At 52.8% G+C, this 71208-nt stretch overlaps 1 protein-coding gene across 1 annotated transcript; it reads left to right on the forward strand.

Annotated features, from left to right (window-relative positions):
- The first annotated feature begins 3756 nt into the window (after positions 1-3756).
- slc43a2b (solute carrier family 43 member 2b) lies at positions 3757-40919 on the forward strand. Its single transcript, XM_059655338.1, has 12 exons — positions 3757-3998; positions 5841-5896; positions 5984-6060; positions 13000-13092; positions 16465-16598; positions 18628-18827; positions 20131-20277; positions 28124-28271; positions 29993-30119; positions 32400-32473; positions 33284-33407; positions 38256-40919. The coding sequence occupies exons 1-12, from the start codon at positions 3757-3759 to the stop codon at positions 38415-38417; spliced, it is 1584 nt and encodes a 527-aa protein (XP_059511321.1). The 3' UTR covers positions 38418-40919.
- Positions 40920-71208: the final 30289 nt, after the last annotated feature.

Below are 71208 nucleotides of genomic sequence, written 5' to 3' on the forward strand. Positions count from 1 at the left end.
ACACACACACACCCACACACACACACACACACACTCTCTATCACTCTCACACACACACACACACACACACACACCTCTCTCTCTCTCACACACACACACACACACACCCACACACACACCCTGGAGTCCCGGCCCAGCGTGATGATCTGATCGCAGCTCAATCACTTCCCAACAAACACGGGGGATGCTGAGGGCCTCACTACTCACTAGGCTCAGTCTGAAAGGAGCAACATGATCCACTCAGAATGCTGCTGTTTGCTGAGCATGAATGCCCAGCACTGAGATACCCCCACCCTGCGATACCGCCGCCTCCCCCCACCCCCAGCACATGCCATTGTGTTGTGGGAGCTGTATCTGCTTCCAGCCCACTCTGGACATGGCTCAGACAGGAAGCATGGAACTGCTCACGGAGGAAAGATGTGCATTTTGATGGTGCCGATACCTTTCCTAATAACATCCGGGAACATTTTATAGCCGTAGGTGTTTATGAAGTCTGAGAGTTGTCATTAATGTAACACAGCAGCCCACTGGAGAACAGAAAATGCAAATACGCAGCAAAGACAGAATGACAAGTCAGAATAAATATTGGCCACAGGGCAGGGGGACAATTCTCATCAACTCAGCCTCAAAACAGTGAGCAAGCAACTTTCTCACTCTTCTGTCATAGCATCAGTTTTGCATCTCATCGATCAGACAGCACCTCCCACAGTGCCCACTCCCTCAGCACTGACCCTCCGACAGTGCCCCCTCCCTCAGCACTGACCCTCCGACAGTGCCCACTCCCTCAGCATTGACCCTCCGACAGTGCCCACTCCCTCAGCACTGACCCTCCCACAGTGCCCACTCCCTCAGCACTGACCCTCCGACAGTGCCCACTCCCTCAGCACTGACCCTCCGACAGTGCCCACTCCCTCAGCACTGACCCTCCGACAGTGCCCACTCCCTCAGCACTGACCCTCCGACAGTGCCCACTCCCTCAGCATTGACACTCCCACAGTGCCCACTCCCTCAGCACTGACCATCCGACAGTGTGGCACTCCCTCAGCACTGACCCTCCCACAGTGCCCACTCCCTCAGCACTGACCCTCCGACAGTGCCCACTCCCTCAGCACTGACCCTCCGACAGTGCCCACTCCCTCAGCACTGACCCTCCGACAGTGCCCACTCCCTCAGCACTGACCCTCTGACAGTGCCCACTCCCTCAGCACTGACCCTCCGACAGTGCCCACTCCCTCAGCACTGACCCTCCGACAGTGCCCACTCCCCTCAGCACTGACCCTCCGACAGTGCCCACTCCCTCAGCACTGACCCTCCGACAGAGCCCACTCCCTCAGCACTGACCCTCCGACAGTGCCCACTCCCTCAGCACTGACCCTCCGACAGTGCCCACTCCTCAGCACTGACCCTCCGACAGTGCCCACTCCCTCAGCACTGACCCTCCGACAGTGCATACTCCCTCAGCACTGACCCTCCGACAGTGCCCACTCCCTCAGCACTGACCCTCCGACAGTGCCCACTCCCTCAGCACTGACCCTCCAACAGTGCCCACTCCCTCAGCACTGACCCTCCAACAGTGCCCACTCCCTCAGCACTGACCCTCCAACAGTGCCCACTCCCTCAGCACTGACCTTCCAACAGTGCCCACTCCCTCAGCACTGACCCTCCAACAGTGCCCACTCCCTCAGCACTGACCTTCCGACAGTGCCCACTCCCTCAGCACTGACCTTCCAACAGTGCCCACTCCCTCAGCACTGACCCTGCGACAGTGCCCACTCCCACAGCACTGACCCTCCGACAGTGCCCACTCCCTCAGCACTGACCTTCCGACAGTGCCCACTCCCTCAGCACTGACCCTCCGACAGTGCCCACTCCCTCAGCACTGACCCTCCGATAGCGCCCGCTCCCTCAGCGCTGACCCTCCGACAGTGCCCACACCCTCAGCACTGACCCTCCGACAGTGCCCACTCCCTCAGCACTGACCCTCCGACAGTGCCCACTCCTCAACACTGACCGTCCGACAGTGCGGCGCTCCCTCAGCACAGACCCTCCGACAGTGCCCACTCCCTCAGCACTGACCCTCCAACAGTGCCCGCTCCCTCAGCACTGACCCTCCGACAGTGCGGCGCTTCCTCAGCACTGACCCTCCGACAGTGCCCACTCCCTCAGCGCTGACCCTCCGACAGTGGTCACTCCCTCAGCGCTGACCCTCCGACAGTGCCCACTCCCTCAGCGCTGACCCTCCGACAGTGCATACTCCCTCAGCACTGACCCTCCGACAGTGCCCATTCCCTCAACACTGACCCTCCGACAGTGCGGCGCTCCCCCAGCGCTGACCCTCCGACAGTGCCCACTCCCTCAGCGCTGACCCTCCGACAGTGCCCACTCCCTCAGCGCTGACGCTCCGACAGTGCCCACTCCCTCAGCGCTGACCCTCCGACAGTGCCCACTCCCTCAGCACTGACCCTCTGACAGTGCGGTGCTCCCTCAGCACTGACCCTCCGACAGTGCCCACTCCCTCAGCGCTGACCCTCCGACAGTGCCCACTCCCTCAGCGCTGATCCTCCGACAGTGCAGCACTCCCTCAGCGCTGATCCTCCGACAGTGCCCACTCCCTCAGCACTGACCCTCTGACAGTGCCCACTCCCTCAGCACTGACCCTCCGACAGTGCAGTGCTCCCTCAGCACTGACCCTCCGACAGTGCCGACTCCCTCAGCATTGACCCTCCGACAGTGCCCACTCCCTCAGCACTGACCCTCCGACAGTGCCCATTCCCTCAGCGCTGACCCTCCGACAGTGCCCACTCCCTCAGCGCTGACGCTCCGACAGTGCCCACTCCCTCAGCGCTGACCCTCCGACAGTGCCCACTCCCTCAGCACTGACCCTCTGACAGTGCGGTGCTCCCTCAGCGCTGACCCTCCGACAGTGCCCACTCCCTCAGCGCTGACCCTCCGACAGTGCCCACTCCCTCAGCGCTGATCCTCCGACAGTGCAGCACTCCCTCAGCGCTGATCCTCCGACAGTGCCCACTCCCTCAGCGCTGACCCTCCGACAGTGCCCACTCCCTCAGCACTGATCCTCTGACAGTGCCCACTCCCTCAGCACTGACCCTCCGACAGTGCAGTGCTCCCTCAGCACTGACCCTCCGACAGTGCCGACTCCCTCAGCATTGACCCTCCGACAGTGCCCACTCCCTCAGCACTGACCCTCCGACAGTGCCCATTCCCTCAGCATTGACCCTCCGACAGTGCGGCACTCCCTCAGCACTGACCCTCCGACAGTGCCCGCTCCCTCAGCACTGACCCTCCGACAGTGCGGCACTCCCTCAGCACTGACCCTCCGACAGTGCCGACTCCCTCAGCACTGACCCTCCAACAATGCGGTGCTCCCTCAGCACTGACCCTCCGACAGTGCCCGCTCCCTCAGCACTGACCCTCCGACAGTGTGTCACTCCCTCAGCACTGACCCTCTGACAGTGTGTCACTCCCTCAGCACTGACCCTCCGACAGTGCCCACTCCCTCAGCGCTGACCCTCCGACAGTGCGGCGCTCCCTCAGCACTGACCCTCCGACAGTGCCCACTCCCTCAGCACTGACCCTCCGACAGTGCGGCGCTCCCTCAGCACTAACCCTCCGACAGTGCGGCTCTCCCTCAGAGTTGAATGTTGTAACTGCGTCTCTCTACATGAGGGGAGGGTGTCTCTGAGTGAGCGTCAGAGTGGACCCTGATAATGAATGGATTAGAATCTGCAGCTTGTCATGAGATTCTCATTTTTGTGTTCCCCTCTTTCAGCAAATGTCACCAACAGCAGCTCGGGAGAACACAACGCAACTGACCCAGAACTTGTGCTGAGGATGAACGGCTGGCTCATCTGTAAGGACCAGGATGAGATGTTGAACTTGGCGTTCACTGTTGGGTCCTTCCTGCTCAGTGCCATCTCACTGCCCCTTGGCATCGCCATGGACAAGTATGGCCCAAGAAAACTGCGTCTGATTGGCAGGTCAGTGCCTCCCAGTGTTGCCAGCAACCCTCTGAAATCTGGAGCTATGCTGAGAAGATCCATGCAGCAGCTGCTCAAGGGCGATATACAAATTTAGAGCAGATTCCATCCAGGCTCTTGCTGTGCAATGGTTGCGTCTGTACCTCTGAGCCAGGAGAACCTGTTTCAAACCCCACCTCCTCCAGGGTTCTTTCATGACCTCTCTGAACGGGTCAGTCAGACAATATTTTGACTCCCCGTCCACGTCACTTTAAACCACTGCCCAGGGCCATAGTATAAACCCTTGGGGGTGTTTCACATACCTCGGAGAACAATCCAGAGAAGGTCAGCTCAGAGATAACAAAGTGTGAAGCTGGATGAACACAGCAGGCCAAGCAGCATCTCAGGAGCACAAAAGCTGACGTTTCGGGCCTAGACCCTTCATCAAAGAGGGGGATGGGGTGAGGGTTCTGGAATAAATAAGGAGAGAGGGGGAGGCGGACCGAAGATGGAGAGAAAAGAAGATAGGTGGAGAGGAGAGTATAGGTGGGGAGGTAGAGACGGGATAGGTCAGTCCAGGGAAGATGGACAGGTCAAGGAGGTCAGCTCAGATCCTGCTGGATTTAGAATTCTATCAGGCCACAAAAACTGTGCATCCCTTCTGGGAGGGAAATCTGCCGGACTGGCCTACCTGTGACCCCAGGCCCACAGCAACGTCGGTGACTCTTAAATACCCTCTGAAATAGCACCAGAGAGCCAAGTGGGAAGCCCTGCACCAGCTCAGCACTTCTTGGGATGAGCAGCAGATCCCAAGACTGAGTTCCCATTGCTGTACCCTGGCGGTAATTCTGTCAGGACCATGACTGTGCGTAGAAATCACTGCTGTACAAGGATGACGTGGGGAGCATCATGGACTCCCAAGACTTCAGTGAGGATGCCTCTCCCAACCCCTACCCCCCATACCACCCCACCTGGTCTCTGATCCAGGTCTTTCTGCGGGGTGTTAACGCAGTAAATATATATCTGCCCTTCAACTGTGGAAGGTCTCAGCTCCTTCCTGTGGGCATTTGGTTAGACTGCACCAGGAAAGCTGGGCTACGTGGGTTTCCTTACCTCAGGAATGACTGCTATAGCGAGAGTGCAGAAATGTTTCCAGACTCATTCCCGGGATGGAGGGGCTGTCCTACAGAGAGAGACTGGGCCTGTATTCTCTGGGGTTTTGAGGAATGAGAGGTGATCTGACTGAAACTTGCAGGATGGTTGAAAGGGAGGGACAGGATAGATGCAGGTAGGAAGTTATCCCCTGGGGGTGGGGAGTCTAAAGCCAGCTGACACCGTATTTAATAGAAAGGAGTATAGCACTAATGTCTGAGCTGGGGAGAAGTGTGTTCCCTCAGAAGGTGGTGAACTTTTTGGAATGGTCTACCTCAGAGAGCTGCGGAAGCTCAGTCTGTGAGTCTGCCTAAGGTCAAGATTGACAGGTTTCTGATTCCCAGAGGGGTACGGGGTCATGGTGGGGTGGGTACAGAACAGGGAAGTGTCCAGTCAGCCACGATTGTATTGAATGACAGCGCAGGCTCGAAGGGGTGAATAGCCAGTTTCTGTGACGCGGGCTCAGTGCTGACACCAGTAGTGAATGCCCATTCAGAGCCAGACGCACTTACACAGCACCGAACAAAGAGAGCGCGAATTGGAGGGAATAACGCAGGGAGGGAGGGCTCGGGAAAGAGGTGGAGTGAGGGCAAGGGTTTGGGGGATGGGAGGGGGAGCAGGGCTGGGGGTAATAATGATGACGGTGGGCAGATTGGCAGGGGTTGATTGGCTGGGTTGCCGGCTGACCATGCTGTTTATTCTGTGTTCCAGCACCTGCTTTGCTCTGTCCTGTCTGCTGATCGCCTATGGGGCCAGTAACCCTGATGGTGAGTACACAGTGAATGTTCCAGCTCACAACCACCCAGCCAGCGCCAGGATCCACTCTAAATCCATTCTCCCTCCTCTCTTTCCAGATCTGTCCGTTCTGATTTTCATTGCGCTGGCCCTGAACGGATTTGGAGGGATGTGTATGACCTTCACCTCTCTCACGGTAAGACTGTACTCACACTCAATTGGTCGGCCACTTCAAACCCGGGGTCCGCTCCCCGAAACAACATTGTATATTAGTGCAGCGGTTGTCGAGTTCAGTCCTTCACTCAGTATCAGCTTCCCGAAGGGGCTGACCCTTATTGGGATACAGTTCCCGAAGGTGCTGACCCTTATTGGGATACAGTTCCCGAAGGTGCTGACCCTCACTGGGATACAGATCCTGAAGGAGCTGACTCTCACAGGGATATAGTTCCTGAAGGGGCTGACTCTCACTGGGATACAGATCCTGAAGGAGCTGACTCTCACTGGGATACAGTTCCTGAAGGGGCTGACCCTCACTGGGATACAGTTCCTGAAGGTGCTGACTCTCACTGGGATACAGTTCCTGAAGGGGCTGACCCTCACTGGGATACAGATCCTGAAGGAGCTGACTCTCACAGGGATATAGTTCCTGAAGGGGCTGACTCTCACTGGGATACAGATCCTGAAGGAGCTGACTCTCACTGGGATACAGTTCCTGAAGGGGCTGACCCTCACTGGGATACAGTTCCTGAAGGTGCTGACTCTCACTGGGATACAGTTCCTGAAGGGGCTGACCCTCACTGGGATACAGATCCTGAAGGTCCTGACTCTCACTGGGATACAGTTCCTGAAGGTGCTGACTCTGCCTGGGACACAGATGCTGAAGGTGCTGACTTTCAATGGGATACAGTTCCTGAAGGTGCTGACCCTCACTGGGACACAGATCCTGAAGGGGCTGACTCTCACTGGGATACAGTTCCTGAAGGTGCCGACTCTCACTGGGATACAGTTCCTGAAGGGGCTGACTCTCACTGGGATACAGATCCTGAAGGGGCTGACTCACACTGGGATACAGTTCCTGAAGGTGCTGACCCTCACTGGGACACAGATCCTGAAGGTGCTGACTCTCAATGGGATACAGTTCCTGAAGGGGGTGACCCTCACTGGGATACAATTCCTGAAGGAGCAGACTCTCACTGGGATACAGTTCCTGAAGGTGCTGACTCTCACTGTGATACAGTTCCTGAACGGGGGGAGCCTCACTGGGACACAGATCCTGAAGGGGCTGACCCTCACTGGGATACAGTTCCTGAAGGGGCTGACTCTCACTGGGATCCAGATCCTGAAGGGGCTGACTCTCACTGGGATACAGTTCCCGAAGGTGCTGACTCTCATTGGGACACAGTTCCTGAAGGGGCTGACCCTCACTGGGACACAGTTCCTGAAGGGGCTGACTCTCACTGGGATACAGATCCTGAAGGGGCTGACTCTCACTGGGATACAGTTCCTGAAGGCGCTGACCCTCACTGGGATACAGATCCTGAAGGCGCTGACACTCACTGGGATACAGTTCCTGAAGGGGCTGACCCTCACTGGGATACAGATCCTGAAGGGGCTGACTCTCACTGGGATACAGATCCTGAAGGGGCTGACTCTCACTGGGACACAGATCCTGAAGGTGCTGACTCTCAATGGGATACAGTTCCTGAAGGGGGTGACCCTCACTGGGATACAATTCCTGAAGGAGCAGACTCTCACTGGGATACAGTTCCTGAAGGTGCTGACTCTCACTGGGATACAGTTCCTGAAGGGGGTGACCCTCACTGGGACACAGATCCTGAAGGGGGTGACCCTCACAGGGATCCAGTTCCTGAAGGGGCTGACTCTCACTGGGATCCAGATCCTGAAGGGGCCGACTCTCACTGGGATATAGTTCCCGAAGGTGCTGATTCTCATTGGGATACAGTTCCTGAAGGGGGTGACCCTCACTGGGATACAAATCCTGAAGGAGCAGACTCTCACTGGGATACAGTTCCTGAAGGTGCTGACTCTCACTGTGATACAGTTCCTGAAGGGGCTGACCCTCACTGGGACACAAATCCTGAAGGGGCTGACCCTCACTGGGATCCAGTTCTTGAAGGGGCTGACTCTCACTGGGATCCAGATCCTGAAGGGGCTGACTCTCACTGGGATACAGTTCCCGAAGGTGCTGATTCTCATTGGGACACAGTTCCTGAAGGGGCTGACCCTCACTGGGACACAGATCCTGAAGGGGCTGACCCTCACTGGGATCCAGTTCCTGAAGGGGCTGACTCTCACTGGGATCCAGATCCTGAAGGGGCTGACTCTCACTGGGATACAGTTCCCGAAGGTGCTGATTCTCATTGGGACACAGTTCCTGAAGGGGCTGACCCTCACTGGGACACAGATCCTGAAGGGGCTGACCCTCACTGGGATACAGATCCTGAAGGGGCTGACTCTCACTGGGATACAGATCCTGAAGGGGCTGACTCTCACTGGGATACAGTTCCTGAAGGCGCTGACACTCACTGGGATACAGTTCCTGAAGGGGCTGACCCTCACTGGGATACAGATCCTGAAGGGGCTGACTCTCACTGGGATACAGATCCTGAAGGGGCTGACTCTCACTGGGATACAGTTCCTGAAGGTGCTGACTGTCACTGGGATACAGATCCTGAAGGGGCTGACCCTCATTGGGATACAGTTCCTGAAGGGGCTGACTCTCACTGGGATACAGATCCTGAAGGGGCTGACTCTCACTGGGATGCAGTTCCTGATGGTGCTGACCCTCACTGGGATACAGATCCTGAAGGGGCTGACCCTCACTGGGATACAGATCCTGAAGGGGCTGACCCTCACTGGGATACAGTTCCTGAAGGGGCTGACCCTCACTGGGATACAGTTCCTGAAGGGGCTGACCCTCACTGGGATACAGATCCTGAAGGTGCTGACCCTCACTGGGATACAGATCCTGAAGGGGCTGACCCTCACTGGGATACAGATCCTGAAGGGGCTGACCCTCACTGGGATACAGTTCCTGAAGGGGCTGACTCTCACTGGGATACAGATCCTGAAGGTGCTGACTCTCACTGGGATACAGTTCCTGAAGGGGCTGACCCTCACTGGGATACAGATCCTGAAGGTGCTGACCCTCACTGGGATACAGATCCTGAAGGTGCTGACTCTCACTGGGAAACAGTTCCTGAAGGTGCTGACCCTCACTGGGATACAGTTCCCTATCCTTACCATTACTTTCTGTCTCTCTCTCTCTCTCTGTCTCTCTCTCTCTCTCTGTGTCTCTCTCTCTCTGTGTCTCTCTCTCTCTCTGTGTCTCTCTCTGTGTGTCTCTCTCTGTCTCTCTCTCCCTCACTCTCACCCTCTCCCCCTCTCCCTTTCCCCCTCTCCCCCTCTTCCTCCCTCCCTATCTCTCTCTCTTCCTCCCTCTCTCTCTTTCCCTCCTCCTCCCTCTCCCTCTCTCTCTCTCGCTCCACCTTTCTCTCTTCCTCCCTCTCTCTCTCTCTTTCTGTCCCCCCCCTTCCTCCCTCACTCTCTCTATCTCTTCCTCTCTCTCTCTCTCTCTCTCTCTCTCTCTTCCTCCCTCTCTCCCCTCTCTTCCTCCCTCTCTCTCTCTCTTCCTCTCTCTCTCTCTCCCTCTTCCTCCCTCTCTCTCTATCTCTTCCTCCCTCTCTCTCTCCCTCTTCCACCCTCTCTCTCTCCCCCTCTCTCCCTCTCTCTCTCTCTCCCTCTCTCTCTCTCCTCCTCCCTCTCTCTCTCTCTCTTCCTCCCTCTCTCTCTCTCTCTCTCTCTTCCCTCCCTCTCTCTCTCTGTCCCTAGCTGACAGTGGACTTTCCCCTCGCCTGGTTCCATGTTGGGTTGAGTGGACAGATGCTGGGCTGTTGACACAGTGACTATTGCTGATAGCTGTGTTGTGTACAGATGCTCCTTCCCCGCCCTGCGCTGTCAACAAGCTCAACACCGTACTTTTCCATCTCATCAAACCCTCCTGTGGAAAATTCTGTGCTTCACCCTCCCAGGAACTGACTCTCGCAAGGCTGGTGCCCACTGGGAATGCCGCCCGGCGCAGCTGGGTGGAGACCGCAACACGATCCCAGAGACCCTGCACATTGGGCAATGGGGAGGGGGTGGGGGCTGTTAATGTTGGTAACAGGGCAATCAAACTGCCCTGCGGAGGGGTGAATGAGAGACCCGCACTTCCATCCAGTCACACCAAACATTCAAAAGCAGAGCACCACAACTGGAGTTTGTCAGCATGCCCCCCCCCCCCACCGTTGTAATGTAGGAGTCACACCACCCACTTTGAGTATAGCAAGATCCCACAAGCAGCAGTGTGATGGTGAGCAATGTAGCTATCAGATTGCAGCCCAGGTCCAAACCAATTTCCTCAATGTTTTAGGATTCTTTAAGCTGACCCTCCGACAGTGCCCACTCCCTCAGCACTGACCCTCCGACAGTGCGGCGCTCCCTCAGCACTGACCCTCCGACAGTGCCCACGCCCTCAGCACTGACCCTCTGACAGTGCCCACGCCCTCAGCACTGACCCTCTGACAGTGCCCACTCCCTCAGCACTGACCCTCCGACAGTGCCCACTCCCTCAGCACTGACCCTCCGACAGTGCGACGCTCCCTCAGCACTGACCCTCCAACAGTGCGGCACTCCCTCAGTACTGACCCTCTGACAGTGCCCACTCTCTCAGCACTAACCCTCCGACAGTGTGCTCCCTCAGCACTGACCCTCTGACAGTGCCCACTCTCTCAGCACTGACCCTCCGACAGTGCGACGCTCCCTCAGCACTGACCCTCCGACAGTGCCCACGCCCTCAGCACTGACCCTCCGACAGGGCCCACTCCCTCAGCACTGACCCTCCGACAGTGCAGTTTCCATATGGAGTTCTAATGGAAAGAAACCAAGTGAATGCTTAATATATTGATCTGGCTGTCATCCGTGTATCCTTTAAATAAATACAGGAATTCCATATAATTATTAACATTATCCTAATTTGTACACCTTTAATGATTTTTGTACACTGCCCCCCCCCCACCTGGCCACCCACATCTCTCCCTGTGTTCCTGCAGCTCCTACAGCATTGTATCCTCTGTGTTTCTAATCCTTGTATCCAATTTAATGTCTGTAAAATGTTTCGAGTCATTTGTCCAGTCCCTGCCCTGTTCCCTGGTCTCTCTGGGTGCTCTGGTAACTATCCAGCTCGATTGTCACTGTGTTTCCAGGCATTATGCTGTGATAGTGCACTCAGGAGAACTTGCTCACACTGACCAGAGAGGTCGAGGGGTGAGCATCACAGTATTCTCTCCCACTGCCAGGTTCACCTTCACTCTACAGTTCAGTAAGCGTCTGTCTCAGGAAGTGGTGATGGAGGGGGGGGGGTCACTGACTGAGACACCCGGGAGACGACACATTACCCCAGAGGGGACAGATTGTTATCAGTAGGCAACAAGGTGACCTCTCAGCTCTGGGGATTAGCAATAAGTGCTAGCACTGAGATAATGGGAACTGCAGATGCTGGAGAATCCGAGATAATAAAGTGTGGAGCTGGATGAACACAGCAGGACAAGCAGCATCTCAGGAGCACAAAAGCTGATGCTTCAGGCCTAGACCCTAGCACTGAGACTGTTTGCTGTGTTCCCAGTAGCACCGTGAGCTCAGTGGAGGTGAGATTGAACAAGGGCAGTGCTGAGTGGGACTGGGCTTGTGCTAAAGCAGTGTTTTCAGGAGATTGATTGACTGAGTGTGACAGTGAGTTCGGGTACCTTCACTCCCATAAATAGCAGCCTGCTCTCCAACACCTGACCCCACTCACCAACATTATACTCAGTACAGATCCATCTCCACTGTACCCCCCCACTGATCAACCAGTAACCAGGCACAACTCAGAAAGACCTACATTCATATAGCACCTTCTGTGACTTCACCCCATCTCCAAGTGCTTTGTGGCCAATGAGGACAGCTTTGAATTGCAGGTGCCATGGTATTGATGCAAAGTAGAGCAGCCGGCTTGCGCAGAGTATGATCCCGCAAGCAGCAATGTGACGATGATGCATGCGAGCAGTTTTGGGGGATGATGTTTCAGGGGAATGTAGCAGAGTCCCAGGGAGAAGGCCCTTCATTCTCTCCCTGATAGGGAGGGGGAGGAGACAGGGGCGTGTTGGCAGGGGAGGGGGAGTGGGAGGAGGAGGAGGAGCGGGTGTTGGCATGGAAAGGGGGAGGAGGGTGTTGGCATGGGGGAAAGGGGGTGTTGGTGTAGGGGAGAGGGGCGTGTTGGCAGAGGGAGGGGGGATGTTGCCAGAGGAGGGGGGTGTTGGCTGGGGGAGGGGGCAGTGTTGGAGGGGGAGGGGGCTGTTGGCAGGGTGTGCTGGCGTGGGGAGGGGAGGTGTTGGCGGGGTGTGTTGGAGGTGGATGGAGGGTGTTTTAGGGGGTTTTGCAAGGAGGTGGGGGTGTGGTGGGGGAGGGGTTTGTTGGTGGGAGGAAGGGTGTGTTGGAGGGGGGTGTTGAAAGGGGAAGGGGGTGACGTTGGGGGGGTGTTTGTGGTGTGGGGAGGGGGGATGTTGGCAGAGGGTGTTGGATGGGTAGTGGGATGTTGGCGGGGGAAGGTGTTGTTGGAGGGGGGAATGGGGATGTTGGCAGGGAGTGTTGGAGGGGTAGGGGGGTGTTGGCTGGCGGGGAAGGGGTTGTTGGACGGGGGAGGGGGGTGTTGGACGGGGGAAGGAGGTGTTGGCGGGGGAAGGAGGTGTTGGCAGGGGGCATTGGAGGGGGAGGGGATGTTGGAGGGGTAGGGGGTGTTGGCGGGGGGTGTTGGAGGGGTCAGGGGGTGTTGGAGGGGTGGGGGGTGTTGGCGGGGGGTGTTGGAGAGGGAGGGGGGTGTTGGCTGGCGGGGGAAGGCGTTGTTGGACGGGGGAGGGGGGTGTTGGAAGGGGGAAGAAGGTGTTGGCGGGGGGTGTTGGAGGGGTAGGGGGTGTTGGCAGGAGAAGGGGTTGTTGGATGGGGGAGGGGTCTCAGTGAGTCCACGGTGTTATGTGTTTTTATGGGGGGGGGATGTTTCGGGGGAGTATTGATGATCAATTTGGATCTGGTTGCTTTTCAGTTGCCGAACATGTTTGGGGATCTACGATCGACTTTCATCGCTCTCATGATTGGCTCGTACGCTTCATCAGCTGTAACATTCCCGGGTATCAAGGTGAGGATGGGAAGTGGGCATTCCGGAGGCTGAGGGAGACAGCAGGAATGGCCAGGATTGGGAATGTTTCATCACAACTATCCTCCCCCCCCTCACTGTCCCTCCCCCCCCGCCTCACTCTCCCTCCCCACCCCTCACTCTCCCTCCCCACCCCTCACTCTCTCCCTCCCCACCCCTCACTCTCTCCCTCCCCACCCCTCACTCTCTCCCTCCCCACCCTCACTCTCTCCCTCACCACCCCTCACTCACCCTTCCCCCCGCCTCACTCTCCTTCCCCTCCCTCACTGTCCCTCCCCCCATCACTCTCCCTGCCTGGGGGATTGTGTACTGTGTTGGGGGGTGGCTGTGTACGGCGTTGGGGGTGTTGTGTATGGTGTTGGGCGGTGTTGTATATGGTGTTGGAGGGGTGTATGGCATTGGGAGGGTACGGCGTTGTGGTGGGGGTGGTGTACGGTGTTGGGGGGGTGGTGTACGGCATTGGGGTGGGGGTTGTGTACGGCATTGGGGTGGGGGTTGTGTACGGCATTGGGGTGGGTGTTGTGTACGGCGTTGGGGGGTGTTGTGTACGGCATTGGGGGGTGTTGTGTACAGCTTTGGGGGGTTGTGTACGGCGTTGGGGTGGTATGTACGGCATTGAGGGGGGTTTTATTGGGTTTGGGGGCTTGTGTACAGCATTGGTGGGGTTTTATTGGGTTTGGGGGCTTGTGTATGGCGTTGGGGGTGTTGTGTACGGCATTGGGGGGGTGTTGTGTACGGTGTTGGGAGTGTTGTGTACAGTGTTGGGGGGGTGTTGTGTACAGTATGGGGGGTGTTGTGTACAGTGTTGGGGGTGGTGTTGTGTACAGCATGGGGGGGCGGGTTGTGTACAGCATTGGGGGGGATTGTGTACAGCGTTGGGGAGGGTTGTGTACGGCATTAGCGGGGCGGTTGTGTATGGCATTAGGCGGGGGTTGTGTATGGCATTAGAGGGGGGGTTGTGTACGGCGTTGGGGATAATTGTGTATGGCGTTAGGGGGAGTTGTGTATGGCCTTGGGGGGTTGTGTACCGCGTTGGGGGGGTTGTGTACGGCATTGGAGCGGGGGTGTGTATGGCATTAGAGGGGGGGTTGTGTGCGGCGTTAGAGGGGGAGTTGTGTATGGTGTTAGAGGGGGGGTTTGTGTACGGCGTTGGGGGGGTTGTGTAGGGCGCTAGAGGGGGAGTTGTGTACGGCGTTAGAGGGGGTTGTGTGCGGCGTTAGAGGGGGTTGTGTACGGCGTTGGGGGGGGTTGTGTGCGGCGTTAGAGGGGGGTTGTGTGCGGCGTTGGGGGGGTTATGTGCGGCATTGGGGGGGTTGTGTGCGGCGTTAGAGGGGGTTGTGTGCGGCGTTGGGGGGGTTGTGTGCGGCGTTAGAGGGGGGGTTGTGTGCGGCGTTAGAGGGGGTTGTGTGCGGCGTTAGAGGGGGATGTGTGCAGTGTTAGAGGGGGGGTTGTGTGCGGCGTTAGATGGGGAGTTGTGTACCGCGTTGGGGGGGTTGTGTACGGCATTGGAGGGGGGGGTGTGTATGGCATTAGAGGGGGGGTTGTGTGCAGCGTTAGAGGGGGAGTTGTGTATGGTGTTAGAGGGGGGTTGTGTACGGCGTTAGCGGTGGGTTTGTGTATGGCGTTGGGGGGGTTGTGTAGGGCGCTAGAGGGGGAGTTGTGTACGGCATTAGAGGGGGTTGTGTGCGGTGTTAGAGGGGGTTGTGTACGGCGTTGGGGGGGTTGTGTGCAGCGTTAGAGGGGGGTTGTGTGTGGCGTTGGGGGGGTTGTGTGCGGCATTGGGGGGGGTTGTGTGCGGCGTTAGAGGGGGTTGTGTGCGGCGTTGGGGGGGTTGTGTACGGCATTGGAGGGGGGGTGTGTATGGCATTAGAGGGGGGGTTGTGTGCGGCGTTAGAGGGGGAGTTGTGTATGGTGTTAGAGGGGGGTTGTGTACGGCATTAGCGGGGAGTTTGTGTATGGCGTTGGGGGGGTTGTGTAGGGCGCTAGAGGGGGAGTTGTGTACGGCGTTAGAGGGGGTTGTGTGCGGCGTTAGAGGGGGTTGTGTACGGCGTTGGGGGGGGTTGTGTGCGGCGTTAGAGGGGGTTGTGTGCGGCGTTAGAGGGGGGGTTGTGTGCGGCGTTAGAGGGGGATGTGTGCAGCGTTAGAGGGGGGGTTGTGTGCGGCGTTGGGGGGGTTGTGTGCGGCATCAGGGGAGGGTTGTGTGCGGCGTTAAGGGGGGGTTGTGTGCGGCGTTAGTGGGGGTTGTGTGCGGCGTCAGGGGGGGTTGTGTGCGGCGTCAGGGGGGGTTGTGTGCGGCGTTGGGGGGGTTGTGTACGGCGTTGGGGGGGTTGTGTACGGCGTTGGGGGGGTTGTGTGCGGCATTAGGGGGGGGTTGTGTGCGGCGTTAGAGGGGGCTGTGTGCGGCGTTTGGGGGGGTTGTGTGCGGCGTTAGTGGGGATTTGTGCGGCGTTAGGGGGGGTTGTGTGCGGTGTTGGGAGGGTTGTGTGCGGCGTTGGGGGGGGTTGTGTGCGGCGTTAGAGGGGGCTGTGTGCGGCGTTTGGGGGGTTGTGTGCGGCGTTAGAGGGGGCTGTGTGCGGCGTTTGGGGGGGTTGTGTGCGGCGTTAGAGGGGGCTGTGTGCGGCGTTTGGGGGGGTTGTGTGCGGCGTTAGAGGGGGCTGTGTGCGGCGTTTGGGGGGGTTGTGTGCAGCGTTTGGGGGGGTTGTGTGCGGCGTTAGTGGGGGTTGTGTGCGGCGTTAGGGGGAATGTGTGCGGTGTTAGGGGGGGTTGTGTGCGGTGTTGGGGGGATTGTGTGCGGCGTTGGGGGGGGTTGTGTGCGGCGTTTGGGGGGGTTGTGTGCGGCATTTGGGGGGGTTGTGTGCGGCGTTAGAGGGGGCTGTGTGCGGCGTTTGGGGGGGTTGTGTGCGGCGTTAGAGGGGGCTGTGTGCGGCGTTTGGGGGGGTTGTGTGCGGCGTTAGAGGGGGCTGTGTGTGGCATTAGGGGGGTTGTGTGCGGCGTTAGAGGGGGCTGTGTGCGGCGTTAGGGGGGTTGTGTGCGGCGTTAGAGGGGGTTGTGTGCGGCGTTAGGGGGGTTGTGTGCGGCGTTAGAGGGGGCTGTGTGCGGCGTTAGGGGGGCTGTGTGCGGCGTTAGAGGGGGCTGTGTGCGGCGTTAGGGGGGTTGTGTGCAGCGTTAGTGGGGGTTGTGTGCGGCGTTAGGGGGGGGTTGTGTGCGGCGTTAGGGGGGTTGTGTGCGGCGTTAGTGGGGGTTGTGTGCGGCGTTAGGGGGGGGTTGTGTGCGGCGTTTGGGGGGGTTGTGTGCGGCGTTGCGGTGCGGTGAGCTGAGATTGGATTGAATGGTGATGGGCCTTTCCCTCTGCAGGTGATCTATGACTTTGGGGCCCCATTTATTACCATCCTGTTGGCCTGGGCGTCCTGTGGGGGCCTTGTCTTCATGAACTGCTTCCTCAACTGGCCCCTGGAACCGTTCCCGGGCCCCGAGGACATGGACTACACGTGAGTTACTGCATTTGTCTTCCCCCCCCCCCACTGCCACCGATCCCCGGAGCAGGGGCAACACTACACATACCCCCCCCCACAACACAGAATGAGGTGAGACCCCATCCTGACCCACACAAACCAACCCCCATCCCCCTCGGGCGGCCCCTCCACCCAGTAACAGATCCATCAGCACGGAGAGGGGGCGCGCCTCAAGGGCAGGGGACTGGATCCTAGCTATACCGCGCCCCCCCCCCCCCCACCCCCACCCCCACCGCAGAAAGTTACACACAACCAGCATGGTGGGGTGGGGCAGTGAGGTAGGCCTGCGGGAGAGGGGGACGTGAGGGGGCTCAGGCCTGCGGGAGACGGGGATGTGAGGGGGCTCAGGCCTGCGGGAGAGGGGGACGTGAGCGGGGTCAGGCCTGCGGGAGAGGGGGACGTGAGCGGGGTCAGGCCTGCAGGAGAGGGGGACGGAGCGGGGTCAGGCCTGCGGGAGACGGGGATGTGAGGGGCGTCAGGCCTGCGGGAGAGGGGGACGTGAGCAGGGTCAGGCCTGCGGGAGAGGGGGACGTGAGCGGGGTCAGGCCTGCAGGAGAGGGGGACGTGAGCGGGGTCAGGCCTGCGGGAGAGGGGGATATGAGTGGGTGTCAGGCATGTTTGGGAGGGGGATGTGAGTGGGGGGTCAGGTCTGTGTGGGAGGGGGATGTGGAGGAGAGGTGGGGTCAGGCCTGTGTGGGAGGGGGATGTGAGGGGGGGTCAGGACTGTGGGGGTGGGGAAGATGTCAGGCCTGTGGGGGAGGGCTATTTGATGGGGGTCAGGCCTGTGGGGGTGGGGAATGTGAGGGGGATCAGACCTGTGGGAGAGGGGGATGTGAGGGGGTGGGGTCAGGCCTATGGGGGTTAGGGAGACGAAGGGGTCAGGCCTGTGGGGGTGGGGAAGTCGAGGAGGTCAGGCCTGTAGGGGTGGGGGCATTTGTACTGCCCCTGTCGTTGTGGAAAGGAGAGGAGGAGGAGATCAGGGTGAGGGTGTGGGATTAACATTTCAATATTTACCTTCCGCACCTCAGGCCTGGGGATCGGGTGGTTAACTCCCCCCTCGGGAGGCCAGGCTGTGGTGACGGTATTGTTGTGTGTCCCAGTTTGTGTGGGCTGTTTGTACCCTGGGCTCGGGGGGTGGGTGGGGGTGGGGTAGTCACCCTGTTCCAGGACACTTCATGTCTCACTTTACGGTATGGCTTGTGTGCTGACCACCGGCACACCCCCAGCAAATCTGCCCCCTCCCCTTCCAACTGCAAGCCCTGCCTCATGGTCTGAGCTCCTCCCAATCCTGTCCACACCTCCATCACCCCTTACCCCAGGTATCCCTCCAGCCCCATTCCCCCTCCAACACTTCCCAAACCAGCCATGTCCCCATCTTCGCTCCCTCCTGGGAATATTGTACCCCCTCATACTAGCCCTTCCCCCAGGGGAGAGGGCAATGTCTCAACATTAACATTCCCATTTCTCTCTACATTCACCCAACCCCCTTCCCCGTAATCTCGCCCTGAAACTGATCTAATCGCGCTCTCTCCTCCCCATTTCTCACTACTACTGTACCTTCTGACTGCCGCCCGTCCACCCACCCACCCGTTCTGAATTCATCCTCCTTTATTCTCTGCTGTTGTATCTCTTTGTGTATATCATAATCCTCCTTTCTGTTTCCCTCCCTCACCCCTTTCTTCCCGTTTTCCTATCTCTTCCTTTTTCTACGTATCCCTCCCTGACTTTGTGCTCATTCCCTAATGTTCTGCTTCTGTCTCTTGTTTTGTCTCTCTCTTTTTTCCTTCCTTCTCACCCCTCCGATTTTCTGTCTATCTCCCTCTTTGCATTCTCTCTCTCTCTCTCTCTCTCTGTTGCCCTGCCTCCTCTCTCCTCCGCTTGTCTCTCTGTCTCCCCCCTCTCTCTCTCTCCTGCCCTTCTTTCCCTCCATCTCTCTCTCTATGGCTCTCTCCCTCTCCCCGTCTCTCTCCTGTTGCCCCACCCGGCTTCTGTTGCCCCTCGGCAGGGTGAAGGTGAAATTCAGCTGGCTGGGCTTCGATCACAAGATCACGGGGAAGCAGTTCTACAAGCAGGTGACTACGGTGGGCCGGCGCCTCAGCGTCGGGAACTCGATGAAGCCTCAGGACAGACTGGCCACGCAGGATGGCAACAAGCTCTGTTTGTCCACAGTGGACCTGGAGGTCAAATGTCAGGCTCCCGATCAAGGTGGGTTGCTGCAATGCTGACTGCATTTAGGTAGCGCCTTGACAATGTCACCAAACATCTCCACAGGAATGAAGGTCTACACTGAGCCGAGTGAGGATAAGGCTCATTGCTGGGAGAGGGAGGGAGAGAGGGAGGGAGAGAGAGGGGGAGAGAGCAGGGGGCAGTGGTATGCGGAACAAGGGCTAACGGTAAGAGAGAGACAGTCGATTGCTGCCTGGCCATGTATTAGAGTCTGGGGCCTAGCCCTAGGCCTGTCCCGATTCTGCTGATCACGAAAGGCCCCTCATGGGGTTAGCGATCACCCCTCTCATTCTAAAGCCCACCAAACACAGGCGTAGACCACTGAATTGCTCCTGATTGGACAATCCCTGCACCCCCGGGGGCAGCCTGGTGCAGCCCCCTCCAGGGTGAGGTTAGAAGCAGCGAAAACAGGGGCTGGAGTAGGCCCTTCAACCCACATTGCCCAGGCAAGGAGCTGAGAGCACTGTGTACTCCAGGGCTGGGCTCACTGAGAGTCACTGAAGACTGTACATGTTACTGAGTGAACCTTCTCCTCAGTCATCACAAGGGTAGGAGAGGGGGCTGTCTCCCTCTGTGTCTGTGTGGGTGGGTGTGTGCATGTATGTGCTTGTGCACACGCGCGTGTGTGGGTCTGTTTGTGGGTGGGTAGAGCTGGAGGAGAGATCCTAGCTTAGCCTGTGATTTCAGCCCTTTCGCTGTAACGAGGATACCCTGGTCTGTACCGTGACTGACTGCAAACATTTAGTGTGGAGTATAAATATAAATAAAAATATTGTGCAGAGCAGTTTTTAAAAAGAAATCTGCAATCAGCACTGGAGGGTTTGAGCTTCAGGGACAGGCTGAATACTCTGGGGTGATTTTCCCTGGAGGCTGAGGGGTGACCTTAGAGAGGTTTATAAAATCCTGAGAGGTGGGGATTGAGTGAGTAGACAAGGTCTTTACCCCAGGGTGGGGGGAGTCCAAAACTAGCGGGGCATAGGTTTAAGGTGAGAGGGGAAAGGTTTAAATGGGACCTAAGGGGCAACATTTTCACGCAGAGGGTGGTGTGTGTATGGAACGAGCTGGCAGAGGAAGGGGTGGGGGCTGGTACAACTACAGCATTTGTACAGCACTGGATGGAGACATAGATAGGAAAGGTTTAGAGGGATATGGGCCAAACGCTGGCAAACGGGACTGGATTAATTTGGGATACCTGGTTGGCATGGACGGGATGGACTGGTGCTGTGTGACGCTAAAACTGACCTTCGCCCGGACTCTAACTGCTGCCCTCTGCTACCCACAGGCTCTGGGTCCTTCATGCAGAGTATCTTCAGCCCAGTCTACATCCTGAGCTTGGTCACTATGTGTGTCACACAGCTCCGCCTCATCTTCTACATGGGAGCCATGAACAACATCCTGGAGGATCTGGTCGAGGGAGATCTCGTCACAGGTAGGTTACCGTGGAGACCTCACGGACTCAATCCAGTTTGTGTATGCGCTGGGCTTTGGGAATGAAGGGGGTCGATGTGGGAGGGGTGGTCTTTGGGACCTGTGCAGAATGGTTTGAGAATCAGGTCAACGCGAGTGGGTCAGCCTGGGGGGTATGAAGCAGGAGGGGCTGGGGCCGGGCCCCTGTGACCTTTTGGATGCCAAAGGGCAGGGAATACAGATCTGATCCTGGAGAAGCCTGTGAACATAGAACGGTACAGGCCCTTCGGCCCACAATGTTGTATCAACCTATTATCCTACTCTTAAGATCAAACTACCCTGCACACCCTGCATGTTACTGTCATGGTGTGCGATCAGATATTTATAAGGAGCCCAGCAGATGAAGTAGCAGCCAAGGACAGGCTTAGGAACTAGGCCCGGGCCTGAGGTAATGAGATAAAGACCATCAGACCAAAAGCAACAGGTACGTTGGCAGACACACAGTTCCTTAAAACAGATCCACTATTCAATGGAACCGTGTTGCCTTGACATCTTCATGACTGTCAGGGGCCGAGAGAGGGGCCTGTAATGGCTAATGGGGAGAATTACAGTGAGTTGCTGTGACCCAGAAGGTCCTGCCTGGGAAGGTCACCCTTCCTCGGTCAGAGGCACTGCGTTGGCGTTCGCAAGGTACTGGTGCCCGGCCCCAGAGCTTGCGGACACTCTGCATTGACCAGGGGGCTGTGGTAGGCTGGGGGTGTTGGTGAGGGTAACCTACCTCTCCAAGGGGGAGTCTGGATGTCACAGGAGGGCGTCCATGTCTTGGGGACGGCCACAGGGAGGGGAACGCAATGGGGTGATTCTGGGGGAGGATTGACCAGAAGGAGGGCCAGAGGCAGGTGGGGAGATCCTGGGGCAGGGGGGTTGGGGGTTCGACAGGATTTAAGTTGGGGAGGGATTATTGGGGTCAAAGAGAGATCTTTTGGGGGAGATTCTGGAGGGAGTTACAGGAGATTCTGGGTAGTGGAGATTCAGTTTGGTGGGGAGTGGTTTTGGGAGCAGGTTTAGGGGAGGCACAGGTTCAGGGAGAGGGATTAAGGGAAGGGCCATGGGATGGGGGATGGGAGGAGATTCTCAAGGAGGGGCAAGATTAAAGGGGCTGGTTATCCTGGGGGCAGTGAGGTTACTCTGTGGGGAGGGGGCTTATGTTTTGGGGGGGCATTGGGGTTATCCTGGGGGCAGTGAGGTTACTCTGTGGGGAGGGGGGGGTTACGTTTTGTGGGGGCGATGGGGTTATCCTGGGGGCAGTGAGGTTACTCTGTGGGGAGTGGGGGTTACGTTTTGGGGGGGCGATGAGCTTGTCCTGGGGGCAGTGAGGTTACTGTGTAGGGCAGTGTTACGTTTTGGGGGGGGGGGCGATGAGGTTATCCTGGGGGCAGTGAGGTTACTCTGTGGGGGGGGGGCATTACGTTTTGGGGGGGCGATGAGCTTATCCTGGGGGCAGTGAGGTTACGGTGTGGGGAGGGGGGGGTTACGTTTCGGGAGGGGGTGGGCGATGAGCTTGTCCTGGGGACAGTGCATTTGATGTTGCTGGGGGCTCAGTACCTGACTACGCTGGAGCTGCTCCAGCCCAGACTCAGCAATTTATTTCCCATCATCATATTTTCCTGTTTTTCTTCCTCGTTTCTACACGAGATGTTACCGTGGAGATGTTTCCTCACTCCCTCACATTTGCTGACGCTGAGAAACTCTCGAATAAGCAAAGTCCATAAAATGACAGATCACATGCAACCTCGTACCTTAACCCTTTCCTTTCCGAATCTGGGATAATAGCACAAACCCAGCACTGTCTCCCATATCAGGCCCAACTGTATCATTCCCAATTCATCCAACCCCTTCCCAATTACCCCTAAAGAGCTCCATCCTAATGGACCCAGATCCTTTCCCCTTCACTTCCACCCTACACCATCCCAACTGACCCAGACCCCTTCCCGTTCACTCCCACTCCACACCATCCCAACTGACACAGATCCCTTCCCGTTCACTCCCACTCCACACCATCCCAATGACCCAGATCCCTTCCCGTTCACTCCCACTCCACACCATCCCAATGACCCAGATCCCTTCCCATTCACTCCCACTCCACACCATCCCAATGACCCAGATCCCTTCCCATTCACTCCCACTCCACACCATCCCAATGACCCAGATCCCTTCCCATTCACTCCCACTCCACACCATCCCAACTGACACAGATCCCTTCCCGTTCACTCCCACTCCACACCATCCCAATGACCCAGATCCCTTCCCGTTCACTCCCACTCCACACCATCCCAACTGACACAGATCCCTTCCCGTTCACTCCCACTCCACACCATCCCAACTGACACAGATCCCTTCCCGTTCTCTCCCACTCCACACCATCCCAACTGACACAGATCCCTTCCTGTTCACTCCCACTCCACACCATCCCAACTGACACAGATCCCTTCCCGTTCCCTGCCCTGTATCCCTGGAAGCAGAGAGATTCCCTTCAGATCAGATTTCTTAACCCATCAGGCGTGTGATGACTGAGGATAAAGCCTTACAGATCTGTGGGTCTTCCCGTACAATTGCAGCGATGAAATGGGGGTGAACTGCTGTGGGCCCAGACCTGATCAAACAGCTGAGGCAGGGAGAAACGCTAGCCCTGGGCCCTTCAATGAGAACAGGCTAGAGCCATGCCATCCAGTACCTCCTGCAAGGATCAAAAGCTCAGGAAATGAGGATTGTGGAAATGGAGAGCTTTGGGAGGGATTGAGGGGTTTGGAGGGATTGAGGGGGGGGGTGGAGGAGTTGAGGGGGGGGTGGATGAGTTGAGGGGGGGGTGGAGGAGTTGGCTAATTTGAAAGGAAAGCCTGTTGCATCATTTCTTGTTCCAGCAGCTTCTCGATTTCTACCTGAACTGTGAATGATTCTTGTCTCCTGATGTTCATACAGATTCCCAGCTCCTCTTCCTCTCTCCGGGACCTGTCCTGCTCTTGTCCAGATCCACTTTGCAGCTCTCCCTCCATCTTCTAACACATGTCTCTCTTTTCTCTCTCTCCTTCCTTCCCACTTTCCTTCCTTCCCACTTTCCCTTTCGCTCCTCAATGTGCCACTGTTCCCCTCCCCACCCTCGCTCTGCCCGCCCACTTTCTCCTCACTGTTCCCCTCCCCACCCTCGCTCTGCCCGCCCTCTCTCCCTCACTGTTCCCCTCCCCACCCTCGCTCTGCCCGCCCTCTCTCCCTCACTGTTCCCCTCCCCACCCTCGCTCTGCCCGACCTCTCTCCCTCACTGTACCCCTGCCCACCCTCGCTCTGCCCGCCCACTCTCCCTCACTGTTCCCCTCCCCACCCTCGCTCTGCCCGCCCTCTCTCCCTCACTGTACCCCTCCCCACCCTCGCTCTGCCCACCCACTCTCCCTCACTGTTCCCCTCCCCACCCTCGCTCTGCCCGACCTCTCTTCCTCACTGTTCCCCTCCCCACCCTCGCTCTGCCCGACCTCTCTCCCTCACTGTACCCCTCCCCACCCTCGCTCTGCCCGCCCACTCTCTCCCTCACTGTTTCCCTCCCCACCCTCGCTCTGCCCGCCCACTCTCTTCCTCACTGTTCCCCTCCCCACCCTCGCTCTGCCTGCCCTCTCTCCCTCACTGTTCCCCTCCCCACCCTCGCTCTGCCCGCCCACTCTCTTCCTCACTGTACCCCTCCCCACCCTCGCTCTGCCCACCCACTCTCCCTCACTGTACCCCTCCCCACCCTCGCTCTGCCCGACCACTCTCCCTCACTGTTCCCCTCCCCACCCTCGCTCTGCCCGACCTCTCTCCCTCACTGTTCCCCTCCCCACCCTCGCTCTGCCCGCCCACTCTCTTCCTCACTGTTCCCCTCCCCACCCTCGCTCTGCCCGCCCTCTCTTCCTCACTGTTCCCCTCCCCACCCTCGCTCTGCCCGCCCACTCTCTTCCTCACTGTTCCCCTCCCCACCCTCGCTCTGCCTGACCTCTCTCCCTCACTGTTCCCCTCCCCACCCTCGCTCTGCCCGCCCTCTCTTCCTCACTGTTCCCCTCCCCACCCTCGCTCTGCCCGCCCACTCTCTTCCTCACTGTTCCCCTCCCCACCCTCGCTCTGCCCGCCCTCTCTCCCTCACTGTACCCCTCCCCACCCTCGCTCTGCCCACCCACTCTCCCTCACTGTACACCTCCCCACCCTCGCTCTGCCTGACCTCTCTCCCTCACTGTTCCCCTCCCCACCCTCGCTCTGCCCGACCTCTCTCCTTCACTGTTCCCCTCCCCACCCTCGCTCTGCCCGCCCTCTCTCCCTCACTGTTCCCCTCCCCACCCTCGCTCTGCCCGCCCTCTCTCCCTCACTGTACCCCTCCCCACCCTCGCTCTGCCCGACCTCTCTCCCTCACTGTTCCCCTCCCCACCCTCGCTCTGCCCGCCCACTCTCCCTCACTGTGTCGCTGCTGTTTCTCTAATCAATGACCAAAACAGTTCTGGAGACAGGTAAGAATCAGGTGGAGGGGTGGGGGGGGGGCAGAGAGCGGGATGGTGAGGGGGGAAGGGGACGGCTCGGCGTTGGCATTTTGGGCATAATCAGCTCAGTCTGGATGCTGTTGGGGCAAACCCACCCAAATATTTCTCCCAGATTCTCACTCTGTTACAGTGCTCACCCGAGACCCCACATCCTATTCCGGAGCCTAGCTACGGTGCTCCCCCAGGACCCTACATCCTAGACCAGAGTATAGCTACGGAGGTCCCCCCACGATCCTACATCCTATACTGGAGCATAGCTACAGTGCTTCCCCCGAGACCCCACGTCCTATACCTGAGCATAGCTATGGTGCTCCCCCCGAGACCCTGCATCCTATACCGGAGCGTAGCTACGGTACTCCCCCGAGACCCTGCATCCTATACCGGAGCGTAGCTACGGTGCTCCCCCCGAGACCCTACATCCTATACCGGAGTGTAGCTACTGTGCTCCCCCGAGATCCCACATCCTATACTGAAGCGTAGCTACGGTGCTCACCCGAGACCCCACGTCCTAGACCAGAGCGTAGCTACGGTGCTCCCCCAGGACCCTACATCCTAGACCAGAATATAGCTACGGAGGTCCCCCCACGATCCCACATCCTATACTAGAGCGTAGCTACGGTGCTTCCCCCGAGACCCCACATCCTATACCGGAGCATAGCTACAGTGCTCCCCCGAGTTCCCACATCCTTTAGCGGAGCATAACTACGGTGCTCCCCCGAGACCCTACATTCCATACTGGAGCGTAGCTACGGTGCTCCCCCGAGATCCCACATCCTATACCGGAGCGTAGCTACGGTGCTCCCCCGAGATCCCACATCCAATACCGGAACGTAGCTACGGTGTTCCCCCCGCAATCCCACATCCTATACCGGAGCGTAGCTACGGTGCTCCCCCGAGACCCCACGTCCTATACCAGAGCGTAGCTTCGGTGCTTCCCCCGAGACCCCACATCCTATATCGAGACCCTACATCCTAGACCAGAGCGTAGCTACAGTGCTCCCCCAAGACCCCACGTCCTATACCAGAGCGTAGCTACGGTGCTCCCCCCGAGGCCCCACATCCTATATTGGAGCAGAGCTACGGTGCTCCCCCCCGAGACCCCATATCCTACACTGGAGCATAGCTACGGTGCTCCCCCCGAGATCCCACATCCAATACCGGAGCATAGCTACGGTGCTCTCCCGAGATCCCATATCCTATACCAGAGCGTAGCTACGGTGCTCCCCCCGAGATCCCACATCCTATACCAAAGCGTAGCTACGGTGCTCCCCCGAGACCCCATGTCCTATACCGGAGCGTAGCTACAGTGCTCCCCCGAGACCCCACGTCCTATACTGGAGCGTAGCTACGGTGCTCCCCCCGAGGCCCCACATCCTATACTGGAGCGAAGCTACGGTGCTCCCCCGAGACCTCACATCCTATACTGGAACGTAGCTACAGTGCTCCCCCCGCGATCCCACATCCTATATCGGAGCGTAGCTACGGTGCTCCCCGTGACCCCACGTCCTATGCCGGAGCGTAGCTACGGTGCTCCCTGGTTTTCCACACTACAAGGGGAGAGAAGCAATGCTCCACCCACCCAGCCTTATATAAACACTCCGGGAATGATTCCTCCCCTCTCATATCCAGACTGTAACAATAATATTCCCACACACTCCCTTTACCCGAGCAGCGATATTCCCCCTTCCTCCCAGTTTGTATTTAAGATGATCCGTACCCAGAGTGTGGCTAATATTCTCTCCTTTAAACTCCCCGGGTCCGGCTGCTCACGGAGCAGGGTCCCAACCAGCCATTCCCAAACTTTCCAGGATGGCAGTGTTGGCAAAGAGAGCAGTTTGAGCAGGAGACCAGGAGAAGGAAAGGGAGACCTGTTGCAGAATGTTTAGGGCAGGGGACATCCACCAGACGGTCAGTGCTGAGGGAGCGCCGCACTGTCGGAGGGTCAGTGCTGAGGGAGCGCCGCACTGTCGGAGGGTCAGTGCTGAGGGAGCGCCGCACTGTCGGAGGGTCAGTGCTGAGGGACAGCCGCACTATTAGAGGGTCAGTGCTGAGGGAGCGCCGCACTGTCGGAGGGTCAGTGCTGAGGGAGCGCCGCACTGTCGGAGGGTCAGTGCTGAGGGAGCGGGCACTGTCGGAGGGTCAGTGCTGAGGGAGCGCCGCACTGTCGGAGGGTCAGTGCTGAGGGAGCGGGTGCTGTCGGAGGGTCAGTGCTGAGGGAGTGGGCACTGTCGGAGGGTCAGCGCTGAGGGAGCGGGTGCTGTTGGAGGGTCAGTGCTGAGGGAGTGGGCACTGTCAGAGGGTCAGCGCTGAGGGAGCGGGTGCTGTTGGAGGGTCGGTGCTGAGGGAGTGGGCACTGTCGGAGGGTCGGTGCTGAGGGAGCGCCGCACTGTCGGAGGGTCGGCGCTGAGGTAGCGCCGCACTGTCGGAGGGTCAGCGCTGAGGGAGCGGGTGCTGTTGGAGGGTCGGTGCTGAGGGAGCGCCGCACTGTCGGAGGGTCAGCGCTGAGGGAGCGGGTGCTGTTGGAGGGTCAGTGCTGAGGGAGCGCCGCACTGTCGGAGGGTCGGCTCTGAGGTAGCGCCGCACTGTCGGAGGGTCAGTGCTGAGGGTGTGGGCACTGTTGGAGGGTCAGTGCTGAGGGAGCGGGTGCTGTTGGAGGGTCGGTGCTGAGGGAGTGGGCACTGTCGGAGGGTCAGTGCTGAGGGAGCGCCGCACTGTCGGAGGGTCGGCGCTGAGGTAGCGCCGCACTGTCGGAGGGTCAGCGCTGAGGGAGCGGGTGCTGTTGGAGGGTCGGTGCTGAGGGAGCGCCGCACTGTCGGAGGGTCGGCGCTGAGGTAGCGCCGCACTGTCGGAGGGTCAGCGCTGAGGGAGCGGGTGCTGTTGGAGGGTCGGTGCTGAGGGAGCGCCGCACTGTCGGAGGGTCGGCTCTGAGGTAGCGCCGCACTGTCGGAGGGTCAGTGCTGAGGGTGTGGGCACTGTTGGAGGGTCAGTGCTGAGGGAGTGCCACACTGTCGGAGGGTTAGTGCTGAGGGAGCGGGTGATATCAGAGGTGACGTTAAGGGAGTGAGAGATTGGACTGTTGATCTCTGTTGCACCCTGAGGTGGATGGTTTTGATAGTTGTGGGGAAGTTGTGCGGGTCTTCACATTATGTGGCCATCCTGACCTTGCCTACTTGTGGGATCTTGCTGTGTACCGGTTTGATGTCGTGTCTCTGTACTTAGAGCACAGTGTGCGTGTCAGTTTGGGTTTGTCTGTTGCCCGTGTGCGATGAGTGCGTTCTGGGCAGTATTTGATGTGTTCGCTGTGTTTCCCCTCAGTCAGCCTGTACTCCTCCATCTTCGGAGTTCTGCAACTGCTGTGCTTAATGACGGCCCCCGTGATTGGCTACATCATGGACTGGAAGCTGAAGGACTGTGATGATGGAGCGTTGGACACGGATGAGAAGGCGCTGGCAGCTGGGAGAAAGTAAGTGAGGGGGCAGGGAACGGGGCAATGACGTGAGATTGGTTATGGTGGTAAAGCCCAGTGCCTGGGGCAAGGCTGCCCAGAGGGTTTGGGTACATGGAGGGTATGAGGGAACATTGGGTAATGAGGCGGGGACGGGGCAAGTGGATCATTTTAAGGTCAACTGTTTATCGGGTGAGTGAATGGGAAGGTTTTCGGTTAGAGTTATAGAGTTGGCTTTACATTAGATGAGGGATCAGTTGGGTTACAGGCTGGGGATGGGGTAGGTTTAGGGGGGTAGAGTTGGGCTACAGGCTGGGGATGGGGTAGGTTTGGGGGGTAGAGAGTTGGGCTACAGGCTGGGGATGGGGTAGGTTTGGGAGGGTAGAGAGTTGGGCTACAGGCTGGGGATGGGGTAGGTTTGGGGGGTAGAGAGTTGGGCTACAGGCTGGGGATGGGGTAGGTTTGGGAGGGTAGAGAGTTGGGCTACAGGCTGGGGATGGGGTAGGTTTGGGGGGGTAGAGAGTTGGGCTACAGGCTGGGGATGGGGTAGGTTTGGCGGATAGAGAGTTGGGTTACGGGCTGGGGATGGGGTAGGTTTGGGGTGGTAGAGAGTTGGGCTACAGGCTGGGGATGGGGTACATTTGGGGGGGTAGAGAGTTGGGCTACAGGCTGGGGATGGGGTAGGTTTGGGAGGGTAGAGAGTTGGGCTACAGGCTGGGGATGGGGTAGGTTTGGGGGGTAGAGAGTTGGGCTACAGGCTGGGGATGGTGTAGGTTTGGGGGGGTAGAGAGTTGGGCTACAGGCTGGGGATGGGGTAGGTTTGGGGGGGTAGAGAGTTGGGCTACAGGCTGGGGATGGGGTAGGTTTGGGGGGTAGAGAGCCTGGTTACAGGCTGGGGGTGGGGCGGGTTTGGGATGGGGTGGGTTTGGGATGGGGTGGGTTTGGGATGCGGTGGGTTTGGGATGCGGTGGGTTTGGGGGGCGGTGGGTTTGGGATGCGGTGGGTTTGGGATGGGGTGGGTTTGGGATGCGGTGGGTTTGGGATGCGGTGGGTTTGGGATGGGGCGGGTTTGGGATGGGGCGGGTTTGGGATGCGGTGGGTTTGGGATGCGGTGGGTTTGGGATGGGGCGGGTTTGGGATGCGGTGGGTTTGGGATGCGGTGGGTTTGGGATGCGGTGGGTTTGGGATGCGGTGGGTTTGGGATGCGGTGGGTTCGGGATGCGGTGGGTTCGGGATGGGGCGGGTTCGGGATGGGGCGGGTTCGGGATGGGGCGGGTTCGGGATGGGGTGGGTTTGGGATGCGGCGGGTTTGGGGTGCGGCGGGTTTGGGGTGCGGCGGGTTTGGGGGAGGTGGGTTTGGGATGCGGTGGGTTTGGGATGGGGCGGGTTTGGGATTGGGCGGGTTTGGGATTGGGCGGGTTTGGGATTGGGCGGGTTTGGGATGGGGCGGGTTTGGGATGCGGCGGGTTTGGGATGCGGCGGGTTTGGGATGCGGCGGGTTTGGGATGCGGCGGGTTTGGGATGCGGCGGGTTTGGGATGCGGCGGGTTTGGGATGCGGCGGGTTTGGGGTGCGGCGGGTTTGGGGTGCGGTGGGTTTGGGGGAGGTGGGGAGGTGCGTTGCGGAGTGGAGTGAGGGTTGTGTGATGTTTCAGCTTGGAATGTGATCTTCTGTCCCTCTCACACGCCAACAGCTCTCCCTCAGCTGGAATTGATCTCCTTCTCCCTCATTTTATCCCAGGCCCAGCAGAAAGAAAAGGGACCGAAAGATTCAGAAAATCACCAATGCTACCCGAGCTTTCGTCTTCACGAACCTGCTCCTCGTTGGCTTCGGAATCACTTGCCTCATCCCAAACCTCCCACTGCAGGTACTCAACATCACTGAGCATCACTGGGCAGGCTGGGAGAGCGGGGTGGGGCGCATGGGGCATGGTTGTGTTTGATTAGGGCTGGGGCTGGGGCGGCTGAGGGAGAGGAGGAGTCGACATGAAACTCAAACTGAGTGAGCCCTCCACAAGTGAAGCTGCGGAGTCGGCCCACGCTCTGGGTTCGGCCAGAGACTGTGGACAGGTGCTCTCTCAGGGAGGGGTCCGATAGGACAGCAACCGAAACACTCCATTCCTGCAATTCCCCCACTCCCCACTCTTTTTCTCTCTCTTCTACACCCCCCTTCTACACCCCCCTTCTACACCCCCCTTCTACACCCCCCTTCTACACCCCCCTTCTACACCCCCCTTCTACACTCCCCTTCTACACTCCCCTTCTACGCCCCCCCTTCTACGCCCCCCCCTTCTACGCCCCCTTCTACGCCCCCCTTCTATGCCCCCCCTTCTATGCCCCCCCTTCTATGCCCCCCCTTCTATGCCCCCCCTTCTATGCCCCCCCTTCTACGCCCCCCTTCTACGCCCCCCCTTCTACGCCCCCCCTTCTACGCCCCCCCTTCTACGCCCCCCCTTCTACGCCCCCCTTCTACGCCCCCCTTCTACGCCCCCCCTTCTACGCCCCCCCTTCTACGCCCCCCCTTCTACGCCCCCCTTCTACGCCCCCCCTTCTACGCCCCCCCCTTCTACGCCCCCCCCTTCTACGCCCCCCCCCTTCTACGCCCCCCCCTTCTACGCCCCCCCCTTCTACGCCCCCCTTCTACACCCCCCTTCTACGCCCCCCTTCTACGCCCCCCCTTCTACGCCCCCCCTTCTACGCCCCCCCCTTCTATGCCCCCCTTCTATGCCCCCCTTCTACGCCCCCCTTCTACGCCCCCCCTTTCTACAGGCCCTTTCTACAGCCCCTTTCTACACACCCCCCCTCTACACCCCCCCCTCTACACCCCCCCCACACCCCCCCTGCACACCCCCCTTCTACACCCCCCCTTCTACACTCCCCTTCTCTCCCCACTCCTCTTTTTCCCCCCTCTCTTCTCCACCCCACCCTCTTCTCCCCATCTCCTCTTCTCCTCCCATCTATCTTCTCCCCCTCCTCCAACCCCCCTTCTCCACCCCCTCTCTCTCTCTCTCTCCCCCCCCCCACCACCCCACCCCACCCAGAGAAGTTGGTGTGGTCACTGAAGCTACAGACAGAAGGATATCTCACAGGATGCCGTTTTCTGGTTTTGACAGGGAGCCATTTTATCCCAGTGGCAGGAGTAGAACCTGACTGGAAGGAATTGACATGGATAGCTGGGAAAGATGGGAATGGGATGGGGACTGGTGACACCAAGGAGGTGAGAAATTGGATGGGATTAGCAACAGCAGACAGGGTGAGTGGTAACTAGACTTCCAAAGTATTGTCTCAGAGATAATGGAAACTGCAGATGCCAGAGAATCCGAGATAAAGTGTGGAGCTGGATGAACACAGCAGGCCAAGCAGCATCTCAGAAGACAAAAGCTGTGTTCATCCAGCTCCACACTTTGTTATTCCAAAGTATTGTCTTCTACTACACAACCCTCTCATCCCATGAACAAATTCAAAAATATTAAAAGAAAAGACTGGCTCTGAAATATCTTGGGGTGGCTTGAAAACGTGAAAGGTGCTATACAAATGCAGGTTGTATCTGGGTGGCTCTGACCCTGGGTTGGGAGTTTGGCGCATTTGTCCTGTGCTGCCACCTGGTGTCCAGTGTTCGCATTGCAGCAGCTGTTCAAGGAACTGTGAACAGCAACAGGGAATAAATAACACAGCAACATTCCCGATTCCCGCTCCCTGTGGTCCCAATCCCCCAAGGACAAGGCACTAGGAGACATTGCCATAGCAACAGGCAGCACCTGACGATGGAGGGCCCTCACCATCAGGAGGGGAACCTGAGAAAGCAGCAAACATGGGGCGTGGCGGGGGATGGACGATGTGGCCTGGACACACTGCATTTCAGTAGCACCTTCCACCACCTCAGATACTGCTTTCAAAGAGTGGTCATGGTTAGAATCCAGGAGCAGCAGCGAGATTCTGCACAGCAGGATCCCACAATCTGAAATGTTCACAACATTGATGGAGGCAAGAGAAACGGATTCAGTGTGAGACCACTCCCTACCACCTGATTGGCCAAAGAGTGGGCTGGGGGTGGTGTGGGGTGAAGTGAGTTAGGGGGGTGGGGTTCTGCAGGAGCAGGACTGCGCTCTTTACAAATCCTCATCATTGCTTGTTGTTGATGTTTGCAGATTCTCTCCTTCATCCTCCATACAATTGTTCGAGGATTTATTCACTCAGCCGTGGGTGGGCTTTATGCTGCTGTGTGAGTAACCGACCTCCCTTCATTTCATCCCGGCAAAACACACAGAGTCCAGACCAATCTGTCCCAATGTTTCTCAGCACCTTCCCAATCCCAATCCCAATCCTAGTCTGTCCCTGTACCCCTTAAATCCCAGTCCCATTCCCAACACCAATCCTAGTCTGTCCCTGTACCCCTTCAATCCCAGTCCCAATCCCAAACCCAATCCTAGTCTGTCCCTGTACCCCTTAAATCCCAGTCCCATTCCCAACACCAATCCTAGTCTGTCCCTGTACCCCTTCAATCCCAGTCCCAATCCCAAACCCAATCCTAGTCTGTCCCTGTACCCCTTAAATCCCAGTCCCATTCCCAACACCAATCCTAGTCTGTCCCTGTACCCCTTCAATCCCAGTCCCAATCCCAAACCCAATCCTAGTCTGTCCCTGTACCCCTTCATCCCAGTCCCATTCCCAACACCAATCCTAGTATGTCCCTGTACCCCTTCATCCCAGTCCCATTCCCAACACCAATCCTAGTGTGTCCCTGTACCCCTTCAATCCCAGCCCCAATCCTAATCCCAATTCTAGTGTGTCCCAGCCCCCATCACAATCCCAGTCCCAGTCCCAATCCCAATCCCAATCCCAGTGCCTGTGTGAAGAGTGGATTCTCTAGTGTTTTATTTGTGCAGTTATAAATGTGATGTTAATTGCTGGGATGTTGGGGGTCACTGAAGTGACTGAAACAAGTCACAAGGCCATACCTTTGTCACCTTCGCCGAGCTCCCTCGCAGTCACTAACGTTGTTTCTCTCTCTCCCCCCCCCTCCCCCCGACAGTTATCCTTCCACACAGTTTGGCAGTTTGACCGGAATGCAGTCACTTATCAGCGCTCTCTTTGCACTTCTCCAACAACCTCTCTTTCTGGCAATGATGGGACCACTTCAAGGCGATCCTCTCTGGGTAAGATCCAGTGTAAAGCTTCCTCTACTCTTTTAACCTGAAAGAAAATTGAAAGTAAATCTGCTCCCACGCTGTTCCCCCATCAAACACTTCCAGGACGGGGGACAGCAAGGGGTTAGATACAGAGTAAAGCTCCCTCTGCACTGTTCCAATCAAATACTCCCAGGGACAGGGACAGCACGGGGTTAGATACAGTGTAAAGCTTCCTCTACACTATCCCCCATCAAACACCCCCGGGGTAGGGACAGCACAGGGTTAGATACAGAGTAAAGCTCTCTCTACACTGTCCCTATCAAACACTCCCAGGGACAGGGACAGCACAGGGTTAGATACAGAGTAAAGCTTCCTGTACTCTTTTTAACTGAAAATGAAGTTCCCTCGATACCATTCCTATCAGGCACTCTAATTCTTCCCACCCAGTCCACCACCTTGTTCAGGCGATGTGTATGACAGCTATCACAGACTGTACACCAGTTTGTTTACAGCAGAGGGAACAGTTATATGAGCACAGCAAACACACTAGGTACAGTTACACATCTCCAAATGTCCCCTTTCAGACAGTCAGTCAACTCCAAACAGTTACATTTTCGCCGTTGTATACATAGTCTTTACATTGTGCAGATCTCCTTCAGGTATATATCTACATTGTTGTTGACTGTTCCTTTGAAATCTGCTTGATCCTAGGCTGATGTTCCTCCAACAGGGAGTATTGGGTCACCTTGTGCTAACTCTAATGCTGATCCACTTGTGTTGCTGGGGCTCTGGGGAGGATGTTTAGTTTGTACTCAGTGCGGTGAGGTCACTTCTTCTCGATCCCCTGCTTGCAATGTAGGAACAGCTTCCTCACTTCTACGTTGATATCTGCAGTTACAAAAATTTTGCTCGATCAAGTACACAAATTTTCAAGGAGATACTGCTCTACGCAGCTGCAAGTTGTCAACTGGATTGACACTATTGAGAGAGTTGAACGTTTGTACTCTGACCGGCTCTCCAGAGCTCTGTTCTAGTTTGATAGTTTCTCAAAGTGGTATTAGCTTCGTGTTATGATTTTGTCGCCCTCATCAGTTACTACTTCTGCCTTCTGTTGTTTATCCGCTATTGAAATGTGTAGTTTGCGTGCGACATGACATGAAGCTATGGGCTACACTACCCTCCGTGCCCTCAGCAGATGTGTTTCCCCACACAAGTATTGCCTAGTGTCTGTCCCTGTTGGATTTGCTGGGCTTCTTTGTGATTTTTTTCCCCATCGCCTCAGGCTTCTCACTCAGCAGGGGATAGCACAGAGATGGTGTGCGCTGTTGAATTTGCCAATCATTTGGGAAGGGGCTGATTCCTTCGCTGGTGATCTGAGGGATATTGTTACTCAGCAGTTCTGGAATTCAGTAATGACTAAGGTGTGCCCTCAGGGATTAGACAGTCGCAGTGGTTCATAGCTGAAGTCAGCTAGTCCACCTCCTCAAGGTCACGATATCAGACCACGGTGGCAAAAGTTTCAGCTCCTGTACGAAGTTAGGATGTCAGCTTCCAGCTCCACCTGGGAGTCCACATGGTGTACCCGGGATGTCAGATGTCATCAGCAGCTTGCTTAGCTTGGTATTCAGTACAAATACTGTGGTACTCTGTGTGGTTTATACACTAGCGGCATGCGGACATTGCTGCCTGGGCCAGGATCTATGACCGATTGCCAGTTGCCCCTGAACACAACTGAACGGGTCTCTAAGCCATTCTGAGGGCAGTTAAGAGTCAGCCACATTGCTGTGGGTCTGGAGTCACATGTGGGCCGGACCGGGTAAAGATGGCAGCATCCCTCCCTAAAGGACGTTTGTGAACCAGATTTTTCTGGTAATCAACAGTGGTTTTAATCCCAGTTTCTTTTTTAATTGAATTCAAATCCCAGCATGATCCAGGTCCCCGGAACATTACCTGGGTCTCTGGATTACTAGTCTAGTAACAGTATTGCTGGGCCACCGCCTCCCATGGTCTCTTTGCTCAGGTTTGGCCGATGACCTTGCTCAGACCAGACACAGTTCTGCGGTGGTTACATGGATATCCCTCAGCGTCATGTTTCTGATCCGAGGGATAATGACTCTGTTTTCTCAGCACAAGATCCCATCCCCATCTCTAGTGCCATTAAATGGCAGAGTGGACTGGATGGGCCGAATGGCCTTACTTCCACTCCTATGCCTTATGGTGTCTATGCCCAGTACTGTGCTATAACACCAGCATGTCTTTGATGCTTCAGGTCATCCTTTCATCATCACTTCCTGCAGCATTTAGAGAGTTGCCTCTTGTTCTGTACTTTTCTGGATTTGTATGAGATGTTTATCTTTTTAGACTCAGGGTCTCCGCAGGGTTGGTGACTTCCAGAGCAGCCAGGGTATTGCTTTTCATTGTATTTTGAAGTTTTCACAACCTTGAAGTGTTTGACAATGCTCGTAGGGAGTGCTGATGACAGCATGTCAGCCACATTTCTTTCGCTTATAGCCACATCCCAGGGATATCGCTGTCTTTGAAGAAACATACTTTGCAGATCATCCACAGGACCTTTTGGTGCTGGAAGATCACTGATGACCCCTTGCTATCTGATTTGATATTCTTCTGGGGCAGTGGAAATGCCAAACTGCATGTCCAGCCATCTCTGTATCATCTGAGCAGCGTCCAGAGTGTAGTTAGAAATTTGCTGCTTTCATCTAGCTTCACTTTCCAGTAACCATCCCTCACATTGAGGGTAGGAAAGACATCTGCCTTGGCCAGCCAAGGCAAAATTTCTCCATTGGTTGGCATGAGATAGTGCCATCTTTTAGACTTAATTGAGGTTCATTGGATTGATGTAAAAACTCAGTCTTTTCTGTTGCTGTTAACATAGAACAATACAGCGCAGAACAGGCCCTTCGGCCCTCGATGTTGCGCCGACCTGTGAACTAATCTAAGCCCCTCCCCCTACACTATCCTATCATTATCCATGTTGTGCAGCTAATCGAGCTGGGAGGATTTTGCTTAAGGTCTACTTTATGGAATTCCCCATATCTATTCTTCGCTTTGCATTACGCTCTCAGCTTAAATATTTGTCCCCATGCATGGTATAATTCTGTCATATATCTTCAGCCTTACTTTGGAAAGCTTCCTTTTTGGGTTACCATCTCGAATTTCTTCGTACTGCTCTGCAAAACTTAAGTGTTCTGTAACACACCAGTTTCTGCCTGACATTTCATGTTCATTTGCTGTTCTTTTTCTGCAAACATCATTTTAACAGTCTCAAAACACTCAACACCTTTAGATCTGATGATGCCATCCTGGTGTGTTGTATGAAGTGATTTTTTTACAGGATAATGGCCTGGTGTTTCCCCTTTAGCCATCATTAAAGGCTAGGTTTGCACATTTCTAACCAATCATCTTAATGCAAAGTGTTCCAGCCTTTTGCAGTCAGACCACAGCGTTTCAACACTGGAATTCTTCCCTTTCTTCTGTGATGCTCTGCTGTATTTACATTGCATCCACTAGGCTTGACCTTTGTAGCATTTTGGTAAACATTTCTTCCTTTCTCTCTGTTGTTCTCATTTAGCCTGGAATGCGTCTCTGCACAATGTAAAGTCTTCTCTGTTCCCCCATTAACACACTCTCACCAATGATTTACAACCTTGGAGATTCCTCATATGTAGGATGTCAGCTTCCAGCTCCACCTGGGAGTCCACATGGTGTACCCGGGATGTCAGATGTCATCAGCAGCTTGCTTAGCTTGGTATTCAGTACAAATACTCTCCCTCAACATCATTGGTTTTGCTGTACTCAGTATGAAACCTGGTCTGGGTCAGCGGGAGGCAGCTCTGAGACCAGAGGGAGGGGGCAGCAGGCGATTATCTCTCAGTTACCCTCAAACATGAGGCTAGATCTCCAGCTAACGAGGTTCCGGGATTTGCCCCCTTTCCCTCTGCTCTGCCCAGGACTGTAAGAGGGTGGTGCGCACAGTCCAGACCATCTCAGAAGCCAACCCTCCATCCATGTCCCCATTGACACAGCTCACTGCTGCAGAAAGGCGGTTAACATCATCACAGGCCCATCACACCCCAGTAACGACCTCCCACAACCTCCTCCGTCAGGCAGAAGATACAGAACCTGAACACACGCACCAGCAGGTTCAGGAACCGCTTCTTCCCGGCCGTTATCAGACTGTTAAAGCGACTCTAGCCTCAAATAATGTAATGTGCATTGTAACCGCAGCGGTTAGTACTGCTGCCTCACAGTGCCAGGGACCCGGGTTTGATCCCACCCTCGGGTAGCTAGAGTTTGCACATTCTACCTGGGTCTGTGTGGGTTTCCTCTGGGTGCTCCAGCCTCATGCAGTCCAAGGATGTGCAGGCTGGGTGGATTGGCCATGGGAAATTGCCTGTATGTTCAGGGATGTGTAGATTAAGTGCATTGGCTCTGTGGGGATGGTCTTTGGAGGGTTGGTTTGGACTTTTTGGGCTGAATGGCCTGTTGCCACACTGTCAGGATTCGATTCTTCTGTCACTCAACCACTCCCAACTGTGCCTTCGGCTTCCTGGACCCTAGGCTCTTAAATTCACTCCCTGAACCTTCCCCGACTGCCACTCCTTCCTTCACTCTCTTCGTCTTTTGCCCCTCCTCTTTCTTGTCTCTCTCCTTTTCTCCTTTTCCTTCTCTCCATTCTCTGTCTTCCCCTCTCTCATCACTGTCCTTCCTTGGCCACTGGTTGTGCCCTGTCTCTCTCTGAGTGTGCCCTTGCCCAATTGGTTGCAAGTGCCTTGGGGAAGAGATGTGTTTTGTTGATAATGCTGAGCCATGTTGCTTCCCTGGATGTTGGTGATGTTTACTTGTTGTTGTTTACAGGTGAATATTGGTTTGTTGGGAGTCAGTATGCTGGGGTTCTGCCTCCCAGCCTACCTGCTTTATTACAGACAGCAGCTTCAGAAGCAGAGGCTCCAGAGGGCTGAGGATGCCAAGCTCTTCATGAAAATCAATGGCAGCTCGAAGCATGAGGCCTTTGTGTAGGCCGTGAGATTCCACAATGAGACAGGACTCTCCGAGGTCAATGTTCATTCACGCTCCATCAACAGGCTCCACAGTTTCCCGATGGTGCTGACATCTGCGTATCATCAAACTAATCAACATTATTTATGGGAACAGGGAATATGGATTGAGCCATCCTCTCAAAGCTGGTGGCCTAAACCACGGCTCTTCTTGTGACTTTTGTTTTCTTCCTCTCAGTTGGCTTTATTTTACTGGGTGGGTGCCTGGATTATCCACGCGGAGCCTGTAGCCTAGTGGTCAGCATGAGCCCACCCAGGCCTGTATCCCCTCACCCTCCCCTTCCCTCTCTCTCTTGCTCTCTCATTCTCTGTGCCACTCTCTCACTCCCTCTCTCTGTCTGTCTCTCTCTCTCTCTCTCTGTCTATCTCTGTCTCACTGTCTCTCTCACACACACTTTCTCTTTGTCTCACTCTCTCCCTCTGTCTCACTCTCTCTCTGTCTCGCTCTGTCTCGCTGTCTCTCTCTTTCTCTCTCTCCCTCACACTCCCTCTCTCTGTCTCTTTCTCTCTCACACACACGCACCCTCTGTCTCATTTTCTCTCTCCCTCTCTCTCTCTCTCTCTCTCTCTCTGAACGAGGTGCTACCCAGGGAACACAGACACCCGCCATGTGAGTGACCCCTCAGTCCTGGCTAGAGAACCCAGGAGCTGTTAGCCCCCACCTGTAGGGCAGCCAACCCCCACAGGCTGAGGGAGAGGGAAAGGGGGCAAATCCCGGAACCTCGTTAGCTGGAGATCTAGCCTCATGTTTGAGGGTAACTGAGAGATAATCGCCTGCTGCCCCCTCCCTCTGGTCTCAGAGCTGCCTCCCGCTGACCCAGACCAGGTTTCATACTGAGTACAGCAAAACCAATGATGTTGAGGGAGAGGCTGGCCAATATAATGAGCAGGTTTTAACCCGAAGGGAACCTGGGCACTTCTGGGATTGGGGCAAGGTTCAGGGTGGGGCTCATTACCTGTGCGGACTGTTATTCAGGCGAGGACTGTGACTGTCCCTTGCCCCTTCGCCCGCAGGAAGCTAGCTGACTGACTCCAGCCCCCTCAGGGTGGGTGCAGTGGTCAGGCTGTGTTCCCTGAACTCTGTCAGCAGAGGGAACAGGAACACACGTGGCTCTCCGCTGCTCCCTGCTGGTGCATTCTGTAACTGGAGCAAACTGCATCTGGTAATGGCAGAGAGTCACAGGGTGAGGCATGCTCAGTTGAATATCTCAGGAACCGGGTAGCCGCTGCATTTCTGAGCTGATGTCCTCTTCCCCCTCGCCCCTCCCCTCCCCCCGCCTCCACCCTCCTCTCCTGAAGCTGCTAACTCCCCCCAGGAGGGTAGGGAGCAGTAGCTTATCAGGTCCTGACTACCCTTGTTCAACCTGATGAGCCCTCAGGTGTTGGAGTGTTATCAGGTTGCTCGACTATGAAGGGAATCACCATCACATTAGATGCTGTCCTGACCTGACACCCCTACAGTTGGCGTTAATATTAATCATACCCCACCCCAAACAAACCTGTCCTGTTGACCAAGGTCCGAGCTGCAGTGGAAACATTTCTAAAAGCAAACTGTGCTGTTGTGTAAGTATTAGGACAAAGGTCCCCCTGCGTTCAGGGCACTGCCCTCTAACCGAACAGCAAGGTATTAAAATGGAAGTGTCGAATCAAAAGCACCAGGTTACAGCATTGGACAAGCTCCTGTTCAAACCCAGCGTTGTCACAGAGTTACAGTGACAACATTACTGACCCTTATCTGAGTCCGTGCCCACAAACTCGGGCCAGGACAGGATGGACTGACCTGGACTCTGACAAGAACCTGCTGGAAGGGACAGCCATGTGTGTGTGAACACACTGAGAATCACTTTTTGTTTACATTGACACTGTGGCGATGAGACAGTGCTGTTTGTGTACAACTCCCTTCACACCTCACTGACAGACAGCACTGAGCTCCCCAGGCTTTATATTCAAATAAACTCTCTCCAAAACCCGTTTTGTTCTTCCTCAAAGCAGTGTCCCATGGATCAGTAACTCTGGAAGGGATCTGTCCCAGTGTTCCCTCGGCTGAGCTATTTCCCAATCCCAACCCTTTGAGAAGAAGGCCAACATTCCCAAGCCTTTGCGATTTCTGCTGTGGTATGACAACGCTGCTCTTTTGTCCTGTTCATGCTCCAGATCCCTGCCTCTGCTGCTCCCGGCTCTCAGCGTTGCCTGGCTTTGTTCAGTCCAAACTGTGTGAACTTTCACTGGTCACAGTTGACTTCTGTCACAGCATCCCCCACTCGCTGAGTCTACCAACACCAGTACAAAGCCTGAGCAAACACCAGCTTTACATTGCACCAAAGGGCAAACTCTTCATCCCATGCTCTCCGTCACTTTATTCCAAACCAATATCCAACATCTGTCCGAGATAACACAGTGTGGGGCTGGATGAACACAGCAGGCCAAGCAGCATGTCAGGAGCACAAAAGCTGACATTTCGGGCCTAGACCCTTCATCACCACTGCTCTCTCTGATGAAGGGTCTTGGTCCGAAACATCAGCTTTTGTGCTCCTAAGCTGTTGCTTGGCCTGCTGTGTTCATCCAGCTCCACACTTTGTTATCTTGGATTCTCCAGCATCTGCAGTTCCCATTATGTCTCCAACATCTGTCCCCTCTGCTAATGCCTTACCCTCTCGGTTTTCATGATCTCTTGTGCAGAATCTTCTTCTGGAAGGCCATATAGTACCTTCTGGAAGGCCATACAGACCACTTCTGCCAACCTCCCTCCTGCCCACCAGGCTAGCGATTCCCTCAAAATGTTCAATTGAACCAGACACACGAGATCCAGATCTGCACAGTGTCTTAGTAACCAGCTCCCACTCGTGTATACCAGCTGTCCTTTCCAGTAACGTACCAACAATTGAGAGGCTTCTCCAGGTTTTTTTTGACTCACTTTCCCAAATAATTGAGCCACATTTTTGATTTTTCAATCTACACAATTCCTGAATGTGGGAAAACTCTGCTTTGGTTCTCTCCTACCACTTTCCCTATTTTGCTTGTTCGTCTAAGACTCCCCGACGCTCTCCTGTTACTTTCTCCTTCCCTTTTTGCAGACTTTGTTGGAACCTCTCGTGCTTTTCCTTGACTGATTTTGTAAGGTTTCCATTTCTTGCTGGGAATTTATCCTCTTCCTTCAAACTGAACTATTGTGTGGTGTGAGGGTTTTGCCACAAAGGCTGGCTGTGCAGTGTTAAAGGATGGGACTCCCTTCATCAGCGAAGCAGTGACATTGTCCAAAGGGCCTGGGGCTCTGGTGATTCCCTGGACTTGATAGTCTTGGAATTGGAACAGTCTATCCCAGAGGGCAATGTGAGCAGGTTAGAGACATTAGTTAGCAGGTTCCCGAGATTAACGGCATTGAGGGATCTGGGGATAGTGAGGGAGAATGACATAGAGGTGGATGATCAGCCATAACTGTTTGTGTTTTTATTCTGGACGTTGTTGGCTGGGCCATCATTTATTTCTCATTTCTAGTTTAGAGCGAACCTCATTGCTGTGGGCCTGGAGTCACATATAGGCCAGACCAGGTAAGGATGGCCGTTTCCTTCCCTAAAAGGGCATTAGTGAACCAGATGGGTTTTTCCTGACAATCGACAATGGTTTCATGGTCCAGCATTAGATTCTTAATTCCAGATTATTTGATTTTCTCTTTAAATTATTGAATTCAAATTCCACCATCGGCCATGGTGGGATTCAAGCCAGGGTCCCCAGAACATTACCTGGATGTCTGTATTAATAGTCTAGCAATAATACCACAGGGCCATCACCTCTCCTTATGAACAGTGGAGCAGGCTCAACGGGCCGAACGGCCTGCTCTTGTTCCTGCATCATGATGAACCTAGTATTTCAAACACACTGGTGCTCGATTAATTACTGACTGTTTGACCTGGATTCGATGTGATCCAGTCAACCCAACCTCCGGCCCTTGCAATCCAAGGCAGGTGTGTGCTGTGCTGAAGGCTAACGTGCCTGCCCCTCCTGCAATAAAAGGGGCAGCTTTATTTCGCGTTGACCGTTGGCTGGCTCCCTGCTCGGGCCTGGCTGCCTCTCGGTGGCTGGAGTGCCTGACAGTGACAGCAATAACAGCGTTGCCAGGTCCGCACACAGATCTGAGCTGTCGTTCAGTGGCACAGCACTGGTCAATCTTGCAGTCAGCATGGGTCAGACCAAAGGCACGACGCCGCAACAAACAGCATCCACCCACGAACACCGCACCACTCGCGCCAACTTGATATACCCGTCCGACTGTAACTGAAGATTTCTTCTCATTACGTTGCCTGGAATTCTGACAAAGATATAACACTTTAAGATCACAACCATCTTGAGAATTGATTTCTCTGGTGTCTAGGGCCTTGGTCTGTTTTTTATTGGTATATAGTCTATTATAAGTATATATATATATATATATATATATATGGAAGATGCTCCATAGGCAATATTTCACTGCTAATTCTCCTCTGATCGATGTACCGCCACAGCAGATCTGTGTTAAATTATAAAAAACACTCAATCTGTTTCTGTTCATTTCTGTCTTGATTCTGCCCCGGTGAAACACTCTCCAAGATAAGGTGTCACATATTAACAGGAATGTGCATTTTTATAGCGCCTTTAGCACTGTGAAACACGCCGCGGTGTCCCCAGGATTATTATCAAATAGAAAAGATCAGACAGAGTCTGTGTGGGTGTGGGTGGGGTGGTGGGTGTGTGAGGGGCTGTGTGTGTGTGTCTGTGTGTGTGGGGGGGTACTGTGTGTGTTGGGGGGGCTAGTGGGTGTCTGAGAGGATGGGTGTGTGAGAGGGTGTGGGTGTGTGAGGGGCTGTGTGTGTGTGGGGGGGTACTGTGTGTGTTGGGGGGGTAGTGGGTGTGTGAGAGCATGGGTGTGTGAGGGTGTGGGTGTGTGAGAGGGTGTGGGTGTGTGAGGCTGTCTGTGTGGGGGTGGTACTGTGTGTGTGGGGGGGGTAGTGGGTGTCAGAGGATGGGTGTGTGAGGATGTGGGTGTGTGAGGGGCTGTGTGTGTGTGTGTGTGTGTGTGTGTGTGTGAGGGGGGGGAGTACTGTGTGTGTTGGGGGGATAGTGGGTGTGTGAGGGTGTGGGTGTGTGGAGGAGGGTAGTGGGTGTGTGAGAGGATGGGTGTGTGAGGGGCTGTGTGTGTGGGGGGGTACTGTGTGTGTTGGGGGGTAGTGGGTGTGAGAGGGTGTGTGTGTGTGGGGGGGTAGTGGGTGTGTGAGGGGCTGTGTGTGTGTGTGTGTGGGGGGGGTACTGTGTGTGTTGGGGGGTAGTGGGTGTGTGAGAGGATGGGTGTGTGAGGGTGTGGGTGTGTGAGAGGGTATGGGTGTGTCTGTGTGGGGGGGGTGTTACTGTGTGTGGGGGGGTAGAGGGTGTGTGAGGGGCTGTGTGTTTGTGTGGGGGGGCGGGTAATGGGTGTGTGAGAGGATGGGTGTGTGTGGGTGGGGTACTGTGTGTGTTGGGGGGGTAGTGGGTGTGTGAGAGGATGGGTGTGTGAGGGTGTGGGTCTGTGAGAGGGTGTGGGTGTGTGAGAGGGTGTGTGTGGGTGTGTGTGTGTGTGAGGGGGTACTGTGTGTGTTGGGGGGGTAGTGGGTGTGTGAGAGGATGGGTGTGTGAGGGTGTGGGTCTGTGAGAGGGTGTGGGTCTGTGAGAGCGTGTGTGTGGGGGGTGGTACTGTGTGTGTTGGGGGGGTAGTGGGTGTTTGTGTGTGTGTGTGTGTGTGTGTGTGTGTGTGTGTGTGTGTGTGTTTGTGTTTTGGGGGCAGGGGCACAGGGAACTGCATGTCACTGCACTGCCTGTGTGTATAGCTCAGAATAGGAGATCTAAGGGACTACACAGTGATCTATTTCATAACTTCTTAGGAAAAGTCCCTGCCCACATTTAGAAAGATTTAGGTGAATAAATGGCAGATATTGTTTGCACCAGACAATCTAACAATTGTCCCTATATTTTCCATGGAGTCACCATCACTGAATTCTCCCCCCACCCCCGCTGTCAGTAACCCGGGGGCCATAATTGACCAGAAACTCGACTGGACCCACCACATAAACACATAGAACATTACTGCACAGTACAGGCCCTTCGGCCCTCGATGTTGTGCCGACCTGTCATACCGATCTCAAGCCCATCTAACCTACACTATTCCATGTACGTCCATATGCTTATCCATATTCTCTGCCTGGGGAAATAGGACTTCCACAGCGGCTGCAAGAGCAGGTCAGAGGATGTGCCAGAGGTTAACTGTGCCAATAACTGACTCCCTGACTCCCCCAAGCCTGTCCACCACCTACAAAGCACAAGTCAGGAGTGTGATGTAATACTCCCCACTTGCCTGGATGGGGGCAGCCCTAGCAACACACAAGAATCTTGACACACTGCAGGACAAAGCAGCCCCCCCTTGATTGGCACCACATCCACAAACATTGTTTGAGAGGATGTAAGGAGGGGCCCAGGCAATTTAGACAAGTTGAATGACTGGGCAATTAAGTGGCAATACCCAATAAAATGTGAACAGACGTGATGTTGTTCACTTTAGTCGGAGGAATATCAGAATGGCAGAGATCATGGGAACTGCAGATGCTGGAGAATCTGAGACAACAAAATGTGGAGCTGGATGAACACAGCAGGCCAAGCAGCATCTCAGATTGGCTGAGTATTGTTTCAATACTGATGGTCAAGGAAAGGTTGATGCACAAAAGGATCTGAATATCCCTGTACACTGATGACTGAAATAGGTACGACAACAGTTAGGAAGGCAAACAGAATGTTGGCCTTCATTGCAAGAGAGTTTGAGCAAAGGACCAAGCAAGTCTTACTGCAGCTGTAGAGAAGCTCGGGGAGACCGCAGTGGGAGTAGTGTGAGCAGTTTCAGTCTCTGTACTCACAAAAGAATATATTTTCCATTGACAGAAGGTTCAGCCGAATGATTCCTGGGATAGCAGGTTTGTCATAATGATGTGGAAGTTGCGGTGTTGAACTGGGCTGGACAAAGTCAAAATCACACACGACACCAGGCTATCATCTCACAGGTTTAATTGGAATCACAAGCTTTCAGAGCGCAGCTCCACACATAAATCTGGGGGGGGTGAATCATTTCATCCAAGATGTCTGTTTATTTGCAGATGAGTTCTATTTTGTTTATTAAAAAAACACACAATTTGAGGTCACAGTCAGTCAGTGTGGCATTTTATAGAAGAAGGGTCGAGGCCCGAAACACCAGCCTTCCTGCTCCTGTGATGCTGCTTGGCCTGCCGTGTTCATCCAGCCCCACACCGTGCTATCACACCAGCTGTATGATCTTTTGATCTTTCTGCCTATAAACGCTATGTTTGTGTACCCGGCTCCCTCACTGCACCTGGTGAAGGGGCAGCACTCTGGAATCTTGCATGATTCCAAATAAACCTGTAGGTTTATTGTATGTGAAGAGATTGAGTTGTCTGGGCCTGTCTTCACTGAAATTTAGAAAGTTGAGAGGATCTCAGAGAAACATAGATAATTCTGATGGAAAATTCTCACAGGATAACAATACATCAGCAATAGGATATTGCCGTGTGGGGAATGCATTTGCAGTTAAGTCAGCTCGATAATACTCCGCTGGGATGCCTTGCTCGGGAGACCCACTCATAGGATCAGCTTCATGGGCTCCTCGATGCCTCCTGAAGTTTGTAAACGAGCACATGAAGGCAGTTTCAACCTGCACATGTCTACAGACACTTTCACTGCTTGTAACCGCCAGCATCACTCCTGTCTTTACATTCCTGTGGACAGAAGATTGCATTGTTTCGCCATCTGTGAGGGGGCGAACAGCATGAATACTATTGTCTCATCGCACCTTCGACATCTTCTGCATCTTGAGGAGACAATCCTCTCATGTACTGTGACAATTCCTAAGCCGAGAGACACGGAACCCTTCAAAACTAGCCTCGTCACTTTCATTAGCAGCAAACATGGGCTATAGTCCAGGTGGGATCCGTCCCCAGGTTGCCAACAAACACTCCCAGTGCACTCATCAATCAGACCATTACCATAGCTTCTCAAGGGGCAACTAGGGATGGACAATAAATGCTGGCCAGCTAGCAATGCTCACATCCCACTCATGAATTTTTCAAAAAATAACAAAAATAGGAATAGGAGGAGGCCATTCGGCCTCTTTGAGACCACTTCCCCCATTCAACAGGATCATGGCTGATCCGATATTCCTCACATCCACTTCCCTTTCCCTGTAACCCTTAATTCCCTGACTGTTGGGGAATTATCAATCTCAGTCTTAAATAAACACAAAGACTCCGCACACACCACCCCCCCCCCCCCCCCCACCTCACTTCTCTGTGGCAAAGACTGCGAACCCTCTGAAAAAAGAAACTCTTCCTCACCTCAGTGTTAAATTGGTGCTCCTTTATTTTGAGTAATATGCTCTCTGGTCTTGGACTCTTCCATGAGCGGGAACATCCTCTCAGCATTTACACCATCAAGCTCCTCAAGAATCCAAGAGATTTCAATGAGATCATCGCTCATTCTTCTAAACTCCAGTGAGTACGTTTCCAACCCGTCTAGCCTTTGTTCAAGTCTCTTTTGCTCCAGAGGCACCCCGATGAAAGATTTCTATGCCCTGTGAACTTGTCTTTGTATCAGGAAGCTTCAATTTCCTTGGACTATTAGCTGAAGGGTCTAGGCCCGAAACGTCAGCCTTCCTGCTCCTCTGATGATGTGTTCATCCAGCTCTAAACCATGTTATCTCAGATTCTCCAGCATCTGCAGTTCCTACAATCTCTGTGCTACATTTGGTGTTGGGTCTGCGTGTAAGTGAACACCATTGCTTTTCGCAAGAGGCCTGACCGCAGGATGTGCTGAGAAATTGCTGAGCAGTGAAATCTCACTGGCCCACAGTAAACAGGAGCCTGGGGAGCAGGCTGATCTGGGACAAATCCAAACAAAGTGCCCAGCCTCACGGGGCTCTCTCTTTTGCGTAATAACATCCTGTAAATATTCTCACCCCCTTCAAACAACTCAGCCACTTCATGTTCCTGATACACATCAATATGTGTTTTCTAGCTGCATTTTACACTTGTTGGGACTTCTCTCTTTGGCCTCAAGGCTTTCCCTTGGGATGCGGATCTGAAGATAGGGACATGCGCCCACAAAGTTGATTTGTTCAGCTGAAACCTCTTCATCAGTGAGTCAGTGCTACATCAATGTAAGTCGCAGCAGCCTCATGGTTTACCGAGTGTGACCTCCACACACTTTGTGCTGCCTTCTTCAAAGACAGCTTTTAAATTTGAGCCACCTGCATTCACAGGGTTGAAATATTCAGTTGATTGCAAAGGCCCAGCGAATGCACCTTCCTGCTCCTCCCTGCTCACATTCACTCCACGTCACTCTGCTTACATCGCCACCTTCCTGAATTTACAAACTGAAAGAACTGCGGACGCTGTAAATCAGGAACAAGAACGGAAGTTGCTGGAAAAGCTCAGCAGGTTTGGCAGCATCTGTGAAGGAAGAAGTCAGAGTTAATGTTCTGGGTCTGGTGACCCTTCCTCAGTTCTGACTGACCTGCTGAGCTTTTCCAGCAACTTTCAGATTTTACCTCGTTCCTCATGATTTATTTCTTTGCAAAAGCATCACCTTTAGTATTAAACATCATAATGTGGTTTTTCTGTTCCTTTAAGTTACAAATGGTGGAGGTAGCAACTCCATCATCAGCAGCAGCTTCCACAGCGCTCACAGAACAACCCACTCGCTTGTCAATGTACAATGAATGATGCTTCTATTTCTCGATGGGGCCCTTGGAGGTAGTTACAATGTGCCATTATGATAACGTTATCTCGGTTAAACCCATACGCTTTTATTGTGACAGATTTCTTTTATTTATTCATGGGTGTGGAAGTTGCTGGCCTTTTATTTATTGCCCGTCCCTAGTTGCCCCTTGAGAAGGTGGGGGCGAGCTGCCTTCTACAACCACTGCAGGCCACATGCTGTAGGCTGACCCACGATGCCATTAGGGAGGGAATTCCAAGATGTTGACCCAGTGACGGTGAAGGAAGGGTGATATTTCCAAGACGGGATGGTGAGGGGCTCGGAGGGGAACTTGCAAGTGGGGGTGTTCTCATGTATCCTCTGCCCTTGTCCTTCCAAATGGAAATGGTCATAGGGTTAGTAGTACCCAATATGGCAGGGCTGAATGGCCTACTCGTGCCCCTGTTTTCATCAAATCAAATAACTGGAATGAAACTGGCTCAACTCTGTAAACACCAACAGTGACACTGGGACTGCATCAGAACCAGCACCAAGTCACCCCAATACCATCAAATTACATCAAAACACACACAGTGTGGACTGTCTCCACACAGCAGAACCATTTCATTCTGCTTTTTTGATGATTTAACACAAACAGTTAACTCCTATTGAGGAATATGTTAAGTTCCAACCGATCGATTGGAACAGGGAACTCTAAGTCTTGTTTGGGTGGCACCGTGGCTCAGTGGTTAGCACTGAAGCCTCACAGCGCCAGGGACCCAGGTTCGATTCCCGTCTCCGGCGACTGTTGATGTGGAGTTTGCACATTCTCCCTGTGTCTGCGTGGGTTTCCTCCGGGTGCTCCGGTTTCCTCCCACAGTCCAAAGATGTGCAGGCTAGGTGGATCGGCCATGCTAAATTGCCCGTAATGTTCAGGGGTGAGTGGGCTATGGGGGGATGGGTCTGGGTGGGATGTTCCAAGGGGCGGTGTGGACTTGTTGGGCCGAAGGGCCTGTTTCCACACTGTAGGGAATCTAATCTAATCTAGTCTGGGGCACAGACGGTCAATTCGGCAACAATCAGGATGACATCAGGATGGTTTCAGAGACAGTAGGAACTGCAGAGGCTGGAGTCTGAGATAACACAGCGCAGAGCTGGAGGATCACAGCAGGCCAGGCAGCATCAGAGAAGCAGGAAAGCTGATGTTTCAGGTCGGGACCCTTCTTCAGAAATCAGGATAGTGTGTTGCCTCCCCGATGCCAGGGTCAAGGATGTCTCGGAGCGTTTGCAGAACATTCTGAAGGGGGAGAGTGATCAGCAGGAGGTGGTTGTGTGTGTTGGTATCAGTGACATAGGAAGGGAAAACTATGAGGTAATGCAGAGGGAATATAGGAAATCAGAGAGGAGGTTGACAAGTAGGTCCTCAAGAGTAAGAATACCTGAGCTACTCACAGAGACACGAGTTGGTGAGAGGGGGTAGAGGAGGATAGAGCAGATGAATGTGAGGCTGAGGAGCTGTGTGAGGGGCAATGATTCTAACTTTTGAACCACTGGAATCTCTACAAAGGTAGAAATGCTCCGCGTCAGAGAGACAGGTTCCACCCGAACATCCTCTTGCAGAGATTTGCTATTGTGATTCGAATGCTTTAAACTAACAACAGGGGTGCTGAAGGCACCAAAACGTTAGTGAGAAAATGCTGGTACAGTAGATAAAGGGCTCAGGGCAGACAAGAGCCTGGAAGAGAATGAGGTAAGGCTTATAAACGGTATGAAGGGTCTAGGCCCGAAACATCAGCTTTTGTGCTCCTAAGATGCTGCTTGACCTGCTGTGTTCATCCAGTCCCACACTTCGTTATCTCAGGCTTGACAGGGAAGGCACATGGCCTCAGAGCAGGACTCTTCACTGAAATGTTCATGAGACTGGCTCAGAAATGAAGGGAAGACAGGCTGAGCAGAAAGTGATGGACACACACTCAGCACCAGGGGGCAGCAGCAGGCTGTAAGAAAAACTGACCACAGTACCCCCACCCCTGAAAGTGAATCTGGACCAAGGGCAATCCTCTTAGTTACACAGAGATATGACCAGACCATCTGTTCTTTCACGGATATTTACTGCAGGATAAATATTGATACAACCGTACCTGAGGGAGCGCCGCACTGTCGGAGGGTCAGTGCTGAGGGAGCGGGCACTGTCGGAGGGTCAGTGCTGAGGGAGTGGGCACTGTCGGAGGGTCAGTGCTGAGGGTGTGGGCACTGTCGGAGGGTCAGTGCTGAGGGAGAGGGCACTGTCGGAGGGTCAGTGCTGAGGGAGAGGGCACCGTCGGAGGGTCAGTGCTGAGGGAGTGGGCACTGTCGGAGGGTCAGTGCTGAGGGAGCGCCGGACTGTCGGAGGGTCAGTGCTGAGGGAGCGGGCACTGTCAGAGGGTCAGTGCTGAGGGAGCGCCGCACTGTCGGAGGGTCAGTGCTGAGGGAGTGGGCACTGTTGGAGGGTCAGTGCTGAGGGAGTGGGCACTGTTGGAGGGTCAGTGCTGAGGGAGCACTGCACTGTCGGAGGGTCAGTGCTGAGGGAGTGCTGCACTGTTGGAGGGTCAGTGCTGAGGGAGTGGGCACCGTCGGAGGGTCAGTGCTGAGGGAGCGGGCACTGTCGGAGGGTCAGTGCTGAGGGAGTGGGCACTGTCGGAGGGTCAGTGCTGAGGGAGTGGGCACTGTCGGAGGGTCAGTGAAGCACTGTGGAGTGGGGGGTTGTTGAGGAGGGAGGACCCGGTGTTTTGGAGCTCTTGTGTGTCAGCCTGTGGAGAATAGTGGAGTGGCGGGCTGGAGGATGGCGGTGCCAGTGGAGTATCGGAATGGCGAATGGGCAGTTGGCAGCATACTGTGATTTGGAGGGGAGATGTGGGGGTGTGGCAGACTTGCGATCCGGGGTAATTGTGGACTCTGGGTGTTGGGGAGTGGGAGTTGGGGGAGCGAGGTGGTGAGTGCGGGAGTCGGCGAGGGGAGAAGTAGGCAGGAGTGGTGTGGGGGATTTGGAGAGCGGAGTGTGGGGAGTTGGGATGTTGGCGATCGGAGATTATGGGAGTGGAGGAGGGGATTGTAGGGAGTGGGGGAGCTGCGGAGATATTGGTTCTGGGGAGCCCTCATTCTGATTTGTATAAAGCCATGGTGGGAAATGGCTGCTGTGTACAATTGGCGGAGAATGGGCAACTGTTGAGTTAGGTTTCACTGTGAAGCCTTCTGCGGTTAAGCAGCCCCGTACATTATCACTGTCTCAGTTCTATACTGTGAGGACAGACCTTAACAACAATCTTATGGTGAGCTAGTATCGGGTGAAAATTTCTCCAGCTTGTGTGTGTCTGATTGCTGCTCACAGCCGTGGATGGTATGGACCTGTTCATGGTATTTATGCCTTGAAACCATCTGCTGCTGATCCTACAACTGTGTCCCCTGGTTATTGGCTCATCTAAGGGAAAAGGTATGTACCCTATCAAGGACCCTTGTGTGTTGTCCACCTCAATCGGGTTCACCCCTCAGCCTTGTCTGGTCCAGGTTAAATAGCTCCAGCCTATTGAGATTCCCCTGAATAGCTGAATTACTGTAGCGTCTTGGTGAATCTCCTCTGCACCTTCTCTGTTACATCCTTCCTATAATGTGGAGACCAGAACTGCACATGGTACTGCAGCTATGGCCTAACTTCTTGTGCAGTTCTGTCAGAACTTCCTTGCTCGTGTACTTTGACAGTCTCGGATCCCACGTGCTGCCTTATCCAATTTATTTTCCTGTCTTTCTAATTTCGAGGATGTATGGGCATGTACACCGCAGGAACCAGCATTTACTGCCCGTCCCTGGTTGACATGAGAAGGTGGGGGCGAGCTGCCTTCTTGAACCGTTGCAGTTCCGAGAGCTGTGGGCTGACCCACAATGCCCAAAGGGAGGGAATTCTAGGATTTTGACGCAGCGACAGTGAAGGAATGGTGATATATTTCCAGGTCAGGATGGTAAGTGGCTTGGAGGGGAACTTGCAGAAGGTCATGTTCCCATGTGCTACCATTGTCCTTCTGGATGGAAGTGGGTCGTGGGTTTGGAAGGTGCTGCCTGAGGATCTTTGGTGAATTTCTGCAGAGCATCTTGTAGATAGTACACACTGCTGCGTCTGAGCTTTGGGGTTGGAGGGAGTGGGATGTTTGTGGATGTGGTGCCAATCAAGCGGGGGCTGCTTTGTCCTGGATAGTGTCACGCTTCGTGAGTGTGTAGGAGCTACACCCATCCAGGCAAGTGGGGAGTATTCCATCGCACTCCTGACTTGTGCCTTGTAGATGGTGGACAGGTTTGAGGAGTCAGGAGGTGAGTTATTCGCTGCAGTATTCCTGGCTTCTGGCCTGCTCTTGTAGTGTTTATACGGTGAGTCCATTTGAGTTTCTGGTCAATGGTGACCCCCAGGATGTGGACAGTGGGGGATTCAGTGATGGTAACAGCATTGAATGTCAAGGGGCAGTGGTTCGATTCTCGCTTATGGGTGATGGTCATAGCCTGGCATTTGTGTGGCACGACTGTCACTTGCTACTTGTCAATGCAACCCTGGATGCTGTCCAGATCTAGTTGTATTTGAACACGGACTGCTTCTGTACCTGAGGGGTTGCAAATAGCGCTGAACATTTGAGTAATCATTGGTGAACATCCCCACTTCTGACCTTCTGATGGGAAAGTCACTGACATGGAATGTATGGAAATAGATGGCATTTATTTTTGTGCAAGGTGTTACTTGTGAGTAAGACAGATGAGTCCAGGATTGATTTGTGCATGGGGATATAATACCAAACTCCAAATGTGATCTGACCAATGAGTTGTAGAGGTGGAGCATTGCGACCTTGGGATTTTTACTGGATGCCCCTATTTCTAAACCCAAGGATCCAATCAGACTGAACAACTGCTTCAATTTGCCTGGCCACCTTCAGAGAATCATACACTTGAATCTAGAGGTCCTTATGCAGGGGTAGTCCTCTCCTCCATGGGGTAGGTACAGATACAGCATGAAGGGTCTTCAGTCAGCACTATGAAGTGGAAAGGAATAATGATTGTGCAACTTGAATTAAATAGAGGGCGTAAATGTCAGCATTAATGGCTGTGAATGAAGGTGGTGTTTCAGTCATCAATGTGAGCCTGCTTTTTACTAAAGTGGGCTGGGTTAGGGGAGAGGGTTGTTTAATTGATGGGGTGAGGTGGGTGTCGCTTTAAGAGGCTGATACATATTCATGCTGACGCGAGCCGGCGTGAGGTGACGTCAGCGCGCTGGTTGCTGTGGAGACGAGGCTGTGCCCCGCCCCATCCAGTCCCGGGATCATGGTGCTCATCAAGGAATTGTGAGTGAGCGCGCTCCGACCGACACCGACCCCCTTTTATACCCCCCCTGTACCCCCTCTTAATATCCCCCCTTAATATCCCCCCTTAATATACCCCCCCTGTACCCCCTCTTAATATCCCCCCTTAATATACCCCCCCTGTACCCCCTCTTAATATCCCCCCTTAATATACCCCCCCTGTACCCCCTCTTAATATCCCCCCTTAATATACCCCCCCTGTACCCCCTCTTAATATCCCCCCTTAATATACCCCCCCTGTACCCCCTCTTAATATCCCCCCTTAATATACCCCCCCTGTACCCCCTCTTAATATCCCCCCTTAATATACCCCCCCTGTACCCCCTCTTAATATACTCCCCCTTAATGTACTCCCCCTGTACCCCCTCTTAATATCCCCCCCCCTGTACCCCCTCTTAATATACCCCCCTGTACCCCCCCTTAATATACCCCCCTGTACCCCCCCTTAATATACCCCCCTGTACCCCCCCTTAATATACCCCCCTGTGCCCCCATTAATATACCCCCTGTACCCCCCCTTAATATACCCCCCTGTGCCCCCCTTAATATACCCCCCTGTGCCCCTCTTAATATACCCCCCTGTACCCCCTCTTAATATACCCCCCTGTACCCCCTCTTAATATACCCCCCTGTACCCCCTCTTAATATACCCCCCTGTACCCCCTCTTAATATACCCCCCTGTATCCCCTCTTAATATACCCCCCTGTACCCCCTCTTAATATACCCCCCTGTACCCCCCTTAATATACTCCCCCTGTACCCCCCTTTAATATACCCCCCTGTACCCTCCCTTAATATACCCCCCTGTGCCCCCTTAATATACTCCCCCTGTACCCCCCTTTAATATACCCCCCTGTACCCTCCCTTAATATACCCCCGTGCCCCCCCTTAATATACCCCCCTGTGCCCCCCCTTAATATACCCCCCTTAATATACCCCCCTTAATATACCCCCCTTAATATACCCCCCTTAATATACCCCCCTTAATATACCCCCCTGTGCCCCCCCTTAATATACCCCCCTGTGCCCCCCCTTAATGTGCCCCCCCAATATACCTCCCCTATACCCCCCTTTTATATCCCCCCTTTAATATATCTCCCCTATACACCACCCTTTAATATACCCCCTTACCCCCCCTTTTAATATACCCCCTTACCCCCTTTTAATATACCCCCTATACCCCACCCCCATATACTACCCTTAATGTACACCCCCCACCCAGTATGCCCTCCCCCTCATACCCCATCCCTGTCCCCGCAGTATGCCCCCCATCCCATACACCCCATACCCCATCCTGTACACCCTACCCCTCAAACCCCCCCCCCGTACACTCCCCTCATACCTCATCCTGTACACCCCCCGTGGACCCCGACTATACCGTACACCCCACCTCAATAGCTCACCTCATACATGCCCTCCAATATACCCTGCCAATCAACAGCCCCTATTACCCCCTCCCTGGTAAACCACCCCATACTCCACCCATATACCTCAAACTAACACTGCAACCACCACCCCCTTTAAACCCACCCATACCCCTCCATAACCACCCAATACCTCCCTATAACCTACCCCTAGGGGTGAGAGGATGTGGTTGGGCGGGGGCGGGGGCGAGGGGGAGGGGGAGAGAGAGAGAGATATCCTCGGGAGAGGAGTGGGGGGTCTGCATGGAGAGGGTCAGGGTATGTGGAGGGTAGCTGGGGTTGGGTGGGACAGAGATTGAGTGAGAGGGAGAGAGACAGCAGAGATGGAAGTGGGAGGGAGATGGGAGGAGAGAGTCGGATGGGGAGAGGTTGGAAGGGGAGAAGGAGGGAGGGTGGAGAGAGATCATGGGAATGGGACAAGGAGGAGTGAGACTGGAGGGGAGGAGGGAGAGAGGGAAGGACGGGTGATGGTGTGGGGGAAGAGTAGGCATGAAGGATAGAGAGGATGGTGGTGAGGCGAGTGGACTGGTTGGGGAAGGGAGGGAAAGGTCAGGATAGTTCAGGGAGCAGAGGAGCTGTAGTGGGTGGGAAGTGAGGGTGTGGGGAGGGCGAGCTTCATTATTCTCCCCCAACCTGCTGGGTCAGGGCACTACCCAGACTGTTATTGTGACAAAACTTTTGTTATAAGGTTCTGGTGTGTATGAACTCACTGTAGAGTTGTCTCATTGGCCATCATCTTTTCGCTGCCCTGATTCTGTGTGTATCTGTGGGTATGTGTGTTTCTGTGATTTCCATTACCAGGGGAGGTATTGCATCTTTCAAGTCTCTGTTCACCACCCCGACGATCCCTGGGTCTATCTGCATAAGGAATAATGGTTATGTCAAAAGCTGCTGAAGCCTCCTTGAAGATTTAATCAAGGTGTTCAGTAACAATTTTTTGATCAAGTAAGTTAGGGAAACGATAGGGTTAAAGATAATTGACAGAAGAACCATAAGAGATGTAACACTTTAAACTAACATTGTGATCTGGAACACACTACCTGTAAGAGCAGTGAATGCAGAGTTTGAAACTATTTTGGATAAATAAATATTGAAGGGGAGAAAGTGGAAGAACAAGGGGTAGGAGATAACGAGGTGTAGAACTGGATGAACATAGGCCAGGCAGCATCACAGGAACAGGAAAGCTGATGTTTCGGGTCAGGACCCTTTTTCAGTGTGTGCAGAGTGATGGACTAACCTGCAGATTTGATTTAAAAATTCAAATGGAAGTAATAAATAGCTTCCTATGATATAAAATTCTCTGTTGATGTTGGAAGATTAAATATAACTTACTGTGAGACCTGATACATCTGCAGAAAGGAGTATACATATTCAATATATGCTTGAAGAACTCTCTAATTTTAAACTCTCCCATTTATTACCTCCCCTCCCAGGCATTGTGATTCAATCAGTTTACTTGTGATTCCTACAATTCGAGAAGAGATTCCAAGGGTAGGGTGAAGGTGGTCTGTCTTAGCTTTGTGGAATTAATGCTGTCAAAATGTCTTCTCAAAATGGCTGCATTATTTTGATTTTCTTGAATTCCCAGTTTGAGTTATGCTGAAAAATGATAGGAGATAGAAACTTTTTGTCCCACAGTGGTGTTTGGTATCTGACTGAGTGAAGGATGAGCATTGAAATGACCAATTTTCCTCCTAAATCTCACCCCATCAATTAAAACAGCTATAAATTCAATGGCCACTTCAGTCTGGAAATGATCTGTTGTATCACCGGACTGGGAACTTATCCTTCATTTACTCCTGAATATTTCTCCATGAGAGGTTTATTGTACATTATTGGCTGCCCCGGAGCAGCATACCAATGTAAAATTGCTTTCTAAAACATTTTTCTAGTACGACATATAAATGAACCTGCAAAGTACTCATTCTGGCTCAGATTTTGCTGAAGAATTGAAAAATAATTATATCTTTGAATATTTGGCTGCACTATTCTGTGTGTACTGAGTGTCTGCGTTCATGCTACTGTGTAAATTTTAAATAGCATGCAGTCCAAGGTAATACCTTTGCAGAGGCAGATATTTAGCACCTGTTCTTGTGTGAAGGTGATACATGATGTGGTCTTAGTAACTCAATCCTGGACTCCTAATAGTGCAAATACTTGCTTATTGTGTGTTTTTTTTTGAAGGGGCAGTCTCTCGGGTCCTTTGGCATCTCGCAATCGTCGCTGTTCCAGCTGTTTTCTAACTGTATGAAGCACTATTCCTTTATTGTGCAATCAGTATCGCCAAAGACTGTTCTGAATTAGGAAATGTGGAAGACTGGGCTCTGTCAGTGTTTCAGCTTCTTGACCTTTGCTGTTGGTTGATGGAATTCATTCCAATACATCAACGTCCCACAGTGCAGTCTTGTTCTCTTTTGGAGAGCAGTCACAGTATGATTTTGTGTAAGCCAGCATCTGTGTTTGATTGGGTAGCATGCAGCTTGTGGGAGGGTTTAAAAGGCAGTGCCTGACACCAGTAATCTCCAGGGTTTCTGCCTGAGACACTGTCCAGCCCCACAAATACACGTTTCTAAAATTTGCATCCTTGTTTTCAAATCTGCACATTGCCTTACTCCCCCTCCCTATCACCGAAATCTCCTTCCCATTCAGATCTCACTGCTGTTCTCACATTCTGGCCTCTTTATTCCACTTCCATCGTCCGTCCATTGACTGTGATATTTCAGTTTCCAAGGTCTGACCTTTGGCCTTCCCTTACAATATCTTTACACCTTCTCTAAGTCCCATCTCCTTTTTAATGTGCTGCTTAAAATCGGATTAGACCTGGCACCGATTGTCATTTGCCCTTTGTCTCAGTGTTATAATTTGCTTGAAGACACTCGCCTTGGGCAAGTTCTGACATTTAAAGATAGAAAGTGCTGTAGAAGCTCAGCAGGTCCAGCAGCCTTTGTGGTGAGAGAAACAGTGTTTATGTTTCCAGTCCTACACTGCCTTGCTCCTGGATTTATTCGGCTCGATATTTTACCCATTCTGAAGATGTGGATATCGCTGGCTGGGCTAGTATTTAATGGACCTCTCCACACTTCTGTTCAGGAAGTTGGTGGTGAGCTGCCCACTTGAACAGCTGTATGTTTGGTGTAGATAGACCCACATTGCTGTCAGGGAGGGAATTTCAGGATTTTGACCCAACGACACAGTGGCTCGGTGGGTAGCACCTCTGCCTCTCAGTGTCAGTGACCTGGGTTCGATTTCCACCCTCGGCTGATTGCCTGTGTGGATGTTCTCCCCGTGTTTGCATGGGTTTCCTCTGGGTGCTCTGGTTTCCTGCCTCAGCCCAAAGATATGCAGGTTAATTGGATTTGTCATGCCAAATTACCCATAGTGTCCAGGGATGTGTAGGTTAGCTGGCTTAGCCATGGGAAATGCGTGGGTACAGGTATGGGACTGCGTAGGATGCTATTCAGAGGGTTGGTGTGGACTCAATGGGCCGAATGGCCTGCTTCCACCCAGTAGGGATTCTGTGAGACTGGATATTTCCAAGTCAGGATGGTGAATGGTTTGTAGGGGAATTTGCAGAAGATGACATTCCCATACCCTTGTCTTTCTAAGTGATGGGCTCTGAGGAGCTGTTAATGAACCTTGAGTTAATACAGTACATCCTAATATGTGCTGCTGTAACTATGCATTGGTTATGCAGGGATCAATGTTTAGGCTGGTGAATGGGTGCTGACCAAGTGTTTTGTTCTTGTGTTATTGGAGTAGAACTCATTCAGGCATGTGGGAAGTATTCAGTAACACTCCTGACTTGTGCCTTGTAGATGGTGGGCAGGTATTAGATAAACCAAAGTTACCTGCTGGAGGATTCGTAACCTCTGATATGCAACTGTAACCATAGCATTTCTGTGGCAGGTCCAATTTCTGGCCAGTGGTAATCCCAAGGATATGGATAGTGGGGGTTTCAGTGTTGGTAATACCATTGAATGTCATGGGGAGATGTTTTGAGATGGTCACTATCTGGCATTTATATGGTGTGAATGTTACTTGCCATGTGTCAGAGCAAACCTGGATATTGTTCAGATCTCGTTGCATTTGGTCATGGAGTGCTTCGGTATTTGAGGAATCTTGAGTGGTAGAGAACATTGTGCAATCATCAGTGAACACCCCCACTTCGGACCTTACAATGCAGGGAAGGTCACTGATGAAGATGGTTGAGTCTAGGACACCTCCCAGAGGAATTTTTGCAGAGATGTCCAGGAGTTGAGATGACTGACCTCTAACGACTGCAAGCATCTTCATATGTGCCAGCGTTGGCTCCATTCACTGGAGCATTGCCCGTTCCTGGTTGCTAATGGGAGACAGTGGTGAGTTTCAATCATGAATACAACCAAGTGCCATGCTAGGTGTTCTCAGGGAATCATTTTGTGACAGTCAAGTTGCTGTGCATCTGGAGTCATGTGTAGGCTAGACCAGGTAGTGACAGCAGATTTGATTCCCTGCTGTATTCTTAAAGCACATACTCTACCATTCTCAAACAATTACTTCACTTTTTGTGGTGAGTTACTGAGACTCAGAGTTCAGCAAAATCTGGCTGTGAAGTTATTACAAATCTATTATAAGAATAGAGCGGTCCCCACCCTAACTGTTCCCCAGTATTAGACAGTGACACACCTGCCCCCCACGGGTACTGTCCCCCCAGTGGACAGGGACAGATCTGCCCCTACCCCGTACTGTCGCCCCAGTGTTACTCATGGACAGACCTGCCCCCGCCGGTACTGTACACCCAGTGTTACAGAGGGACAGACCTGCCCCCACCCTGTATTGTACCCCAGTGTTATGCAGTGACGGACCCGTCCCCATCGGTACTGTACCCCAGTGTTACATAGGGATGGGCCCGTCCCCACCGGTACCGTACCCCAGTGTTACACAGGGATGGACCTGCCCCCACCGGTGCTGTACCCCAGTGTTACACATGGACGGACCCGTCCTCACCGGTGCTGTACCCCGGTGTTACACAGGGATGGACCTGTCCCCACCGGTACTATACCCCAGTGTTACACAGGGATGGACCTACCCTCATCCAAATTATATGCTGATACTGTAAAGCTTGCACAAGTTTGGAATGAATGTGGATTCAGTTCTGTGTGTTTGAAGATGTTCAAATGGATATTGAATGAATCATTCTTGCACTCTCTGCTGACAGCCCATCAGACTCCTGCCAGGCTATCATTCCATTTTTATTTTTGAGACCTTCTTGAGTTGTGCTGACATCGTTGAACTTTCAAGGTTTGTTCATTGTTTCAAGATATTGTACACTTGTAACAAAACAAAACTTGTCTCGTGCAGTGACAGCACCTTGTCCTGAAATTGTGTCCTTCATACTGTCACACTTCCAAAAACAATTCCCGGGAGTGTGATCATACACAACTTCACATTGAACTACATTCACAGCTATTGGGACTAGTGATCAAAAGCTTAGTCAGAGAGCTCGGTTTGAGGTTTGTCTTGTTCATGGCAATAATAAGCCTTTGGGAGGGAATTCCGAAGCTCCACGCAGGCAGCTTCAGACTCAGTACTACTGATGAATTGTTTAAAGTACGAGATGCACAAGAGGCTCAATTCAGAGGAGTTCGGATCTCAAAAGTTTGCCGTTGAGGGATTTTTTTTCCCCCTCTCTGGGAGAGGAGGAAATGAAATCCACAGCCAAGGTGCTAAGCTGGTGATCTCCCCTCCCTGTGCTGGCTTGTTTAATGGCTGGTTTGAGTTCTGGCAGGTGGAATTCTGTGATATACTGCTTACTGAGTGTAAGTCAGCCATCAGCCATAGTCCAGAAAGGACTGACCACATCTTCCGTTAGAGTGATCCAGCGAGAGGCAGTTCAAGCGCAGTCACGTATGAAAATGTTAGAATGGGTTAAAGTGCGATTAATTTGCTGCTCCTTTGGAGACCGGAAACCAGGTTTGAACCTGTGCGAGATTCCAGTCTCAAGTCAACATGGCCAACTCTTAGCTGTCCCCTGACATTGTCCCCACCTCAGGACAGCTAGCAGATGGAGGGTTAAATGATCTGCCCAGCAATGCTTACATCCTGAAGATTAATAATTTATTTTAAACTTCCCAGTGAAATGTTCGCGTTCTGTTGCTCTGTAGTGTTAACTTTACCTTAAGATCTGAGTAGATGCTGACAGCTCGATATGGAAGTAAACTTTCTGTCTCATCCTTTAACTTGTATCCTTCCCACCCTGATCTTTCTGTTAAGATGTCAAATCATGCCTCTGCTTCCATCTTTTAAGTGGACACAGAAGATCCCTTGGGCAACACTTTGCAAATGAACAGGGACGATCCCTGCCAAATTTAGGATTAGTCAGGCAATTATTGGAAACCAAGCGGAGGCTTGGGGACCGCTTTGCAGAACACCTACACTCAGTTTGCACTAAACAACTGCACCTCCCAGTCGCAAACCATTTCAACTCCCCCTCCCATTCCTCAGATGACATATCCATCCTGGGCCTCCTGCAGTGCCACAATGATGCCACCCGAAGGTTGCAGGAACAGCAACTCATATTCCGCTTGGGAACCCTGCAGCCCAATGGTATTGATGTGGATTTCACCAGCTTCAAAATCTTCCCTCCCCCACCGCATCCCAAAACTAGCCAAACTCGTCCCTGCCTCCCGAGCCTGTTCTTCCTCTCACCTATCCCCTCCTCCCACCTCAAGCCGCACTTCCGCCTCCTACCTACTAACCTCATCCCACCCCCTTGACCTGTCCGTCCTCCCTGGACTGACCTATCTCCTCCCTAACTCCCCACCTACACTCCCCTCTACTGGCTCCATCCCTGCTTCTTTAACCTATCTTCTCCTCTATCCATCTTTGATCTACCTCCCCCTCTCTCCCTATTTATTCCAGAACCCTCTCCCCCTCCTCCATTTTTGATGAAGGGTCTAGGCCCGAAACGTCAGCTTTTGTGCTCCTCTGATGCTGCTTGGCCTGCTGTGTTCATTCAGCTCCACACCTTGTTATCTCCGATTCTCCAGCATCTGCAGTTCCTATTATCTCAGGCAATTATTGTGTATGTTTTCTTTAAATATGCACGTAAAAGGGAAGGTAGGACTTCCACATGCTGGGTAAGTGGACAAAGTGGCAGATGATATACAGTGTGACAAAGTATGAGGTTCCACGTTTTGGTAGGAAGAATAGAGTTGCGAGCTATTCTCTAACAGGGGAAGATATTGGAAATCTGAACCACTAAAGGATTTGGGAGTCCTCGTTCAGGATTATCTTAACATTAACATGCAAGTTCAGTTGGCAGTTGGGAAGCCAAATGCAATGTTAGCATTCATTTCACAAGGTCAAGAATACAAGAGCAGAGATGTACTGCTGAGGCTGTATGAGGCCAGACTACAAATGAAATATTGTGAGCAGTTTTGGACCCCATATATGCGAAGAGAAGTGCTGATATTGGAAGGGGCTCAGTGGAGGTTTACAAGAATGATCTCCGGATTGAAGGGCATTTAATATGAAGAGCGATTGAGAACTCTGCTTCTGTACCTCGTGAATGATAAGGGGGAATGTCAACGAAACAGATGCCTGGATAGAGTGGATGTGGAGATTGTTTCCACCATTAGGAGAGACTAGGACCCAAGGCACAGCCTCAAGGTAAAGGGGCAACTCTTTCGAATTGAGATGAGGAATTTCTTCAGCCAGAGGGTTGTTAATTTGTGTAACTCCATTGCCCCAGAAGGCTGTGGAGGCCAAATCATTGAGTGTCTTTAAGACAGGGATATGTTGTTTATTAGTAAGGAGTCAAGGGTTATAGTTAGAAGGCAAGAGAATGGGGTTGAGCAGCATGTCCGCCATGATTGAATGGCGGAGCAGAGTCGCTGGGCTGAATGGCCTATTTCTACTCCTATGTCACATGGTATCTTGGTCTTGCATGTATCCCACATGATAGTCCTTCAATAATGGACCGTTGCTTAGCCTGTACTCTGTTGTGAAACTCTGCGAAATCATTTTTGTGGATCTGTTAGTTGGAGCATTTACAGAGGATGTTGAATCTCTGCCAAAACTAGAATGTTGAGTCATAAATAGATTCTGTGGTGTGAAACTCTTGACGTATTCTGTCCCTGTTTTTCTTTTCCCTTTATTGGAAGCTAAATTGTAGTTTTTTTCTTTTAAAATAAAGTTTAGCCTGTGCTGGCTGGGGCTTCTTCAGCTTGAAGTGCATACTGCTACTGTTGATCATAGCCAGGATCTGATCAACATCAGATTGTGATGCTGCAGCTATTCTAGTCCAGCCTCAATCATGAAATGGAGAAGTGTCACCCCTCTCTGCAGTCTAACACTTCCTCACATCCACCCGACTGATCGACAGCACCTTCCAGTTAACAAAAACAAAGTTGCTGGAAAAGCTCAGCAGGTCTGGCAGCGTCAGTGGAGGAGAAAACAGAGTTAACGTTCCGGGTCCGGTGATCCTTCCTCAGAACTGATGGTAGCTGAGAAAATGTCAGTTTGAAACCTTCCAGTTAACTCCTGCCCTGTTTGCTCTTTGCTGTGTGTGTAACTGGTTCTTTCATTCCTTTTCATCCCTTCATTTTGTTAGTCCTTTCTCTGCCCTGAAGCAAGGACAGCACAACAGCAAAACTCTCCTCTTATCTTAACACAGTTGAAAGGATTTGGAGTTAGTAAGGAGAAACCATTTCTTTTTTGCTGGTGGCTGTTCCACAACAAGTGGGGAATCTTCCCAATTTGAGCCAGCCCTTCAAGAATGATATCAGGAAAGGGCAGTGGAAATCTATCTTTCTATATCTCTCACTGCCTACTCTCTACTCCCACACGTGCAAAGCTCGGCTTAATGAAAAGTTCCAAAAGTAATATCGGTAGAGTTTTGTTGGGCTAGGTTTGGGGTGCAGGTGGGTCAGTGGAATTAAGACACAAATTCTGAATTTCATTGAATGCCTGGACAGGGTAGAGGGCTTGAATGGCCAGCTGTTATTTCTTTGTAATTTTTGACGGTGAATGCCAGTACTCTGAAACTATGGAGTACACCAACCCAGGAATCTGAGACAAGGTCAAGAATAGACCATTCAGCCCATAAAAACCTCTCCACTATGATCAAATACAACTCAATTTCCCCACCTACTGACCAATCTCATAATTCCCTGAGAGACCAAGAATTTCTCTCTGTCTCAGCCTTGAATATGTGTAGTGATGGAACATCTACAGCTGTCTAAGTTTGTGAATTCCAAATATTCTTACCCCTTGGAGTGAAGTCATTTCTCACTTCAATCCAAAATGATCAGCCACTCCTTCTGAAACTGTGTCCTGTTCCTGAACCCTTTCCTACCCAATCTAACTTCAAGGACCTTAAGGAGAGTTTAAGGGATAGGGATAGGGCTGGTGGGTTCTTGTTCCCAAATTGGATCTTCAGGACACTATTAAAGTACCTAGGAAGTGCAAGTGTTAAAATGACCATGCTGCTGTCCTTGGCAGATACCTGGAAGATCAGAGGAGCAGATGGGTCTTGGGGAGCTTGTCCACAGATCCCTGAAGGCCCCTGGACAAGTCAATAAGGTGGTTAAGAAGGCGTACATTATAAGAGCAGGGAGTTGTACAGGACTCTGGTTAACCCACGGCTAGAGTACAGTGTGCAGTTCTGGTCACCTCCCTATAGGAAGGATGTGCTTGTCTATGAGGGGGTTCCAGGGGAGATTCCCTTGGGTTGGAGTCATTTAGCTGTGAAGAGAGACTTGATAAGCTCAGGCTGTTTTCTTAGGAGCAGAGACGTCTGGGAGGAGGCCTGATTAAGATATGTAAGGTTGAGGGACTTAAGACAGGGTGGATGGGAAGCAGCTATTCCTCTTAGTTGAAGGGTCAGTAACATGGGCATAATTTTCAGGTGAAAGCAAGAGATTTAGAGGGGATTTGAGGGAAAAGGCAGTCATTCACCCAGAGGGAGGTGGGAATCTTTGATGCACCACCTTGGGAGGGTGTAGAGGCAGGAAACCTCACAACCTTTTTAAAAAAACTTGGATGAACACTTAGTGTCATACAGGGGAGGTGATGGCCTAGAGGTGTTATTGGTGGACTGTTAATCCAGAGACCCTGATAATGCTCTAGGTTTGAATCCCACCACGGCAGATGGTGGAATTTGAATTCAAAACATATTTGAAATTAAGGATCTAATGATGATCGTGAATCCGTTGTCGATTATTGTTAAAAACCCATCTGGTTCACTACTGTCCTTTAAGGAAAGAAATCTGCCTCCTTACCTGGTCTGTCCTACATGTGACTCCAGACCCACAGCAATGTGGTTAACTCTTAACTGCCCCCTGAGCAATTAGGGATGGGCAGCAAACATTGCCTAGCCAGCGACGCCCTCGTCCTGTGAATATATGAAGAAAAAAATATGTTCAAAGCTATGGGCCTAGTGCTGGAAAGTGGGACTAATGTAGATTGGGTTTTTTTGGGGCTGAAGGGCCTCTTCTGTACCATGTGATTCTATTGGAGGTTTGCAGGTGGCCTCACGGCCTTGTGCAACACTAGAAACTTCAGTTGTCGTTCCTTTAGAACAAGCCGGACATATCCACCTGGGAAATGGGACGGGCAATTTACAAAAAAGGGCATTTCATTTTTTTGTGAATCCCTTGGTGGTGGATGATTAATGAGCAGATTTGGATATGACCAGCTTTGAGTCCTTGACATTTCCAATCGATCAGAATTTTAATAATGCGGAGGAAATATCATAATCTTCTAGGTTTTTATTCGTCCTTCCTGGACCTTTGTTCATCATACTTGTTCTGTCTCCGTTCTCCATTCTCCTTCTCTGATTTGTCACATATGTTTGAAGCCTGTGTATTTCCTGCAAGATCTCATTCACATTTTAGCCTGTACCATGCAACTGATGAGATGTAGGAAAACAAGGAATTCCCTGCATAGAGAGAGGGCAATTGCATGGCTCTGAAGATCCAGGACCATGGAGCTTATTGGGGAACCTGTGGATGTGGTGTATCTGGATTTCCAGAAGGCATTTGACAAAGCGCCACACCAAAGGCTGCTACATAAGATAAAGTTCCATGGTATTACAGGTAATGTCTTGGCGTGGATAGAGGATTGGTTGACCAGTAGAAAGCAAAGTGTAGGGGTGAATGGGTTTTTTTCCTGGTTGGCAGTCACTGGCTAGTGGTGTGCCTTAGGGATCGGCGTCAGGACCGCAATTGTTTACAATTCACGTAGATGATTTAGAGTTGGGGAGTGTGATGTGGTGTGTCAAAATCTGCAGGTGACACTAAGGTGATTGGTGGAGCAAATCGTGCAGAAGACACAAAGTCTGCAGAGGGATATTGATAGTCTAAGTGAGTGGGAAAAGGTCTGGCAGATGGAGTACAATGCTGATGAGTGAGAGGTCATCCAGTTTGGTAGGAAGAACAGCAAAATGGACTGTTTTAAATGGTTTTTAAAAAAAACAGCACGCTGCTGTGCAGAGGGACTTGGTTGTCCTTGTGCATGAATCGCTGAAGGTGGGATTGTGGGCGCAGTAGGGCATTAAAAAGGCAAATGGAATTTTGCCTATCATTGCTGGAGGGGTTGAGTTACAAGGAGGCTATGCTGCATAGGGTCCGGGTGAGGCTTGACCTGGAGTACTGTGTGCCGTTTAGGTGTCCTTACTTGAGAAGGAATATACTAGTACTGGAGGGGATGCAGAGGAGATTCACTCGGTTGATTTCCAGAGTTGAGAGGGTTGGATTATGAGGAGAGACTGAGTGAGTAGACTGGGATTATACTCATTGGAATTCAGAAGAATGAGGGGAGATCTTCTAGAAACATATAAGATTATGGAGGAAATAGATAAGCTGGAGGCAGGGAGGTTGTTTCCACTAGCAGTTGAAACAAGGACTAGGGGACCATAGACTTAAAAATGAAGGGAAGCACATGTAGGACTGATGTCAGGAAGAACTTCTTCACCCAAAGGGTTGTGAATCTGTGGAATTTCCTGCCTAGTGAAGTGGTTGAAGCTACATCGCTGAATGTGTGTAAGGCAAGGCTAGATAAATTTTTGAATAGTAAAGGAGTTAAGGGTTATGGTGAGCGAGCGGGTAAGTGGAGCTGAGTCTCAAAAAGATCAGCAGTAACAGGGCAGGATCGAGGGGCTGGATGGCCTACTCCCGTTCCTAGTTCTTATTGGACAGCTCCTTGAAAGAGCTGGCATCACAGTTTGTGCTGACTGGTCTCTACCCATGACGTTCTATGATTCTTAAATCCTAACCTAGTGAATGGTGTTCATAACAAGTTTAATCCTGTTCATCCTGGCATTCTGTGTCTTCCAAATGTCTGTGAAACCGTCCGCAGGTAGAAATGTTAGAAATACAGCTGGAGCCGAGTAGAGTCGAGGAAGCTTTCTTCCGTGCTCTCCCTATCCTAGGAGTGTTTGGTGTGGGCAATGTAAAGGGAGTTATGCTCTGTATCTAATCCTATGCTGTCCCTATCCTGGGAGCGTTTGGTGGACAGTGTAGAGGGAGCTTTACTCTGTATCTCACCCCCATGCTGTTCCTGTGCTGGGAGTGTTTGATGGGTGTAGAGAGAGCTTTACTCTGTGTCTGACTTTGTGTGGTGGAGTAGAGGAAAATAACATGTTTGTGTGGCTATTTGCTGAAAGGCTGTTTTCCGCATGCTGACAGTCTGGAAGTAGAGGTCAGTTTCAGCATATGAGTAAAGAGACTTTTCCTCACTCTGGATTGTGGATCTTTAGTGTTCTTGACCCAGAGTCTGACTGATGCTCAGTTGTCTCGGGTTGGTGGATTTTGTTTATCTCAAGAATTGAAGGATGTGGAAGCAATGAGCTTGAAGATCCACTGTGATTCTACTGAATAGCAGGACAGGTTTGTGGGCTGAATGGCTTCCAGCTGCTTCAGTTCACTGGCTTATTTGTTAAGTTGCCTGATCCTGCTGCCTTACTGCAGCATCCTGTTTGAAGTCTCTCTCTAATTAGAAATGCAGGTCTTTCAGCAACTGACAAACATGGTGTTGGCATATGAACAATGGTGAATTCCTCTGTACAAACCGTTTACTGTAGAGTGGGGCTGTGCCAAGCAGTGGCTAGAGCAGATCTGATGACTCAAGCTGTCTGTATGATCCTGGCTGCCTGCCACTGCTAATGTATAGTGGGAGTTGGAATGCAGACTGGTTTCCTGTACCTCAGTGTCCATCTGTCTCTCTTGTTTCCACCTCACTACCTTGCTTTATGCAACCCATTATATGATCCTCTCCAGTCGACCCCACTGTTGCTGCTGTGATGTTGCACCCATCTTGATCTCTATAGATTGCCAAGTAGTCTTCAGCAGACCCCATTCTGAAGAAGGGTCCCAATCCAAAACATCAATTTTCCTGCTTCTCTGATGCTGCCCGGCCTGCTGTGTTACTCCAGCTCCACGCTGTTATCTTTGAGCCTACTCCCTGTTTAGCTATTCAGTAACCAAAGGAAGTGAAATAAGTTGAAGAATGACTTGCATTTCTGTAGCACCTTTCAAGGCTTCCGGCCATTTCAAAGCACTTCACAGCCAATTAAGCATATTTTGAGGAGTCATATTGGGCTCAACATTAATTCTGTTTCTGTCTTCATGGATGCTGTCAAACCTGAGTTTCTCCCCTTGCAGTCTTCAAGTATTTTTCAGCTATAGCCGCTGTTGTAAATTAGGAAATGACATGGCCTATTTACACAGTGAGCTGTCTCTTTCAGAAATGTGCAAATGATCAGATGTCAATTAAGGGATCTCCTGGTCACACATGACTCTGAAGCCACTGCAGTGAGCTTGACTCTTAACTGCTTAACAGGGGAGGTGATGGCCTAGTGGTATCGTCACTGGACTGTTAATCCAGAGACCCAGGTAATGTTCTGGGGATCTGGGTTCGAATCCCGCCACAGCAGATGGAATTTGAATTCAATAAATATCTGGAATTAAGAATCTAATGATGACCGTGAATCCATTGTTGATTGTCTGGTTCACTAATGCCTTTTAGGGAAGGAAACTGCCATGCTTACCTGGTCTGGCCTACATGTGGCTCCAGACCCACAGCAATGTGGTTGACTCTTAACTGCCCTCTGGGAAATTAGGGATGGGCAATAAATGCTGCCTAGCCAGCAATGCCCTCATCCCATGAATGAATAAAGAAAAGCTTTCTGAAATGACCTCCAGACCCAATTCATGGGCATCTATGAGGCAGTAAATGCTGGTCTTGCAGCGGTGCCCACATACCATGAAACAATTTTTAGGAATATGAATGTAGAGAAATGGTTCCATGAGTGGCACACTTGGCTTTAAACCACAAACCACAAGCAAAATACTGTGGATGCTGTAAATACTCAGATCAGGGTGGCAGCTGTGGTGAGAGGAAATGTTTCTGTCTCAGTCACATATAAATCCATCAGGATTCAGGGGATAACAAGATGTGGAGCTGGATGAACGCAGCAGGCCAGGCAGCATCCGAGGAGCAGGAAAGCTGATGTTTCAGGTCTGGCCCCTTCTTCAGAAAGGGTTTGATTTCTGAAGAAGGCTCCAGACCTGAAACATCAGCTTTCCTGCTCCTCTGCTGCTTGGCCTGCTGTTTTCATCCAGCTCTACACCTCGTTATCTCAGATACTCCAGCATCGGCAGATCCTACTATCCCAGGATTCGGGGAGACTCCTTTCTGACAGTGTGGAGAATGGGACATGCAGGGAGCGGGTCAGAGTGAATAGTGTACATATACTGAAGCAGAGGTTGCATTAACAGCTCTGATGAAGAATGATCTAGACTCAATATTAGGTGCTATCTCTCTCCATGCAAGTTGTTTTATCTGCTGTGATTGTCAGCAGTTTTGTTTTCAGTACCGATTCCAGCATCAGCAGTAATTCACAGTAAATACGAGGGAGGAAAGAAAGGACATGTCAATAGAGTGAGATATAGGGATGGCTCCAATGCACCAGCTGTGAATCGTTGGGCTGCGTTGCCTGATAGTGAGAGAACACCTTCACCAGGTGGACTGACATGGAGAGCTTTCCTCCCGTCCCCCAATCTCTAGGGTTGTCCTGTTAACAGAAGAGGGGCAGTGACTGGGGGCTGTGGAACAAAATTAGGTCAGTGGGGCAAACTGTGGAAGTGGTTAAGTCAGAATTCACAAAGTGAGACTGAAGAGGATGTGGTGAGCAGGAAGGTAAGTGTGTGCCTGTTTGATCAAACAGCTTTGCTGTCCCCTTGGTTTGGAAAAGGCCTGAGGCTGATTAGAGAGGCCGTGGAGGGTTTGAACATTGGAAAAATAAATGGCCTGTGTGTGGGAGGGTACCTGTTTGAGTTCAAACATTAATTTATTTATCTTTCCTCTTTTTCAGTCGGATAATCCTACCAATCTCTGTGGATGAGGTGAGTGATCCCTTCCTACGCAGGTTTGTTTTCAGCTGTAGTTTGCTGCCTTTAAGTGGACATTGGTCAAGGCTCAGTCCTGTGTGTCTACCCTGTATCGAATGTATCATGGTTAAGGTTACCTGCAGTACCTGCTGATTCATGTTGGCTCCCGTTCCAGTTTAAAACTTCAGATTTAAAAATGCGTATTTTTATATTCCATGACTGTGTGTGTCCCTGGATTAGTAATCCAAATCCCAGACTGATGTTCTGGGGGCATGGGTTTGGACCCACTGTTGCAGAATTCAATAAAAATCTGACTTAATGTATCCACTGCCAATTGTCATTAAAAACCCTCATGGTTCACTGATACCTTTCATAGAAGGAAATCTACCATCCTTGGCCAATGTGTGACTCCAGACTCTCTGCAATATGTTTGACTCATAATGGACAATTATGACTAGAAATGTAAAAAATAGGAGCAGGAGCAGACCATTTGGCCCTTCAAGCCTGCTGTGTCATTAAATATGATCACGGCTGATCTCCAACTCAGTACTCCTGTTCTTGCTTTCTCCCCGCACCCTTTGATCCTTTTAGCCCAAAGAATTGTACCTAACTCCTCCTCGAGAACATTCAACGTTTTGGCCTCAATTGCTTCCTCTGGCAGAGAATTCCACAGGCTCCCTGCTCTCTGGGTGAAGATATCTCTCCTCATCATAGTCCTAAATAGACCATCCCATATCCTTAGACTGTGACCCCTGGTCCTGGACTCCCCAGCCATCAGGAACATGCTTCCTGTGTTTATGCTGTTTTGCCCTGTTATAATTATATCA

The sequence above is a fragment of the Stegostoma tigrinum genome, chromosome 27 (genome assembly GCF_030684315.1).
Source record: "Stegostoma tigrinum isolate sSteTig4 chromosome 27, sSteTig4.hap1, whole genome shotgun sequence".
NCBI classification, from domain to species: domain Eukaryota; kingdom Metazoa; phylum Chordata; class Chondrichthyes; order Orectolobiformes; family Stegostomatidae; genus Stegostoma; species Stegostoma tigrinum.

Excerpts from the sequence above, each read along its gene's own strand:
- slc43a2b (XM_059655338.1), top strand. The coding sequence starts at position 3,757 with ATGAGATTCTCATTTTTGTGTTCCCCTCTTTCAGCAAATGTCACCAAC. Across the intron at positions 16,599-18,627 it reads CCCGAGGACATGGACTACAC|GGTGAAGGTGAAATTCAGCT; the intron begins GTGAGTTACTGC and ends GCCCCTCGGCAG. Across the intron at positions 18,828-20,130 it reads ATGTCAGGCTCCCGATCAAG|GCTCTGGGTCCTTCATGCAG; the intron begins GTGGGTTGCTGC and ends TGCTACCCACAG.